This window comes from Malania oleifera, chromosome 3, assembly GCF_029873635.1.
Source record: "Malania oleifera isolate guangnan ecotype guangnan chromosome 3, ASM2987363v1, whole genome shotgun sequence".
NCBI lineage: Eukaryota > Viridiplantae > Streptophyta > Magnoliopsida > Santalales > Ximeniaceae > Malania > Malania oleifera.
The window spans coordinates 30,348,756-30,420,844 of record NC_080419.1 but is presented as its reverse complement, the minus strand read 5'-3'; the positions used below and the strand labels follow the sequence as shown (position 1 = coordinate 30,420,844).

At 35.9% G+C, this 72,089-nt stretch overlaps 1 protein-coding gene across 1 annotated transcript; it reads left to right on the top strand.

Moving 5' to 3' along the window:
• Window positions 1–34,180: 34,180 nt before the first annotated feature.
• Window positions 34,181–65,562, top strand: LOC131151981 (1-aminocyclopropane-1-carboxylate oxidase homolog 1-like). The gene is made up of 3 exons (XM_058103522.1): window positions 34,181–34,918; window positions 64,339–64,660; window positions 65,056–65,562. The coding sequence occupies exons 1-3, from the start codon at window positions 34,380–34,382 to the stop codon at window positions 65,308–65,310; spliced, it is 1,116 nt and encodes a 371-aa protein (XP_057959505.1). The 5' UTR covers window positions 34,181–34,379; the 3' UTR covers window positions 65,311–65,562.
• The last annotated feature ends 6,527 nt before the right edge of the window (window positions 65,563–72,089 follow it).

The following is a 72,089-nucleotide window of genomic DNA, read 5'->3' as shown; positions in this document are numbered from 1 at the left end:
CCGGTCCCATTTTCTCTAAAATCTTAAACGGACCGATGAACCTAGCGTTAAGTTTACCCTTCCTTCCAAATCTCATAACTCCTTTTAATGGAGCTATCTTCAAAAATACATGATCACCAATATCAAATTCTAATTTCCTGTGGCGATTATCGGCATAACTCTTCTGTCGGCTCTGAGCTGCACTGATTCTATCCTTGATGAGTCAAACCTTATCGTACGCCTGCTGCACAAGCTCTGGTCCCATAACTCACTGCTCACCTATCTTATCCCAATACTATGGAGAATGACATCTCCTACTATGCAGTGCCTTAAACGGTGTCATACTAATGCTGGCCTGATAACTGTTATTATACGTAAACCCCACCAGCGGCATGAACTGAGTCCGACTATCCCCAAAATATAATACCCACGCTCGGAGCATATCTTCTAATATATGTATCGTCCTCTCAGTCTGCCCATCTGACTGAGGATGGAATGTCATGAAAAATGATAACCGAGATCCTAAAGCTTCCTATAAGCTTCTCTAGAAACATGATGTGAAACGCGGGTATCGATCTAACACTATAGATACTGACACCCTATGAGAACGAACTATCTCCTGAACATAAATCTCTATTAAACGGTTAAGGGAATAACTTATTTTGATAAAGAGGAAATGGGCGGTCTTAGTCAACTAATCTACTATCACCCAAACCACAGTCTGGCCATGTGACACTGATGGCAGTCTGGAAACAAAGTTCATGGATACATGATCCCACTTGCACTTTGGAATAAATAGTGGCTGCAACTGACCCACCGGTCTCTGGTACTCAATTTTTACCTGCTGGCACGTCAAACACTAGGCTACATATTTGGCAATCTCTCTCTCTTCATACCACTCCACCAATAAGACTCTGGCAAATCTTTATACATTTTCGTATTGCCGGGATGAACTTTATACAAAGATCTATGAGCCTCCTTTAAAATGGTCTTCTTAATGTCAACATCGGCAAGAACACAAAATTTGGAACAGAACGGCAAAGCCCCGTCATCTACAATACTAAACTCCTCTTCCTGACCACGTTGTACACTAACCATTACCTCTGCTAATTCAAGATCATCTTTCTAAGTAGCTTTAATGTAATGACCTAAAGAATAATGGTATTTAAATAATAAAGAGGAAGAGAAATGGAAACAGGAACAGAAGGAGGCAGCCAACTTCATCGACGAGGTCCCGTCTCGTCGACGAGAAGATGCCGAGCGAGGATTTTTGGAAGTTTGAAATTCGTCAACGAGGGTGTAGGTTCGTCGACAAACTTTCTATAGGACTCATCGACGAGGTGACGTGGCTCATCGACAAATCCCGTAGTATAAATAGTATTTAACTTAGTTTTCTCACAGAAAAATCCATCGAATTCACACACACTCTCTCTCTCTCTCCCCCCCACGGCTCCACCTCCATCTCTCTTCGATTTTGGCCTCGTCATTCACCGAATTGATGATCTGAGGCCACCACGACGCTCTTGGGGAATTTCTCTCCAAGTCTGCTAGAGCGGATTGTTAGTGGGACGAAGTTGGATTTCGTCTTAGATTCAGGGTAAGGCCCTTTTGTTGAAATTTGGCTTTCCAACAGTTGTAAGAAATGTAGTAGCCATAGAAATAATGATGTTTGTTTTGGGATATTTGATTTTCAAGGTGTTAAGTGGAGAACCTTGCGGGTGTAGGACTCGCCAAAGAAGGGGATTTTTAGCAGAAAATAGGTAAGAGAAATATGCTATAGTAGGCAGTTTTAAAATGATTTTTAGTATGAAATGTATATTTTTAGCAGATAAATATTCACAACTGAACTTTATACAGTTTATCAATTATGAATGATATATTTTAAATTACTGTGTGGCTTGAGAATATGGATATAGTACAGAAACATGCTTTACCGTGTTTTTCAGAGATATGTTTTACAGAATATACAGACAGTGGATATGTTTTATAGCAATTACAGAATACCATGATTATATAGTTTACAGTACCATGACATACAGTTCTATAGTTCATTTTAGAAAGACAGTTGATACAAATATAGTTTATCACAGCGTCATGGTTAATACAGTTATTACAGAATCATGGTAAAACAGATAGTTATATACAGAAATGTATTATATAGTATCAGACCTGGTTGGACCATTACAGTTTATAGAGCACGATACCGTAGCTACATACAGTATAGAGTGCAACCACCTATTCAGATAATAGGTGGTATATAAGTCGATCGTACAGACCCCACGAGTGGACAGGCTCCCTGTCAGGTGTGGGTTGAGGAGGACTGATCAGTGATGGAGTATAGTGGTTTATCATGGTCGACTAGCTAGGATAGATCCCGCGTGTAGACACCCTATTTTTGCCCTAGCCAAATAGAACAAGGGGTTCTCTTTTTATTATTATTTTATTATTATTATTAGTATTTTTATTATTACTTTCTTACAATTATTTTTTTTTTATTATTGTTATAATTAATTTACTATAATTATTATTATTACCTTATTATTATTATTTTATTCAAAATTGATACTTTATTATTATTATTATTATTATTATTATTATTATTATTATTATTATTATTATTATTATTATTACTGTAATTTTTTTATTATTTATTATTATTATTATTATTATTTATTTTCCTACATTATTATAAGTAATTTATTATTATCACTATTATTTATTTATTATTATCATTATTATTATTTTATCTTTATTATTTTTATTTTTATTTTTACTATAATTATTTATTACTATTTACTATTTAGTAGTATTATTATTATTATTACCTTATTGATATTTATATTATTATGATAATTATTATTAATATTATTTCCTTTTTCATTATTACCATAAGAATAAAAGCATAAAAAAAAAAGAGAAAAAGAAAAAATAAAATCAAGAAAGGAAATTTTGTTAGGGTTTTCAAATTTTTATTATATAAACGGAGGTGAGGCGCTGCACAAGGTGGGGGTGGAAACCAAAGAAAATTTTTTTTCTTCTTTTCTTCATCTCTCTCTCACGCGTATACTCTCATCACAGCCGCTGCAACAATCATCCAACCTCACGAGCCTCTCTAACCATCCTCTAGAATCCCATCCAGCCGAGCCCGTCCATCTCACTGTCCCACGACCAACAACCTCCATCCACGAGCTTCTCTCTCACACCCGGCCTCCGCTACAAGCCAGATAGCCGCTGCCAACCCCATCCGAACCCACCAAACAGCAGCAGCTCTCGCTTCTTCGACGGCAACAACCGTCAACCACCACCGATGCCGGAAGAGTTCTCACCGTCATCACCGCAAACCATCCTCAATCTCACCATCTCCACCGCACCAGCAGCCCCATCTCCCTCTTCAACTCTCGGCCACCTTCAGGCTTCAGTAACTGAAGCCCCAGACCTCCTACCAGATCTCCCTCCTCTAGCGGTTGACAACAGTCACGGTTCAGAGCAGCCAAACACTCCATCACTGTCATCCAGGAACTCCGACCAACCTCAGGGCCAACTTTTGCTCCAATCATCACCGCTACACAGCCACGGCAGCACGACGACCCTTGCAACTCCGACGACTCCAGCATCTCCACAGCTCCGGACCGCCACACCAACACTGCTGCCCCTGCAACTCTCCATCACACACACAGTCACGGCAGCACTGCTGACCCTGCAACTCCCGTCACCGCCTGCTTCACCCACGCCCAGCCCCTATCCAGCCACGACTCCCATCTCCGGCCCCCCTCTGTAAGTACCCGCTGCAATCTCCCATACACACGCACACACGTTCACGTGTCATTTTTATTTTTATTTTTATTTTGTGTTTCTTTTCTTTTTCTATTTCTTTGTTGGTTTTTATTCGTTCTAAATATCTAATTTTTTTTTTTCCTTTGTATATGCAGGTATGTAGGTTTTATGATTTTTATAGTTAGTTTAATATTTAGTATTTATGGTAAGTTTTGGTTGTATTATTTAGATAAATTAATTGCCTTTATTGTGGAATTTTTATAGTTGAGATTTATTTAGATATTTAAAGTTTAATTTCGTTTTATTCGTGGAATTGTTAATATCATTACTGCATACGTAGTTAGAATAGGTATCGTAATTATTTACTTAAGGGTGTCTTTAATATCCATATGTTTAGGGCTATTTAGGGTTTTCATCATTAATGTATGTCCAGCTTTAATTATTTAGGGTTTTCTTTATTATATATGTTATGTATACTCATATTAATATTTTAGGATAGTTGGTATTAGTATTCTAATATTTTATCATGTTTACATATAAAGGTATCAATCATTATGTTAAGTTTAGAATTTTGGTATACGTTTTGCTACTATATTTAGTATGATATTGTATATAATATTATGGTATAATTATTATTTAACTTCACTTATTAAGGCATTTTTTTTATAGATGGTATTACCTTGTATAGTATCTTGAGTGTTTTAATATATACATACATATGGTATTTTATTGCCTATTCTGAAAGTTGTAATATTTTAACAAGATATGCTTATTATCATTACTATTTTGATACGTATTGTGATAATTTAATATTTTAACTTATTATCTTATCAATATATAGTAAAACCTCCCATATTAGTATTTACTTATAAAAATTTTATATACAGTATCAAAATTTGGGAGCGTATTTTCTTAGATATTTTATTGATTTTTAATCCCTATGATTTAATTGCAGGGGGTATTAGCCTTTGGGCTTCACGTACCTTAAGCTCTGAGGGAATATATGTATATATTTATTTATTTTTCATAGGTATTTATAAATTCACAAAAAGGAGTAATTTAAAGACTTATTAGACTAACTTAGGGATAATTTCAAATTAATTAGGTAACGTTCGTAAGAACGGGCGCGTAGGGGGTGCTTGTACCTTCCCCTCACGTAACCAAACTCCCGAGCCTAACTCTGGTAATGTAGACCTATTTTACCCCTAATGGGGTAGTCATCACGTGTTCTAACCACACTAAAGCTTAGTGGAGACTCCGACATTCCATGTTTTTCCATGAAAATAAAAATGATTTGTATTTCGCCGCCCGGGGCACATGCGCTCCCGGGACGTCGCGACAGCTTGGCGACTCCGCTGGAGACTTAGAGAGTCGAGCCATTAATTAATTAGAAATTATCCCATGTTCTAATTTAATAAATCTTTTAATTACTCCTTATTTTGTGAATATTGTAATTTGTAAGTAACTTTGATGAATTGTAGATATTTTACTTCCATAATTTGTAAATAACCTTAATTAATTGAAAATATCTTGTTTCCTAATTTTTTTTTTTGAATACTAATTGTAGATATTTTATTTCCAAATATTCTGAATAAGCATATTAATTGTAGATATTTTGAAGAAGCATATTAATTACCGATATTTTGTATACTAATCGTAAATATTTTGTTTCCTTATTCTTTTGTTTCCAAATTTTTTGTGAATAAACATATTAATTGCATATATTGTGTTTCCTTATCTTTTGAATATATATATATAGTAATGGTAGATATCTTGTTTCCATATTATTTATAGTATGTGAATAAATGTGGGGATAGCGGGATTAGGTTAAATTTAAATTCACACTTTCATGCTCTATACCCGAGCTTTCCTTACTAGGATTAGATAGGAGTGTAATAGCATCAGTCCTTTCGTGGCAGAGCTTGATGGGACCCACGAACCACTCCACTCAGTACGGGTTTTATCCGGACCCCAATGGGGGAGGATGGAATTCCAAACTGGGAACCTTTTGTCAATAGGGTTAGAGCCTACCCACACATACTTGTATATAGTTTTCCTTAACTAGGATAGTGCCATGACAAACCCTGTATATACATACCTACCCTAGGTTGGGACATCCTTATCCCCATACCGTCTATTGTATATATGCTGTGAGATACCTTGTATTATACCATGCATGCTGCATCCATTTTAGACTTACATACTATTTAGCCAGTATTCTAAAAAAGCCCAATAATGAGACCATGGCCCATCTTTTAAAAAAAAAAAAACGAAGCACTTGGCCCAAGCATTTTAAAATATGGGTCGGCCCAACCATTTTCAAATAACTCGGGCCCAATTCTTTAAAAGCAAACTTAGGCCCGACCTTTTTCTAAGCAAAAATTTGGCCCATGCCTTATTTTCAAAAAGGGTCAAACCCAGATTTCAAAAGAGGGCTTCAATTGCCTAAAAATTCGGGCCAACATTTTTTCAAGTAATGCAAGCCCAATTCCTTTTCAACTAGGGCCTCAACCCATCATGAAATATGGGTCGACCCAACCCTTTTCAAATAAATCAGGCCCAATTCTTTAAAAAAAAACCTAGGCCCGACATTTCCCTAAGTAAAAACTTGGCCCAAACATGATTTCCAAAGAGGATCAAACCCAGATTTCCAAAAATGGGCTTCAGCCCTATCACCTAAAAATTCGGGCCAAAATTTTTTCAAGTAATTCAAGCCCAATTCCTTTTCAACTAGGGCCTTAGCCAATCATGAAATAGGTCGAAGCCCATATTTTAAAATACTTGAGGTCCAAGTACACACTAAAGTCCACATTGAATAAATCCAACAGGTTGACTAGCCTAGGTCAACCCCAACCTCAGAACATAATCTGACCCTTCATAGAACTTGAGGTTCATGGACCGTTAATTAGGAAAGGAATGGTTAAGGGAAGATTTGAATTGAAATCGCGGCCCATCAATGGTCATGTTAATCTTGAAATCTCTCATTAGTGGAATTTTTCTAGAATCCTGGCTAAATTGTCATTTAGGTTACATTGTATTCATACACTTCATTTCATACATAGTCATGCATGATAGGCTGCATGCACGCTCATGTCTTTGTTTATATAAATACATTAATTGCATCCATACATAAACACCTATTACATATCCTGATCATGCATCAAAACACATTCACTCATGTAGTACATAATTATGCATTCATGATTCTAAAAGGAAGTTTGTTGGTTTTCAGTTCCTAATCAAAGAGGTGGTTTGAGTAATATAAAGCAATAATTGAAACCACCACGCATTAGTACAATACCAGGAGAAGAGCGAGAGAAATGAGTGAACAATTGGAAAATAGAGTCCTAGGTCTAGAACAAGGACAAGAAGAGATAAATGACAAGATAAGTAAGGTTCTGGAGTTACTGATGAACAAGGGAAAGGCAGTGCATGTTGATCCCGAAGTAGATATGGACCCCGCTCATCCCCCAGGGTTCACCCCAGATCATGGACAAACATCAATTCCACCGCCTGGTGTCATAGGGGGTCCACCGCCAAATATGCCTCCTTTCATCCCTGCTATGCCAGCACAGGGTTCCCAGTAGTAGGAACTCCTCCATTAGTACCTTCTGATATGGGGATCAGCAAATCTAAGGCTGCGCGTCGCTGTGACATATTAGAAGAGCGCTTAAAAGCAATGGAAGGTTCTAATACTTTCGATTCAGTTAATCCAAATGACCTTTGCTTGGTGCCTAAAGCCACCCTGCCGCCAAAGTTCAAAATGCCAGACTTTGAAAAGTTTAACGGGACCCGGTGCCCTCGAACACATTTAGTGATGTACTGCTAAGCAATGGCCGCATACTCAAACGATGAAAAACTAATGATGCATTCCTTTCAAAGTAGTTTGACCGGGTCCGCCATCCGTTGGTACATTCAGCAAGATAAGGCTCGGGTCCGCACTTGGAAGGATTTTGCCAACGCTTTTGTTACTCACTACCGCCATGTGACGGAAATGGCGCTTGATCGAATGACTCTACAAGAGATGGAGAAGAAATCCACCAAAACATTCAAAGAATATGCTTATAGGTGGAGGGATATGTCGATCCAAGTGGACCCCCCCGTGAGTGACCGAGAGGCCATCTCCTTGTTCGTGAGCACATTAAAAGACCCCTACCGTACGCACCTTCGGGGAGCAACTCCCCATGATTTTATGGATATTGTGGCTGTGGGAGGAAGAATTGAAGGCGATATCAAGGCAGGCCTAGTCAAGGATAGTGGCTTGGAAACTGGTTTAGGCAAAAGGTGGACTAATAGGAAGAAGGAGGAAGAGGCACAAATGTTACAGGGGCAGTTTAATTGGAAGAATCGGTACACCAGAGGTGGGAACCAATGGCCTAAAAGAAACTTTGGTTTTGAGCCCATGGTAAATCAAATGGCGCATACAGGCACAAGGCCCCAGATTGTTCACTCTGGTCCACCGAATCATCAAACACAAGATAGGTTTGTGACCAGAAACTTTAGCAGGGTGGACCCCATTCCCATGACATATGCCGAATTATTTCCTCAGCTGTGGGAAAAGGGGATGGTATCTGTAATCCCTGGAATGCCCGTTGCAAACCCTCCACCACAGTGGTATGACCCTGGGATTTTTTGTGAGTACCATGCTAACTCTCCCGGCCATACTATTGACAGATGTTAGGCCTTCAAGCATAAGGTGCAGTCATTAAGAGATGCTGGATGGTTAGTATTCGACGACAAGCAACCAGGAGTCCAGGGAAATCCTTTGCCCAAACATGAGGAAGGAAGTAGTTGACGTATCAGGGAGCTTCCTAAATCAATGGTTTCAGTCGTTATCCACCGAGGCTAAAGTGATGGAGTACCGAACTTTTGACTATCTAATCCTTTTCAGTTGATGTTCTTTTGTTTCCCGTTGTTATTTTCTTTTTGTAATCCGTGGACGCTTGTGTCTCGGAATAGTTTCTATATTCAATAAATATGCAGTTCGTTATCTCACTTGCATCATGAGTCCAATTGCCAAATTCTGTTTGCTTATGTTTCATGCCGGAATAGGGAAAGTAATATTGCCAGTGTTCATGAGCTAGAAAGAGATGTTAAAGGATGAAACAATCATTGAATTCAGAGGTTATGAAGAAGTTTTTTACTTTTCAAGGAATTCAACGAAGTGGCTGCGCTGTTCTGATAATTTCCTATCAGTTAATCACTCATGTTTTGATCAAATGATGGATGACCCTCTTTGGCCGACCAGTTATCCCTAAAAAGAACCCAAACAATGATTTACCATTTGTTAACCAAATTGAGCCTGAATGTTAAACCAGCTTTTTCTTAAAAGTCAGATCACCAAAAATCCAACCTGGGTTTGGGTCCCTTAGCGTTTGGCAAATCATTTGAGACAATAGTCATTACCAAAAGGATGGCAGGCCATTGTTCTGCTACCCAAAAGAAAGTCAAAGAAGAAAATCCCTTACAAACCATTTTTGAGCCTGAAAGATTCATTTCTTGATTAACCCGTCAAAGGATCACACCCCACACTAGGGCAATTTTTAAATGATTGGTCCCAATTGAAGTTCAAATGAAAATGAAGTCAAGATTCCTTTATAAAAGAAAAAGTAAAAGTTGCAGTAAAAGAAGGAAAAGAAGATTAAAAGGGAAAGAAAAAAAAAAAAGAAAAGCAAGAGGAAGAAGAAAGAGAATAAAGGACTTACTACATATGTGATCTTTGACCAAATTACCCTTGATGAAATTGATGATTTTGAGCCTTATGTAATTCCTTTCTTCTTTAACCCATATCCTTAGCCTACATTACGATCCAAATGAAAGTCCTGACCAGATTGGTATACATTGTTGTCTCTAATGATTTATCAGACTCAATGTTGAGTCTGAACTACGTAATGACCTGATCCTGAAAAGGTAAGTAGGCAGCTTGTTTAAATAACAAGTTCGGTCAACATCTTGCAAAAGCGCCTCAACTCGAACTGGGGGCATAAAACATTATTTGGGGTGGTATTGTTGAGCCTTAGTTTTCCTTTTATTCTGAAATCTTACATCCATAAGCCTACGTTTTGTCCCGAGTCTTAAAGACCATCTTGAGATCAAAGCATGGGTTGATGAAACTGGGGCAGTTGAAGAGAATGACAGTCATTTAGGCTGGGAAATCAATGTTATACGACTTTTGAATACTGGTATGAATTTTTCCCTATAATAGCATTGAAACATGGTAAAACATTTATTTTGTGCAGATGGCCTTTTGATTTAGCAAGTTGATGTCATAGTTGCATAATCATTCCTCATTCCTTAAAATCACAAAAAAAAAAAAAAAAAGGAACTCTTCTTATTCTTTAGAGCATTAAAAGAGGATGGATAGTCAAAGAGTTTCAGAATCACGAAAAATTTCTATAAAGAAGATCCTTGTGGAGAAAGAGCAATCAAACTAGGGCAAATGTTATGTCAAGTTCAAAAGGAATCCAACAAAAGAGTCAAGATCGATGGCAAATGAATTTAACTGGGGCAAATTCTGAGTTGAGTCTCAGTAGGTCCCATTCAAGCACTTTCTTATCGGATTGGAATAGGAAATCAGAGTCAAGATCAGCTGTAGGTCTATTCAACTGGGGCAGATTTTGTGATTTTTGAGCTAAGTCAATCACTTTCATGACTGGATGAATAAAGAAGATTAAGCCAAGATCGGTTACAGATCCATTCGAATATGGCGATTTTCATGTGGAGACCAAAGATGAGGACATTGATCACGAGTGCATTGGGAGAAAAGATTCATGCATTGTCATGCATTACCCCAAATTTCATGCATTGTCATACATTTCATGCATTACCTAGATTTCATATGTTGTCATGCATTCCATGCATTACCATTCATCTCATGCATTGTCATGCATTTCATGCATTATCTTCATTTCATGCATTATTATCCATTGAATGCATTACCTACAATTCATGTATTACTATTCATCTTATGCATTGACATGCATTTCACGTATTACCATACATTTTATGCATTGTCTTGCATTTCATGCATTACCATACATCTTATGCATCGCCACCCATTTCATGCATTACCCTATATTTCGTACATTACCACACATCTCATGCATTACCATGCATTTCATGTATTACCATGCATCCCATACATTGTCATGCATTTCACGCGTTACCATACATCTTACACATCACCATTGTGTGCTTTATGCATTACACAAAAAATATAAAAAATATAAAAATGCATACATATAATCATAAGTTAGTAACATGCATATCAATAGCAACATATCACTGCATTATAAGTTAGTCACATGCATACATATAGTAACATATCATCGCATTCTAGCATCATAAGCAATAATAGAGCACCCTTCACACTTGTCTTGAGCTATCGAATGATTATTTGACATCCTTGATAGAGAGATTTCAGTTGTGTTTAATTCTGAGTTGGGGTAGCTGACCCCAAGCACACATTGATTTACTTGAAAAACTGAGGCAAGTTGACCCTAGACACACATTGATTTATTTTGAAACTAGGGCAACAGATCCCAAAGACAAGGGGATTCATTCATTGACATTCAGACTTTACCCCAAGACCATTTTCCAAATAGAGTAACAATTTTCCAAACTTTGCTTTCACACCTTGTTACTTTTTGAGGTGGCTGGATCATCGTGTCCCTACGGCTCTGATTCTTACATTCGAAGCAAGCCATCATTGTGTCCCATGGCTGGATCATCGTGTCCCTATGGCTCGGATTCTTACATTCGAAGCAAGCCATCATTGTGTCCCATGGCTGGATCATCGTATCCCTACGGCTCGGATTCTTACATTCGAAGCAAGCCATCATTGTGTCCTATGGCTGGATCATCGTATCCCTACGGCTCGGATTCTTACATTCGAAGTAAGCCATCATTGTGTCCCATGGCTGGATCATCGTATCCCTACAGCTCGGATTCTTACATTCGAAGCAAGCCATCATTGTGTCCCATGGCTGGATTATCGTGTCCCTACGGCTCGGATTCTTACATTCGAAGCAAGCCATCATTGTGTCCCATGGCTGGATCATCGTATCCCTACGGCTCGGATTCTTACATTCGAAGCAAGCCATCATTGTGTCCCATGGCTGGATCATCGTGTCCCTATGACTCGGATTCTTACATTCGAAGCAAGCCATCATTGTGTCCCATGGCTGGATCATCGTGTCCCTACGGCTCGGATTCTTACATTCGAAGCAAGCCATCATTGTGGCCCATGGCTGGATCATCGTGTCCCTACGGCTCGGATTCTTACATTCGAAGCAAGCCATCATTGTGTCCCATGGCTGGATCATCGTATCCCTACGGCTCAAATTCTTACATTCGAAGCAAGCTATCAATGTACTTTGGCGCTCGGGTTCTCAAACCTAGTGCAAGTCATTCTCATGTACTTTGGCGCTCGGGTTCTCAAACCCAGTACAAGTCATTCTCATGTACTTTGGCGCTTGGGTTCTCAAACCCAGTGCAAGTTGGTCTCATGTACTTTGGCGCTCGGGTTCTCAAACCCAGTGCAAGTTAGTCTCACGTACTTTGGCGCTCAGGTTCTCAAACCGAGTGCAAGTCATTCTCATGTACTTTGGCGCTCGGGTTCTCAAATCTAGTGCAAGTCATTCTCATGTACTTTGGCGCTCGGGTTTTCAAATCCAGTGCTAGTCATTCTCATGTACTTTGGCGCTGGGGTTCTCAAACCCAGTGCAAGTCATTCTCATGTACTTTGGCGCTCGGGTTCTCAAACCCAGTGCAAGTCATTCTTATGTACTTTGGCGCTCGAGTTCTCAAACCCAGTGCAAGTCATTCTTATGTACTTTGGCGCTCGGGTTCTCAAACCCAGTGCAAGTCATTCTCACATACTTTGGCGTTTGGATTCTTACATTCAGTGCAAATTATCCCTGATTGGCAAAAGCAAACAACACCTGATCGAAAAGCCCAGACAGTTGCGTGGCCTGTCTAAAATAGGTGTCTTTTATCTTTGCAGACTTGTTACTACAAAAAATGTAGGAGAGTTCCTACCGTTACATTGAAGCAACTAAACCTACAAAGAGGGGCAGCCGTAGACACCCTATTTTTGCCCTAGCCAAATAGAACACGGGGTTCCCTTTTTATTATTATTTTATTATTATTATTAGTATTTTTATTATTACTTTCTTACAATTAATTTTTTTATTTATTATTATTGTTATTATTAATTTACTATAATTATTATTATTACCTTATTATTATTATTTTATTCAAAATTGATACTTTATTATTATTATTATTATTACTGTTATTTGTTTTTTATTATTATTATTATTATTATTTATTTTCCTACATTATTATCAGTAATTTATTATTATCACTATTATTTATTTATTATTATCATTATTATTATTTTATCTTTATTATTTTTATTTTTATTTTTACTATAATTATTTATTACTATTTACTATTTAGTAGTATTATTATTATTATTACCTTATTGATATTTATATTATTATGATTATTATTATTAATATTATTTCCTTTTTCATTATTACCATAAGAATAAAAGCATAAAAAAAAAAGAGAAAAAGAAAAAATAAAATCAAGAAAGGAAATTTTGTTAGGGTTTTCAAATTTTTATTATATAAACGGAGGTGAGGCGCTGCACAAGGTGGGGGCGGAAACCAAAGAAAATTTTTTTTCTTCATCTCTCTCTCACGCGTATACTCTCATCATAGCCGCTACAACAATCATCCAACCTCACGAGCCTCTCTGACCATCCTTTAGAATCCCATCCAGCCGAGCCCGTCCATCTCACTATCCCACGACCAACAACCTCCATCCACGAGCTTCTCTCTCACACCCAGCCTCCGCCACAAGCCAGATAGCCGCTGCCAACCCCATCCTAACCCACCAAACAGCAGCAGCTCTCGCTTCTTCGACGGCAACAACCGTCAACCACCACCGACGCTGGAAGAGTTCTCACCGTCATCACCGCAAACCATCCTCAATCTCACCATCTCCACCGCACCAGCAGCCCCATCTCCCTCTTCAACTCTCGGCCACCTTCAGGCTTCAGTAACTGAAGCCCCAGACCTCCTACCAGATCTCCCTCCTCCAGCGGTCGAGAACAGTCACGGTCGAAAGCAGCCAAACACACCATCACTGTCATCCAGGAACTCCGACCCACCTCAGGGCCAGCTTTTGCTCCAATCATCACCGCTACACAGCCACGGCAGCACGACGACCCCTGCAACTCCGACGACTCCAGCGTCTCCACAGCTCCGGACCGCCACACCAACACTGCTGCCCCTGCAACTCTCCATCACGCACACAGTCACGGCAGCACTGCTGCCCCTGCAACTCCCGTCACCGCCTGCTTCACCCACGCCCAGCCCCTATCCAGCCACGACTCCCATCTCCGGCCCCCCTCTGTAAGTACCCGCTGCAATCTCCCATACACACGCACACACGTTCACGTGTCATTTTTATTTTTATTTTTATTTTGTGTTTCTTTTCTTTTTCTATTTCTTTGCTGGTTTTTATTCGTTCTAAATATCTAATTTTTTTTTCTTTGTATATGCAGGTATGTAGGTTTTATGATTTTTATAGTTAGTTTAATATTTAGTATTTATGGTAAGTTTTGGTTGTATTATTTAGATAAATTAATTGCCTTTATTGTGGAATTTTTATAGTTGAGATTTATTTAGATATTTAAAGTTTAATTTCATTTTATTCGTGGAATTGTTAATATCATTATTGCATACGTAGTTAGAATAGGTATCGTAATTATTTACTTAAGGGTGTCTTTAATATCCATATGTTTAGGGCTATTTAGGGTTTTCATCATTAATGTATGTCCAATTTTAATTATTTAGGGTTTTCTTTATTATATATGTTATGTATACTCATATTAATATTTTTGGATAGTTGGTATTAGTATTCTAATATTTTATCATGTTTACATATAAAGGTATCAATCATTATGGTAAGTTTAGAATTTTGGTATACGTTTTGCTACTATATTTAGTATGATATTGTATATAATATTATGGTATAATTATTATTTAGCTTCACTTATTAAGGCATTTTTTTTATAGATGGTATTACCTTGTATAGTATCTTGAGTGTTTTAATATATACATACATATGGTATTTTATTGCCTATTCTGAAAGTTGTAATATTTTAACAAGATATGCTTATTATCATTACTATTTTGATACGTATTGTGATAATTTAATATTTTAACTTATTATCTTATCAATATATAGTAAAACCTCCCATATTAGTATTTACTTATATTTTATATACAGTATCAAAACTTGGGAGCGTATTTTCTTAGATATTTTATTGATTTTTAATCCCTATGATTTAATTGCAGGGAGTATTAGCCTTTGGGCTTCACGTACCTTAAGCTCTGAGAGAATATATGTATATATTTATTTATTTTTCATAGGTATTTATAAATTCACAAAAAGGAGTAATTTAAAGACTTATTAGATTAACTTAGGGATAATTTCAAATTAATTAGGTACCGTTCGTAAGAACGGGCGCATAGGGGGTGCTTGTACCTTCCCCTTGCGTAACCGAACTCCCGAGCCTAACTCTGGTAATGTAGACCTATTTTACCCCTAACGGGGTAGTCATCACGTGTTCTAACCACACTAAAGGTAAGTGGCGACTCCGACATTCCATGTTTTTCCATGAAAATAAAAATGATTTGTATTTCGCCGCCCGGGGCACACGCGCTCCCGGGACGTCGCGACACAGCGTACGGGCCGCACAACCCTATCATGAGGGGTTAAATCATGACATACAATTATCCATAGGGAATTTTTCAGTTTTTATTATATATATACAGATTTACAGAGACAAAATATATATATTAGAAGTATTTTGAGTATAAACCTAAAGTACAGATATGTTAAGCAATAGGGAAAAGATGATGTTTATATTACTAGTGAATATGAAACCTTTAGGACGAATCTGGACATATCCATCAGAAACATGTATACTAGGTTTACGCATATCATAAACTCCTTAAACACTTTAGGAAAAAATTATTCCACTTATGAGATGATACGTAAAATTCTTAAAGGATTTCCACCTATTTGGGAACCAAAAGCCACAGCCATAACCGAAGGAAGAAATTTTAAAAGTACCTCATTAGATGAAATGATTGGATCCCTTCTCACCTATGAGATGGCTATGAATGAGAGGAATGCTGAAAACCAAAATAGGAAATCTATAGCTCTTAAAGCATCTAAAGAAAGCTCAAGTGAAGAAGGTGATGACACAAGTGAATTAGATGATGAAGAACTTGCACTTATCACTAAAAGACTTGGAAAATTATTTAAAAGAAATGAGAAGTTCGCTAGAAAGTTTAGAGGTAGAAAAATTGATAAATGAGAAACAAGTAAAAAGGAAAACAAGAATAAAAATAATCCTGCTACTTGTTATCAATGTAAAAACGTTGGACATATTAAGTCTGACCGTCCACAGCTCAAGAAAGAAAATGAAAAGAAAAAAACCGCAATGAAAGCTACTTGGGATGATACAAGATCAAGTGAGTTGGAGAACGAATATAGCAAACAAGAGATGGCCAATATGTGCCTCATGGCACACAATGATGAGGTAAATTCTTATTATAGTTCTTCAGAAGAATCTAGTGGAGAATCTAGTAATAATTCATGTGAAAGTATGCCTTCTTACAAACAAATACAAGCTGAACTTTTCAATTTACAGAATAGGTTCATCAAAGTATCTAAAAGAAACATAGCCTTAAAAGAACAAAATGAGAAACTTAAGAATCAACTAGAAAGTTCTAAATTGGTTGAAATAGATAAGGATTCTCATATTGATGATCTAATGAAGAAAATTAACAATATATCTCAAGAACTAGTAAAACTACAAGTGAATGATGATGGCAAAAAAGATCTAGAGATAAGTGATCTCAAAAATAAAATTGAAGATAAAGAAAAGATCATTTACAATTTTGCTAGAGGAAAAGAGAATTTTGAGAAGATGGTTGGACAACAAAGGATGGCTGTAATAAAGACGGAATAGGTTACAACGGAATTGCAAACAAAAGAAAGAAGAACTTATTCATGGGATACTTTGTAAAAGAAGCAAACACTATGGAAGTACATCCTTTACAAATATACATGAACATACTACTTGCTACTTGTGTAAGAATAAGGGACACATAATGTTTAATTTTCCACTTAAGAAGAAATATTTCAAAATTAAGAATGAGTAGAAAGTAAACACTAAAACTATACATGATTTAAAAAGAATTGAGAAGGTTTGGATTCCAAAAGAAACACCATAAATCGTTCCTTGTAGGCATGCTTTAAGACTACTCTATCAAAATAAAAATGGTACTTGGACAGCAGGTGTTCAAGACATATGACAGGAGATAGAACAAAGTTCATGTCCCTAGAAAAAAAAGATGGAGGATATGTGACCTTTAGTGACAATGGCAAAGGTAAAATCATCGGTATAGGTAAAATTGGTAAAGAACCCTCACTTACTGTCAATGATGTTTCGTTAGTTGATGGACTAAAGTATAATCTTTTAAGTATAAGTCAACTTGGTGACCAAGGTCATGACATAATCTTTAAGAAAGATAAGTGTATCGTTCAAAATCCTATAAATCATGAAATTATATTCACATCATATAGAGTAAACAATGTATATCGTATAAACCTAGAAAACTTAGTCTCTCAAGATGTAACATGTTTGGTTGCCATAAATGAAACTAGTTGGCTTTGGCATAGAAGGCTAGGACATGCAAGCATGGACTTATTATCAAACCTATCTAGAAAGAACTTAATTAAAGGTTTACCAAACACAAAGTTCATTAAAGATAAAATTTGTGATGCTTGCCAACTTGGAAAACACATAAAGACAAGCTTTAAAAAGAAGAAACATATATCAACTAGTAGACCCTTAGAACTTATACATTTGGATTTGTTTGGTCCTACCAGAACACAAAGCTTAGGAGGTAAGCAATATGCCTTTGTAATAGTTGATGACTATTTTAGGTTTACTTGGGTATTGATTTTAGCCTCCAAGGATTAAGTTTGTAATATGTTGATAAATCTATTCAAGAGATTTCAAAATAAAAAATGATATAATGTCTTGAACATAAGAAGTGATCGAGGAAGAGAATTCAACGACAAAAATGTTGATAAATTTTGTAATAATCATGGGATTAGTCATGATTTCTTAGCATCTAGAACTCCACAACAAAATGGAGTTGTTGAAAGAAAAAAAAAAAAAAAAAGAACTCTTCAAGAAATGGCAAGAACAATGTTTAATGAATACAATTTACCAAAATACTTTTGGGCTAAAGTAGTGAATACCGCATGCTATGTAATCAATAGAGTATCAATAAGATCAAAATTAAATAAAACACCATATGAACTTTGGAAAGAGAGAAGGTCTAACATTTCGTACTTTCATGTGTTTGGATGCAAATGCTTTGTATTAAATGATAAAGATGAATTAGGAAAATTTGATGCAAAAGCAGATGAAGAAATATTCTTAGGGTATTCATTAAAAAGCAAAGCTTTTAGAATATAAAATAAAAGGACCCTTACTATTTTTGAATCAATTCATGTAACATTCAATGAAGAAAATCATTTGAATAAAATAACAAAAGCTGAAGAAGTTCAAAATACTCAAAAATTAGAAGACTTGGAAATTGTAGAAACAAAAGAAGAAGAAAATAAAGAAACATCAAATAATGATGTTGTTGAAAATACTGAATTACCAAAAGAATGGAAATATGTAAGAAATCACCCTAAAGATTAAATAATAGGAGAACCTACTAGAGCAGTAAGTACTAGATCATCATTAAAGAACTTATGTAACCACTATGCATTTTTATCACAAGAAGAATCTAAAAATATCGAAGAAGCTTTAAGTGATGGTTCCTAGATAATAGCTTTGCAAGACGAATTAAACCAATTTGAAAGAAATAAAGTATGGAAATTAGTTCATAGAGCCGATGACCACTTAATAATAAGAACTAAATGGGTATTTAAGGAATAAAATGGATTAAAATAGCATAGTTGTAAGAAATAAAGCAAGACTTGTAGCTTAAAGATACAATCAAGAAGAAGGAATAGACTACGATGAGACTTTTGCTCCCGTAGCAAGAATGGAAGCTATTAGGATGTTATTAGCATATGCTTCTCACAAAGAATTCAAATTATATCAAATAGATGTAAAAAGAGCTTTTCTAAATGGTTTTATAAATGAAGAAGTTTATGTGGAACAACCTCTTGATTTTGAGGACATAAAGCATTATGATAATGTGTTTAGATTAACTAAAGCATTGTAATGATTAAAACAAGCTCATAGAGCTTGGTATGAGAGATTGAGCAAATTCTTACTAGAAAATGGCTTCTCAAAAGGAAAGGTGGATAGAACCTTGTTCATTAAAAGAAAACATAAAGACATGCTAATTATACAAATCTATGTGGATGATATTATATTTGGTGCAACAAAAGAAATTATGTAAGTAATTTGCAAAGTGTACGCAAAATGAGTTTAAAATGAGTATGATGGGAGAGTTAAATTACTTCCTACGTTTACAAATTAAGCAAACTAAAAATAGAACGTTTATAAATCAATCAAAATATATAAGGGATATGCTTAAAATGTTTGATATGGAAGGAAGCAAACCCATAGGGACACCCATGAGTACTTCAATAAGCCTCGACAAAGACAAAAAAGGGAAACCGGTAGATATGAAATACTATAGAGGTATGAAAGGAAGTTTACTATATCTGACGACAAGTAGGCTCGATATAATGTTTAGTGTTTGCATGTATGCACGTTTTCAATTAGCACCTAAAGAATCACATCAAATAGGTGTTAAAAGAATTCTAAGATACTTAATATAAGCAATGGACTTAGGTCTTTGGTATCCTAAGGACACCGAATTCGAAATGATTAGCTATTCGGATGCCAACTATGCTTGGGGTAAGATAGATAGAAAAAGTATAAGTGGAACTTGCCACTTTCTAGGACGGTCTCTTGTCTTTTCGTTTTCCAAGAAACAAAATTCCCTAGTCTTGTCAACGGCTAAAGCTGAGTATGTGGCAGTAGGTAGTTGTTGTGCACAAACACTCTATATAAAACAAAAATCAAAAGATTTTAATTTAGAGTACTCAGCCATACCAATTAAGTGTGATAATACAAGTGCAATAAACATATCTAAAAATCCAATATCACACTCAAGAACCAAACATATTGACATAAGACATCATTTTTTAAGAGATCATGTGCAAAAATAGGATATTATACTTGAATTTGTGAATACAATTGACCAATAGGCATATATTTTTATATCTATAAGAAGAGAGCTTGGATTGTTACACAATAGAGAGGTTGTGTGAAGAACAAATTTTAAAAAGAGAAAATAAAGGTCAACCGACTGACCACAAGTCAAGTCAACCAACTGCTGAAAATAAATTTTAAAAGAGAGCAAAGGTCAGCCAACTCACCACGCATCCAGTCGCCTGACTGACGTACCTTAAAATAAAATATGAGTGCAAAACCCTAACATTTCGTGCAGTCAGTCAATTGACCCTATTTTTCCTTTCCTCTCTCTTCACTCCTTTTCAATCTTTAGTACTCCAAACTTGAAACACCTCCAATTAGTCTTCGAGCATCATCATCCAAAATCATTTCCCCACAAAAATCTAGGGTTTTACCCGTTCGTTTTCAAGATGCCACCAAAAAAAAAAAAAAAATGGTTAGGTGTAAGACTCCCTTGACTTCCTCACAAGCTTTCAAGGACTCCTCCATTGAACAATGGCTTGTCACTTCAAATGCCAAGGTCTCTACAAAAATCATCTTCGTTCGGCGGATCCGATTTTGGGTAAAATTCTTGATATTTCCTTTTTCACAGAAAATTTTTTCCTACATTCTATCCATGTTCTAGGTTGGCAAAATTTTGTTAACTACCAAGCAAAAGGCCACTTCCCTAAACTTGTGAAAATTTGGATAAAGGAGACTTCGTAATTACTACTGAAGTAATGGGCAAATCAATTGCTCTTACACCTGAAACCCTGGCCACTACCTTGAAAATAAGCTAAGGAGATTTCGAATGTCCTCACTTTGGATCATCATGGATAATGGAACAAGGATTTACTCCCAAAGAATTTCTTCCATTAATCATGGTTAAAGAACCTGTTTCATTTGAAAATCCTCCATTATACAAGCATCTAAACCTCCAAGCCCAGATACTCCAAAAGATCATCACATACAATATCCTCCCTCAGGCTAGTTCTCATACTTATATCTCATACATGGACTGCTTTGTGCTATGGTGTTTGCTCAAAGGAAAGAAACTTGATTTATCAAGCTTAGTTCTTAAGTGGATAATATCCCGTATTGAGGCCTGCAGGGTCATTCTTCCTTATGGAGGAACTTTGAATATGATCTTCACTCATCTGCATGTTTCCTCACCTACTAATTTTTTTGTCAAACGCACCCATTATAATCTTTTTAATTCTACTACGCTCAAGCAAATAAGATATGAAAAATATGAGCACGGTTGGTTTCTAAAGGGTAGTGGAGGGCAAAGCAAGCTCTTTGTTGGCCTTATAAGGCTTAACATCTTGTTTTGTTGCTAACAAACAAGTGGATCTTAACATGCTATGTTAAGTGATGTATTTTCAGGACTAAATGAAGAATGTAAGGTTAAAGAGTTCATAAGAGCTTGTACCTCAGATAAGGATGATTATATCAAGCTTGAAGCATGGATTTAAAGTTTAAAGCCTAAAGATCATGAGAGCATTGATATTAAAGAAACAACTTCAAAAAATGAAAGCCCAAGTGATCAACATGGAAAGCTCAAAGAAAGATGAAGCAAGTATAAAGGCCTCAAGGAATTCAAGAATTGAAAAAGTTTAGGAAATTTCATGTAAGTACTTCAAAGAATATCAATATGGATGCATGAACCTCTTAAGTTAATTTATTGGACCTGGATACCTTTGAACATACTTGGAAAATATTTTCATAAGGTCAAAAATTGTTTCAAAAAGGATAGAATCAGTTTTGGAATGAAAAGCACCAAAAAGAGGATTTCTCAAATGCTGTCAATTTTTCTACATCTGCATTGATGTACATTTTTCTCCATCAAAAGATATTTATTTTAAAATGTGTTCAACATGAAAGTTTTAGTATTTTCTCTTTTTTTTCATTTTACACCAAGATTATTAAGTTTGGAGTTATACGAAAAAAGTTATGACCAAAATACTGAAGGGTGCTTGAAGCTGACAGCATGACAGACGACTGTCAGAGCAAAATGAGACGTTTGTGTGTGTTTGGATAGATGATTAACACCCTACTTCCCCTTTGTTTTAACTAGATAGATGACTGTCCAAAATGGACAGTCATCTGTCACGTGACTATTTTGAATTTTCTCATAACGGTCAAATTTTTAAATGAGGTTGCTTGGGATTCAAAATTTATGGAAACTTGGGGGATACTTGAACACACTTGGGATCAAGTTATAAACCTTTTAAAGTCTATAAATAAGCCTCAAAGATCATTGAATCAATGCACCAAGAATACAAATTTTGAAAAAAATTCAAAGTCTCTCTCAAATTGCTCTAAAATTCTCAAGGCTCTCTTTTGCTCTCAAGCTCACATATTGTGCGCGAATTCAACTGAGATTTTGTTGATCTTCTTCCACCGGAATTGTACTAAAAATTCTAAATCTTTTAATCATTGAAAGAATTAATCGGTGATATACTTCCTTAAGCTTCAAGTTATATTCCATAATGTGATTTACTTTGAAGTATATTAGTTGTGCTGTAATTGCTGTACTAACCAGCTCTTTGAGGAGCAAGTTTGTTTGTACACATCTATTTTCTTTTTATCTTGTAGATTGAAGAATCCAAGGGTTGTTTGGATCATTGGCTAAGCAAGGGGATATTGCTTAGATAGGTGGGCTCTAGGCTAGTTAAGGAGTGACCGGACGAGGGGATATCGTTTCGAGAAGGCGGGCTCTAGTCTTACCCAAGGAGTGTTGTAAAGGTATTGTTCTACCTATTAAAGGAACATGTTTAGTAATCCTTTGGTGGTTTGTCAAAGGCGAGGACGTAGGTTGGGTATAAGCTGAACCTCGTAAAAATCTCTGTCTTACTCTCTCTTTCCCTATTCTTTATTTTCAGTACATATTTAAATTGCGTGGATTTAAATTTAAAATCATATAAACTACGTATATTTAGAAATCAAGTAAACCTTAAAGTTTGATTTTGATTTGGGTTGCGGAAACCGAAAGGGAGTAAATTGGTTGAACCATTTTTTGCGGAAACCATACGGGAGTACATTACTTGGCTAAACATCCCAAAGATAAATTAACTTAAGAGTTTGCTTGAATTTTGAAGTTTGGAAAGAGTAATTGACTTTTATATTGAACATCATATTGAAGAAGAAATTTTACATATACAGGGCTTTGTTCAAAACTCACATTCACCACAGGACTGAAAACATCAAAAGCTAAAAATTACATATATTATATTGATTGTGATTGGAAGGTATAAAGATTTGTTTTATATTCCAAGAGTACTAAATCTTGAATGATTTCATCAATCTAATAGTGTTGCAATGAACTTATATTTGGCAATCAAATTGGTTGTTGGCTTGAGCATTGTGGTTGATTGACCTTTCTAGTTTAATTATTTGTGTGGTTGAAGATTGAATGTTTAATTGTGTTTAATTGTGTTTTTGATTGATTGTTCAAAAGAAATCAAGTTCTTGTTTGATTGACAAAATAAATAAACAATTCAAATAATTAGTTAAATATTAAAAGAAGTTAAGGACTTTAAATGAACTAAAGAGAAAGTTTTCAAAAGCCAATTCATCCCCCCTCTTGGGAAACTATTCCTAATTTCACCCTTGAACAACAACCTTCAGTTGATGCTACCCCTGCTTGGTTTAGTCCTTTTTATCATCAATTCACCACCTTCAGCAGTCTTATGAAATTTGGACTCCAATCTCTTCAAGAGAATTTTTCTTCTCTTCAGACCAACTATTCATCGCTTGATCAGCGACTTCGTCGTATTGAAAAGCATTTGGCTAGTTCTTCACCCAGTACAGATCCTATGGATATTAGTTTTGCTCCTGTAAGTGATGAGGCCAGTGATGGAGAAGAAGACACAACTAAAGAAGAGGAAGAAGGTGATGATAAAGCAACTGGAGAAGATGAAGAAGATGCAACTAATGATGATGATATTGATGCAGATGATTGATCTTTTATTGCTCTTTATGCTTGGTATTTTAGTTTCATGATACTATGTTTCTATGTTTTATTTCTTCGATATCTCTGTTTTTTTTTTATTGACACTTTTGTATGCATCCGGATGAATATGCTTATCTATTTTGTGCTTTCAAGTGTCTGCATTTAACTTTACTTTAATACTTTTTGATTGATGTCAAAAGGGGGAGAAAAGTCTTGAGTAAAAATGAATATAATTTACATTGAGATATATTGAATGAGAAAAACTATGATGCTATGAGATAAAAATAACATTGAGATAAAATATGACGCTATGAGATATGATTTATATATATTTAGATAGATATATAATTTTTTTTCAAACATTGTTACACGTATGCTTATTGTAAGGGGGAGCCTTCAAGGTTCACTCATTTTTTACTCCTTATTTGTCATCCTTAAAAAGGAGGAGATTGTTAGCCTAGTAAGGTTTACGAATCTTATTTTGATGATAACAAATTAGAGGAATTTAACATGTGTTTGTTAAAGTGATAATGTTTCAGGAAACAAACATATAAGTTCAAGATTGAATATTCAAAATACTCACAAGCCTTATCAAAGGAGAAAGCTTATTGGATATTGAAGCTTGGATTTAGAAGAGAGATGAAAGCTCAATGAATATTGAAGCCTTATCAAATTTTGAAGCATATTGAGATATGAAGTCAAGATGGACTCAAACAAATGAAAACAGCATGAAGACTTAGTGCTTAAAGTGTTTACGTTTAAGAAGTCTTATGTAAATACTTCATTCAATATCAATATGGATACATGAAACTCTTTAGGATACATTATAGACTTAGGGACCAATTTTTCAAAACCTCAGAAAATGATTTTTGAAGTCACATTTGAGTTTTTCAAAAATTAAAGACTCAAAGTATTGAAAAATTGAAAATTGTGAAAATTTGTCAGCTCAGCCAACTAACCAGAAATCCCAGTCGACTGACAATTTTTAACTAAATTTCTGCTCATACATAATGAACCCAGTTAATTGACCTAGCCGACTGACCCTCAAACAGAATAGGCCCAGTCGACTGACCCAACCAACTAACCTACGAGAATTTTAAATTTTACGCAGCAACGAGAAATTTTCAAAAATAAGTTTTTGAATTCTAAGCATTGTAAAAACTTGGGAAATACTCCAAGTAAAGTGGGAAACAAGGAATTACTTTCTAAAACTCTATAAATACTCTCTAAACCCAAGGATTTTGATACGCCAAGCGATACAATCAGCATTCAAGCATTAATATTGAAATCTCTTCTAAAGCTCTCTCTTGATCAAACTCTCGCTTGAAGATACTATTGATATTTTGCTGATCAAAAGCCTACCGTTCTTGATTTTCTACTGTGTTTCAAAATTCTAAGAAAGAACCTCCAGTGATAAACTTTCTTAAGCTTCATATACCCTATTTGATATTTGATTTGAAGTATATTAGTGCTCTAACCTATACTAATCAGCTCTGTTTTGAGAGTGTCTTTGTACACCAAGAATTTGTTCTTGTTTCTTGTAGTTCTTTGACGGTTCAAGGTTGGTTGGATCTTTGTACTGAGCATGGGGTATCGCTTGGAGAGGGTTCTCTACCCTTAAAGAGATTGTAAACAGTTTGTTCTGCTTGGAAAGGAATGTTATAGTGGTATCCTTAGGTGGTCTTGCCTAAAGCAAGGATGTAGGCTGGGTATAAACCAAACCTCATAAAAATCTCGGTCTCACTCTCTACCCTTTTCTCTTTAAATTTCTGCATACATAAATTTTGTGGTGTGTATTTGAGTGCAAGAAGCTAAAAGCTGAGATTGAGAAAAGTTTTAATTTAGGGGAGTACGTTGATTAATCTTTTGCGAAAACCTTAAAGGGAGTACGCTGATTAATCATTTGCGGAAACCTTAGTTAAAAGGAAGCAAACAAAATTTTAAACAGGGCTTCAATCAAAATCGATATAGGGTTTTCATTCAAACTCTACTTTGAGTTTTTGCAAACATTGAACATTGCAAAGTGTTGTTGATTATACCTTAGTATTTTGATTGGTTGATTAATTGATTGTTTGGTTGGTTGAGTGTCATTAAATTGTGTTGATATTGAATTTTGGGTTTATCAAATTGAGAATTAAAATTAAACAACTCTTGTGTGTTTGCTAAAATTACTAAAGGTTGTGAATTAGTAAAAATGACTTACAAAAAACATTTAAAAACCCAATTCACCCCCCTCTTAGGATTGCACCTTAGTTTTCACATAATGTACTGAATGATTAAATTTCCTTGATGAATGGTTTTTTCATTTTATATGAATTGTTGATTGAACTACTAAAATGCATGCTTGTATAGAATGTCACTTGCATGGATGATGTAGTGATGTCAATTGCATGTTGGTAGTGGATTTAGGTTGTTGCATGTTTAATATGAACTATTTGATGAGAACAACCAGGTTTTAGGTACGTGGTAAAATGGGAAAATGGTCAATTTACAGACGGCATGCTACCAAAATTTTGTTATAATTTTCCCAACAAATAAAACTGTGTGCCAAAATGACTTTGATAAAATGCATGCTGGACTGTTTTGAAAGGATGAGTGAATGATAAAAGAAAATTGGTCATCATCCCTAATTGGTAATGCTTCATAAGAACATATAAGGGAGCTGAGCTCACTCCTAGAAAAATAATATAATGGACTCATATGCATCATACTTTGCTTTTTGAATATTAAGGCTCCTCTGAAAACCCCGAACATCATATCCAACTTTTATGACTGTATATTTAGATATGGATTGTTTTCGGTCATGTGCAATTCAGTATGCCTTAATATCTATATTTTTTATGCATTTGTGCCCTATAAAAATGATTATACTGGTTGCATGATAAAATGAATTAATCTTTATCTAGTATATATGTTTTTTTTTAAGTGATTTAAAGTGATTGTTTATATTACTTGGTATGCTTAAAGAATATAATCTTCGATTAGTATAAGAAGTTCATTGCATCTAAGCTTGTATTCAAATTGAAAGGGGGAGCATCTAAAACTAAATTCCTATCTTATTATGCTCCCCAACATGTTTAACTTAGATCTGTTCTTGATTCATTGTGGCATGTGCTTAATTATAATGATCATATTGCATTTTTTTTAAAATGAAAAATATAATACCTAGCCACATTTTCTTTGGATTAGTCATATGATCAAGTACTTAAATTGTCTATCTTTAGATCCATATGGTTACATTATTCTGGTTATATTATGAATCTTGCTTAAATGCTTAAATTAGAAAAATGAGGCTTGCTTGATTTTCCTTGTTAAAGTTTCTTTTTTAGCAAGCACAACCCCTAAACACTTATTGATATCATCAAAAGGGGAAATATATTTTTAATAAAACTTTTCTTACAATATGTGGTTTTAAAACTAAAATACATCTTATCTCTTCCTTTATTGTTTATATTTGCATAACTGGTTCACTGATCATGCATAGATATACATGCGAACTAGTTAGACCACTCTTATGCTCAAACCTACTATTGTTATTATATGTCACGTGCTTTGAATTCTAATATTTTGTGGGCCTTATGTGTTGTTTAAATTGCAATGGTTTGATGACATTTCTGGTCTGGCCATGTTTATCATGTCATCTTTATCTTAAATGACCTGTTAAACTATTTTTGTGTGCAAAATTGCAAAATGTTTTAGTATAGTTTTTTTTTAAAATATTTTTTATGCCTAAATCTTATACCAAAAAGGGAGAGAGTTTTCTAAGCAAAATAAAGGTTATTTCAAAATGGGGGAGAGTTATTCCTTTTCAAAGCTAAATTTTTCTTTTTTAAATGAACACATACCTTTTACTTAACTTAACCCTTTTTTTCTGATACCAAAATGGAGAGAGTTTTGTTGAGAAAAATGCATAAGTGTATGTTCCTTAATGCTAAAACTAAATGCATGACTTATTTTAAAATATCTGTTGTCTTTGATATGCTTGAACTACATTGTCTATCTTTTAATTATGAATATTGTTAGGGGGAGCCTTTTGAGGCTGCACTCATTTTGCTCTCATGTGTTTGTCATCATCAAAAAGGGGGACATTGTTGACTCTTTGAGTCAAATCCCTATTTTAATGCTGACAAAACACAAGATCCTTATATGTGTATTTAGGGCATCTGTAGGTTTACATTTCAGCACACACATAAGATTAGAGGGAAATGGAAGCTAGTAGCAACTTAAAGCTTACACAGTTGGCATATTCCATAAAGGAAAAAGGGTAAAGAAAAAGAAAAAAATACAAATAATTAAATTTGTAAATGCAATTTTTTTTAAAATTTGGTCTATAATAATGCATATCATGCATGATGTGATTTAATGCTCAAAATGGTGATAGAATGACCTTAGGCGACCAACACTTTCATCAAAAACCTTTTTCATAAAAGTTAAAATCATACAAAGGTTTTAAAATAACTTTAGGGTCAAAATCAGGGCTTAATTTAGGTTTCTAAAAGGCCTCAATCGACCAACCTATATAACGTACTTTTAGCTCAGTCGACCGACCAAACCTAAGGCCCAAAAAATATTTTTTATATAGCTCAGTCAGCCGACTTTTTTTTGAATTTGATCTTCCTCAGTCGACCGATGGTCGAAAGTATTTGAAATCACTTTAAGGCCAGTCAATCGATATTTTAACTAGTCGACCAAAGATCTTAATCTAGCCATACTTTATAACTTAGCTGACCGACAGTGAAGAGCAAATTGTGCTCAATAGACAGGCACTATTCACTCAGTCAAGCGATCAACAAGATTATCGAATGAACATCGAAGGCTTTGTTGGAATTGGTGTATTCCCAAGAGGGGGGATGAGTTGGGTATTTAAATTTTTCTTCTTAGGTATAACTAATCCAACAACAGTATACCACAACCTAGGGTTTGTCTAGAACATATACCAATTGAATATATAAACCACTGAGCAAATATTTAAACAAATAAATCAATCTTAGTATTTCCAAACTTTCAATGCATATAAACAGTATAATCAGAGTAATGAAAAATATCATATAGATGCGGAAAATAAATTGCAGATAAGTAAAGCTAACACCAGATATGATATCGGGGTTTAGCCAATACCGTCTACGTCCCCGGCTCAAGCTCATAAGTAAGAGGATTCAACCAAGGCTCACTTAAGAGTGGAGCAACACCAAATACAACACCTTATAGGATGGTGCACCTAGTTCTCCTAACCAGGTCGGAACCAGTCTAAAACTTTTTTAACTGGGTCTAAGTCTACCCTGTGCTCTCTTAACCGAGTCTAAGCAATTCGGGACTCTTCATTAAGCGAGCCTCCCTCTTCAGACCACATGAGAATACAACGGATAAATATTTTTGTGCAACAAAATATACTTCCAAGCAAGCAGATGTGTACAACTCTACAGCACAAAATACACTCACATGTGATATGAAAATAAGCTCAGTGTGAGTATATGAATTTTCTCAAATAAAATCTTTGAATAAAATATTCATAATAAGTGCTTAAAGATTTTTAAACCCAAATAAAATTTCACTCCAAAAATACTTTTCCAAATGAACTATTGGAGAATCTAGGGTTATGGCTCAAAAATATTTTTGCAATAAAAAAATTGAGCTTATGGAATCGTGCAAAATGTATGCTAAGATCCACAAACTATAATCAGTTCACCCCAAAAAAATTTATCAAGTAAAATATATAGGGAAAGCTCTATCTATACTCTCAAAAATGATTTTCAATAAATAATGATGAGTGAGAGTATTATGCCTTGGATGAATAATGAATGCCCACAATTAATTTCCTTTCCTTCGAAAAGAAATTTTCAAATGAGTGTGGGAAGGAGGATAAAAGGATTGTGAAATGAAAAATCAATGCCCAAATGTATTCTCTCTTAAAAGGATTTTCAAAACAATAAGAATAAGAGAGTATACAATTTAAATGACAAAATATTTAGGAGGATTTTCTAATATAATCTTCTGCTTAAAAAAAGGGTAATGAAGGGGTATATGTAGACATTTCAAAATCAAACCGTTCAAAGGTCATTTTTTAATTTGTTTAACAAAAAGTTAATTGCATTTAGGCGCTGAAAAACTGGTCAATCCGAGAGGTTCGGTCGACCGAGGACAAAGGCTGGTCAATCCAACTAGGGCGATTTCTGAACCTTCTTAGGTTCGGTAGACCAAGGCTTATGTTTGGTTTGCTGGGCTTGAATTTGAATAAAAGAAGTATTAGTGACGGTTCCCAAATTTGTCACTAATAAGGGATAATGATGAGGAATCTACAAATTTGTCACTAATATTATGAAATAATTTTTTGTTTAATTTTTTTTTTCAAAAAAAAGAAGTATTAGTGAAGGCTCCTAAATCCATCACTAATAAGGGGATAATAGTGATAAATCTTTAACATCGTCACTAATATTGTGAAATAGATTTTTTTTTTATTTTTAAAAAAGAACTATTAGTGACGGTTCCCAAATACGTCACTAATAAGGGGCACAGATTCGTCACTAATATTGTGAAATAATTTTGTTTTCATTTATTTTTCAATAAAAAAGTATTAGTGATGACTCCCAAATTTGTCACTAATAAGAGGCTAATAGTGATGAATTTGAAGATTCATTACTAATATTGTGAAATAATTTTTTTTAAAAATTTTTTTAAATAATAGTAGTGACGGTTATTTATTTCTCACTAATAAGTGTCTTTTAGTTACGGATTTAATACGGTACTAACACCATAGAAACAGTCACTAATATTTTTTTAGGGTAATTTCTGCGTGAAAAATGTTTTTCCGCGATATTTTTCTATTTTTAGTGACAAAACTATTAGTAACGAGTGCTAAAACCGTCACTAATACCGACTTTTAGTGACGATATTGAATCCGTAACTAATAATTTCATCACTAAAAATCAGTTTTTTTGTCTAGTGATGGTCGGTTGACTGAGTACAATGAAAAGTACAATTTGTCCATTCGGTTGACCGTGGATGGTATATGTTTAAAACTAGGTTGGTCGACTGTGAAACCTTAGCTCAAAATCAATTGGTCAACCGAGCCAAGTCAAACATTGACTTCGGGCTTTAAGTGTATTTGGTCGACCAAGGGTTATAACATATAAACTGGTCGGTCGACCGAGGCTTTTTAATTAAGCCTAAAAACTACAACGTTGGTTGACCGAAGTCAGGTTTGGTTCCCCACGGTCACTCTATGGTCATTTTAAGCTTACATTCACATCATGTATGATATGCAATTATAATAGACCAAAACCAACAATGCATTTATAATAAAAATACATCTATCTTCTTCTTCTTTCTGCTCTTTACTTCCTTATGGAATATGCCGGATGAAGTGATCTTTAAGTCCCATATTGGCTACCATATGCCTTTGTCTTATGTGTGTGCCAGATATAAACCTGTTCACATACTAAATACACAAAAAATACTGGTGCTTTGTCAGCATCAAAACAAATGGAAAATTGCTTTAAAATAGCTGACCGACCCTTTCCTTGGCCGATTGAGCCAATACAAAAATTTGAATTTTGGCTTAGCTCAACTGACTCGCACCTTTGCCAGTCAACCGAGCCTCTCATGTTTGACTTAATTTTCAGTGCTAAAAGTCATTAATTTTTTAGTTAAACAAATTCAAAATGGTGAGTGTGTCCCAAAACGTCATATTTTTGAGAAGCCTATAAATACCCCCTCATAGCAGAAGTTTTAATTGATTAATAAAGAGAAAATCCTCCCAAAAATAATTTTTGTTCTTTATTCAATTTTTACTCTTTTTCCATTATTCTTTTGAAAAATATTTATTGAAAGAAAGCATTTTCATCTTGGCCATTCAATATTCATTCAAAGCATAATACTCTCATTTATTCCTTTTTTTTTTTTTTTTTTTGAAAATCAATCTTTTGAGAGTAGCTTAAATCTTCTCCCATATATATTTCTTGATAAATTTTTTTTTTTTTGTTTTTGGAAAACCTTATTCTAACTTGTGAATCTTTTGTATTTCCATTGCAAGATTTATAAAGCTCATCTTGCTTTTATTGCTAGAATTCATTTTTTAGCTAAACTTTAAAATTTCCTATACTTCATTTTGACAATTATTTTTGCTGATATCATTTGAGGATTTGAAGATCTTTGAGGTATTCATTGCATATATATATATATATATATATATATATATATATATATATATATATATATATATATATATATATATTTTAAATGAAAGATCATATATATTTTTATTTGGGGAAAAACTATTTGGAAGCAATCCTACACTTTCATTGAAAAATATTTTTAGAGAAATATTTTATCAAGGTATAATCTTTGGAGCATTCATCATATATATCTTCACTCAAAGATTGCAAAAATATTGTTTTGAGAAAAATACCCCTACTCACTTGAGCTTATTTCATATCATATGTGAGTACATTTGTGCATCATTGTGTACATCCTTGCTTATTGTGAGAAGCAATTTATTTGTACAAAAATCTTTTATTGTTGTTGTATTGCCGACGTGTGATCGTTGGAAGAGAAGACCCCATCCTACAAGGTGTGTTTTTTGTTAAGAATTCTACTTGTGAGCTTGTCCCACATTGAAAAATTATAGTGGATGATAGGTGCTTATATACATGGTTGAACTCAAGATCCAATAGGCTTAAACTTTTGAGTCAAGTTGGTGTTCACCCATGTGTGTCAAGCCCACTTATAGGCTTCTCTGGTCCTAACAAATGGTATCAAAGCCGACGGTTCATAACTCTGGGTAAGTGACATCATAAAAAGCCCAGACGTGAAGTTAATTGTCCTCACGTGCTAACATTTGGAAGACCAAGTGTGTGCCTGAGGCCAATAAGGATCATTTAGGTTACAAATGGATCCGAATAGGGTCAAGACGTGAGAGGTATGATTGGTTCGGAGGCATGTGGAATGCAACCTGACGCATGTAAGGCGCTAGTGGTAAGGTCCACTCGAGCAACTGTTGGAGAATTGAGTTTACTCCCATAAAGGATATGGTTTTGTTCAAGGGGGAGCGGTTAGAACTCACAAGTGAGGGAGAGATTGTTGAGAATTCCACTTGTGAGTTTTGTCCCATATTGAAAAATTAGAGTAAATGATGGGTGCTTATATACATGGTTGGGCCCAAGAACCAATAGGTTTAAGCTTTTGGGTCAAGTTGGTGTTCACCCATTTGTGTCAAACCCACCTATAGGCTCCTCTGGTCTTAACAGTTTTGGCACTGCCCCTAAAGTGTTGCTAGGTTTTGGCTTCGCCCAATAAGTGTAGCTGAGGTATTCCTCACCTCGTAAAGAGATGTTGTATTAGTTGAGCTCAACTCAGGTTAATTGATCCGTGGTATTATTCACCCCGTAAGGAGAGGGTGTAAATGGTGTCACTCCACCTATTAAGTGAGCATTTAGTGAAATCCTCTTACTGGTTAGCTTGAGGTGGGGATATAGGCTAGTTTGACCGAACTTCGATAAAAATATCATGTCTAAGCTTTCTTTTTCCTTATCTCTTTAACTTCCTGCACATGAATGTTTGTATATTTAATTGTGAATATTGTGCATGATTTAAATATTTCCATATATTTACATTAGTGGTACTTCTGATTGCTTAGAAAGACCATAAGTTGTAATATACTGTTTGTAATTTGAAATTTAACTTAAAAAGTTTTTAAATACTCAATTTACCTCCCCTTCTCTTGGGAATACACCAATAACATAAAACTATTTTCTTGATTCTCAAAATTTAAACCATATTTCATCTTATTGCAAGAATACCTACTCTGCTAAGCGAAACGAACTGTAAATCACTACGAGAATTAACTGTAAATCTTCCATAAGAGAGATCAAGAAATAAACAAGCATGACCTAGAAACGATTCAACATGTTTTACATTTTATAAACAAAATTAAAAAAAAAAAAAAAAAAGATTAAAAAAAAAAAAAAAAAAAAAAAGATAGACAATGAGCGAACTAGAGAATCTTATAATGGATCCGTATTGCAGCAGTGATGTTAGTATTATGCATAGACTATTCAATTTGCAAACCAAACACGTGATATTAGTGTTCATAAACTATTCAACATAAAAATTTGAAAAAGAAAAAATATGCATCACAGACTTCTCCATCAACCCAAAAAATTATTTTGTGCATTATCCTCACCCCACACACACCGGGAAAAAAAAAAAAAAAAAAAAAAGGCGCACGCAGAAAAACAATCCCTCAAGTCAACAGTGGAGGCTTTGAACAGCATTTCCTTTTTTTTATAAATTTGAATTCCAGCAAGTCTATCACATATTAAATCACACGTTGCTATTGTTTAATTGCCATTTGCCTCACGAGGACGAGAAGAAATGGTCTCCAGCACCGGTGAAGTTCCGACTTCGGCCGGCTTCGATTATGACCGACTAAGCGAGCTAAAAGCATTTGACGAATCAAAAACAGGTGTCAAGGGCCTGGTCGATGCCGGAATAGTTGAGATCCCTCGGATTTTCATCCAACCGCCAGAAGATACCAAGAAGCCGGCCGAAAACGGGGATACCCAATTCATTTTGCCGATCATAGACCTGAGAGAAATCGACGGAGATCCGATCCGGCGGAAGCAGGCCGTCGATGAAATCCGGAAAGCGTCGGAAACATGGGGCTTCTTCGAGGTGATTAACCATGGGGTTCCGGGGAGCACTTTGGAGGAGATGCTGGCAGGGGTGCGCAGGTTTTACGAGCAAGATCCTGAAGCGAAGAAAAAGATGTATACACGAGATAAAACTAGAAAGGTGATCCATAACAGTAATTTTGATCTCTACTCTTCACGAGCAGCTAATTGGAGGGACTCCATGTATTGCGTTATGGCACCTGACCCCCCTCAACCTCAAGAATTGCCTCATGTTCTCAGGTATTTGTTCCAATCTATACGTTAGAATATAGTTTTTTTTTAAATCAGTAAGACTAAATATAATTATATATGAATGAAAATGAGTAAAGAAACAGTGCATTATTGAATAAATTAATTGAGTCCAAAAAGAATTATCTATGTTGAGACAAGCATGCATATGTTTTGGTTTTCTTCTGACCAAGATGATTAATTTAGAGAGATATGGGAGGAACGGCTTTACATCATTACAAGAACTCACAATACAAATAGCAATATAAATAATATCATTATCAGCGTGCCATGATATGATAGACTAGGAATCAATTGCAAGTATCAGGTGCATAAAAACAATCATCCCTCTTTGCTTGTTACTTATTTTTTTTGTCGGGAAATCATTTAGATTTTCTTTAAAACTTGAAAAATATTAAAAAAATAATAATAAAAATATATCAAATAATATATATTTTTATGTTTAGTTATCAAGAAATATGAAAAAAAATAAAAAATATGTTCTGCAATGGAACGCGCGGAAATGATCGTGCAGTGCAGCAATCATGATGAACAATACAAAAACACATAAGGATTAATGAAAGTAATAAAGACACAAGAATTTAACATATTTGGGCAGAATGTCTATGTCGACAGGAGCAAGAGGTGGCTAAAATTCACTATCTATCAAAACTAGGGTTATAATATTATATTTATACTAACCCTACACGTATAGAGGGATTATAAAATTCCCCAAATACCCTTGTATCAATCCCTGGAGGATATCCCCAACCTATTGATCTTCCTAGTTCAAATTTCAAAAACAACCTCGAACAAAACAAAATGTTGACAGTTTTCTTCCTAACTAGCTTCTGCCTAAAACCATCGATGTAACCATTAATAAACTATGCAAAATCATCGACAATTTTATTCCAGATTTAGGCCTTTTCCTGAAACTGTTACACTGTCCCATAACTTTATCAACAAAAAGTCATGTTCTCAATCACCCCTTTGTTTGGCACAGGATCACCTAGCTTGCACCCTCCTTTCTTAATGAATAAAGAAAAAGGTACTGTCCAGACAAAACACTATGCCTAGATCCATCATCACTAAATAGTGCACCACTGGACATCCACTCTCAACCAAGTAGTCTACTGCAAAAACATGCCCACAATTCACTTTCAACTTTCCCATCTAGTGATACTTTTGGCGATTGATTACTTGAGAAACGCGCCATACTCACTAACTTTACGAAGAAGTACCCAGCAAGCCCTGCATATAAGCTGCCTTGCTCACAACACTTCTTGAACAAAACCCATGTACTTAGTGCCCTATGTCTAACATAAGGATTTCTCTCCCAGTCTAATTCTCCACCTCAGCCACTTCATGAAGTATACCAAGACCCTTCGTGATAAACTCACAAAATACATATGTCTCTTCTTTGATGCTATCATTATCGGTTCCCAAATAGCTAAATATATGTTGTCACTCATATGCTTCAACAGCATATACCACGAGGTAACTAATTCAGATTCAATGGCTGCATCTCCATCTACAACTGTAACACCCTGCAGTATATAGACATTTCCCTTTATCTTTTCTCCTTTCATCACTATTGAATCGCCTTCTTACACCTTCATTTCTCCTTTTTCAGACTCGTAACTATACTTGTTACAGTCTAAAATACCCAACGAAATAACACTCCTTCCTAGACCCTTCACATGCCTTACATCATATATAGTTCTTACAACATCATCATACATTTTTAATTTTACATCTCCTATGCCAAGTATTTTGCATGAAATATTATTTCCCATCGAAATACAACCAGTATTGACTAACCTATAGGTGTGAAACCATTTTCAATTTTCTGTCATATGATAAGAGCATCCGCTATCTAGAATCCAAGAGTCCTCTGTGAGACACTTTTAACCCGATGAAATACACAGGATATCTCCACCATTGCATTCCGAATCTCCGTCCACTACACACACAGATTTTGACGAACCTTACTGATTTTTAGAATTCCCTTTCTTCCACTTCGGACATTCCGGCCTTATGTGCCCGATTTTAGTGCACTTAAAGCATTTCACATCATTTTTCTTCTTCCCGGACTGCAACCAAGATTTTCCTTGGGACTTACATTTCCCAAGTTCTTGATTACCTTTTACAACAAGTCCTTCACTATGTGCATCTTCATTGATAATCACCATTCTTTGATGAAAACCAAGCAATGCACTTGTCACTTCTTCCAAATTCAGATTATCTTTGCCCCATGTAAGAGTCGTAACCAAATTTTCATAAGTTTGAGACGTAGGAAGCGAATTTAGTAGCATCAATGCTTTATCTTCCTCCTCGAATGTTACATCAACGTGTGCCAAATCCCTCATAATTTGATTAAAAATGTTGATATGTTGGTTCAAATCCAAACCCTCAACCATCTTAAGCCAATATAATCTTTGCTTAAGAAAAAGTTTGTTCAACAAGGATTTAGACATATACTAGCTTTCAAGCTTTCGCCACACCGCCACTAGAGAATCCTCCTCCATCACATAATAGAGAACTTCATCGGCCAAACACAAGCGTATTGTAGAAACGACCTTTGCTTCGAATTCTCTCCATGTTGCCTCATCCATTCCAACTGCTTGAACACCAAGTAGAGCCTTAGTCATTCCCTCCTGCACAAGAATATTCTTTACTCACCTCTACCACAAACCAAAGTTTCTGATCCCATTAAATTTGACAACATCAAATCTTGCAGAAGACAATCCCGATGCCATAACAACAATCGCTCCGATACAAATTTTTTGTGATATGGATCGTATAATGAAATTGTCAGCAAAATAAACCAAAAGAAAAAAATAACACAACCAATAAGAACAACAACATGATTTATGTGGTTTGACAAAGCCTACATCCATGAAAGCAAAAGGCACACAAATTTCACTATGAAAATCACAATGTACACAATACACTTCAATAATGAACACTCTCACTTTCAAAATATGCCCAGATGACATATATAGAGTTTCTTCAAAGGTTTCCCCCCGTTTGCCCAACCACCCAATTTTCAAAAATTTAAAATTTCAGAAAACTATCGCAGCCAGGCGCCCCTCATCAACGAACATAGGGGCTTCATCGACAAGACCAAGAAGAACCTTCGTCGACGAATACAGTGCTCTCGTCGACGATGCCAGACGTCTAAATTTTCTTGCTCTCAATAATTTTTCATTGATGAGCTTCGAAGCATTCGTGGATGAACCTTTGTTGTTCCCCCGTCGACGAGCATAGGCCATTCGTCGACGAGTCCTGATGTGCTGCTCCTTTCATGTTTTTCCTCCTTCCTTCTTTGCTAATCAAAACAGATGTATAAGAGTCATAAATCACAATCTCTACTTTGGTGATTATACGCCCCTTAGGAGAATCTCAAAAACACGACCTATTTCACTTTGAACTTAAAAACGCCTAGTTGGGTTATGTCTCCCTTCTAACACTTTGAGATAAATATCAAGTCCAAGCAATACTGCTTAAACTTACTGATGGCACCTTCATCTTCTACCATCAACCTTGATGCAGTTGTAGATTCATCACCCAAAGACTTCACCTTAGGCTTCCAACAAAGTCTTCCAACAATAGTAAACAAACACTGCTACAAGCCTTATATTACCAAAGCCCCCTGCATAGTCTTCAACAAATCTCACAATTGACGATCCACTCTGTTGCATGCTGAAACGCTCCATTTAGACAATCATGGAGGATCTTTGACATATCCCGGACATCAAAGCCCGTCCTTGGGTACCGAGCGGTAGATATTTCAAAATGATTCTCCACAGAACCCCTTTGAGATGGCAAACAAAGTCTCCCTACAGCTCTGTCCACAAAGCCACCATTAGATAATACTAATCTCCCTGCAGCTTTGTCCATGTGAATAAAAAAACCAAGACCCATCTTGGCCGTACCCAACACATTCATGTTGAAAATTTTTAAGAAAGTTTCCAACTAATTAAAGCCTCTGTTAAAGCATTTCCAACCAATAACATTTCATTCATACACAACAGACATATCACTCCACTGCATCTGATCACTCTCTTCCATAATGGAAGCCTCACCACCTCACACACTTGAGTGGTGGTCTGATAGTGCACATAAGCTTACCGTGATTCTGCGATTCTTTACAGCTGAAACTCCCTACAATATGACCAATGTCATCTCTTCCTTAAGTCTGTTACTCCACCTGCATCACAAGCCCATTGAATCTGTGATATATTAACCTAAGTTAGAACTCCATGCATTTCTGCTCTGAGTCCGTAACTCCACCTAAAAAAAAAAAAAAAAAACGATTGTTGTTGCCACCATTTTCTAGCTTTTCTATTTCTCTTCCTTTACCTAAGTACGCTGCTCCATAACTATATTAACAAAAAAGCCATGTCTTGGATCACCCCTTTGTTTGCCAAAGGATCACCCAGCTTGCACCCTCCTTTCTAGCGAATAAAGAAAAAGGTACTGTCCGAACAAAACACCAAGCCTAGATCCTCCATCACTAGAATAGTGCACCAGTGGACATCCACTCACAACCGAGTAGTCTACTGCAAAAACATGCCCACAATTCACTTGCAACTTTCCCATCTAGCGATACCTTTGGCGATCGATTGCTCAAGAAACGCGCCATACTCACTAACTTCACCAAGAAGTACCCTGCAAGCCCTACAAATAACCTGGACTGCTCACAAAACTTCTTGAACGAAACCATCGTATTTAGTCCCCTATTTCTAACCTAAGGATTTCTCTCCCGGTCTAGTTCTCCACCTCAGCCACCGCATGAAGTACACCAAGACCCTTCATGATAAACTCACAAAACTCATATGCCTCTCTTTTGATGCTCTCATTATCGGTTCCCAAATAGCTAAATATATGTAGACACCCATATGCTTGAACTGCATATACCACGAAGTAACTGATTCAAATTCAACGGTTGCATCTCCACCTTCAACCGTAACACCCTACAGTATATAGATACTTCCCTCTATATTTTCTCATTTCATCACTATTGAATCGCCTTCATACACCTTCATTTATCCTTTTTTAGACACGTTACTATACTCGTTACAGTCTAAAATACCCAATGAAATAACACTCTTTCCTAGACCCTTCACTTGCCTTGCATCACATATAGTTCTTACAACACCGTCATATATTTTTAAGTTTACATCTCCTATACCAAGTATTTTGCATGAAATATTATTTCCCATCAAAACAAAACCAGTATTGACTGACGAGTAGGTTTCAAACCATTTTTTGTTTGCTGTCATATGATAAGAGCATCCAGTATCTAGAATCCAAGAGTCTTCTATGAGACACTCTGAACTTGACGAAATACACAACATATCTCCATTACTACATTCTGAATCTCTTTCTACTGTACACGCAAATTTTGACGAACCTTGCTGATTTTCAAAATTCCCTTTTTTCCACTCCAGAAATTCTGGCCTTATGTGCCCGATTTCATTGCACTTAAAGCATTTCACATCCTTTTTCTTCTTCCCAGACTATAACCGAGATTTTCCTTGGGACTTATGTCTCCCATGTTCTTGATTACCTTTTACAACAAGTCCTTCACCATGTGATGCTTCATTGCTAATCACCATTCTTTGATGAAAACCAAGCAATGCACTTGTCACTTCTTCAAAATTTAGATTATCTTTGACCTATGTAAGACTTGTAACCAAATTTTCATAAGTTTGAGACGTAGGAAGGGAATTTAATAGCTTTAATTCTTTATCTTCCTCCTCGAACATTACATCAACACATGCCAAATCACTCACAATTTGATTAAAAATGTTGATATGTTGGTTCAAATCCGAACCCTCAACAATCTTAAACCAATATAATCTTTGCTTAAGAAAAAGTTTGTTCAACAAGGATTTAGACATATACCGGCTTTCAAGCTTTCGCCACACCACCACTAAAGAATCCTCCTCCATCACATGATAGAGAACTTCATTGGCCAAACACAAGCGTATTGTTGAAACGGTCTTTGCTTCCAATTCTCTCCATGTTTCCTCATCCATTCCAACCGGTTGAACACCAAGTAGAGCCTTAGTCATTCCCTATTGCATAAGAATATCCTTTACTCTCCTCTGCCACAAACCAAAGTTTCCGATTCCATCAAATTTAACAACGTCAAATCTTGCAGAAGACGATCTCGATGCCATAACAAATATCGCTCTGAAACGAATTTGTTGTGATATGGATCGTATAATGAAATTGCATAGCGAAATAAAAAACAGGAAACAAATAACACAAACAATAAGAACAACCACACGATTTCCGTGGTTCAGCAAACCTATATCCATCAAAGCAAAAGGCAAACAAATTTCACTATGGAAATCACAATGTACACAATACACTTCAATAATGATCACTCTCACTCTCAAAATATGCCTAGATGACATATATAGAGTTTTTTCGGAGGTTTCCCCCCGTTTTCCCAACCACCCAACGTTCAAAAATTCAAAAATTTAGAAAACTGTCATAGCCTAAGCACCCCTCGTCGACGAACACAGGGACTTCGTCAACGAGACCAAGAGGAAACTTCGTCGATGAATACAATGCTCTTGTCGACGATGCTAGAAGTCTGAATTTTCTTGCTCTCGATAATTATTCATCGATGAGCTTCAAAGCCTTCAATGATGAACCTCTAATGTTCCCTCGTCGACGAGCATAGGCCATTCCTCAACGAGTTTTGTTGTATTGCCCCTTTCATATTTTTCCTCCTTCCTTCTTTGCTTTTCAAAACAGTAATATGAAAGCCACAAACAACAATCTCCACTTTGGCAATTATACGCCCCTGAGGAGAATATCAAAAACATGAACTGCTTCACTTTGAACTTAAAAAAGGCTCATGTCTTCCTTCTAACACTTGGAGACAAATTCCAACTCCATGATATACCGCTTAAAATTACCGATGGCACCTTCAACTTATACCATCAACCCCGATGCAGCTATAGATTCATCACTTGAAAACATCACCCTAGGCTTCCAACAAAGCCTTCCAACAATGGTGAACAAATACTACTGCAAGCCTTATATTACCAAAGCCCCCTACATAGTCTTCAACAAATATCACAACTGATGGTCCACCCTGTTGCCTACTAAAACACTCCATTTACACAATCATGGAAGACCTTTGACATATCCTGGACATCACAGCCCGTCCTTGGTTTCTGAGCGGTAGTTATTTCACAATGATTCTCCATAGAACCCCCTTGAGATGGAAAACAAAGTCTCCCTACAGTTCCTTCTTCAAAGCCACCATGAGATAATACCAATTTCCCTGCAGCTTTGTCAATGTGAATTAACAAACCAAGACCCACCTTGGCCGTACCCAGCACATTCTTGTCAAAACCTTTCAACAAAGTTTCCAACTGATTAAAGCCTCAGTTAAAGCATTTCCAGCCAATAACATATCATGCATACATAAAAAACATATCACTCCACTACATCTTATCACCCTCTTCCATAATGGAAGCATCACCACCTCACACACTTGAGTGATGGTCTAATAGTGCACATGAGCTTACCGTGATTCTTCGGATCTCCCGACATGAAACTCCCTACAATATGACCAATGCCATCTCTTCCTTGAGTCTGTTGTTCCACCTGCATCACAAGCCCACTTAATCTGTGATATTATTAACTTGAGTTAGAACTCCCCGAATTTATGCTCTGAGTTCCTAACTCCACTTGAAAAACATGATTGTTGCTCCCACTGTTTTTTGCCATTTTCGTTTCTCTTCCTTTACCTTAGTACGCTACCCTATGACTTTATCAACAAAAAGTCATGTCCTCGATCGCCCCTTTTTTTTCCACATGATCACCCAGCTTGCACCCTCCTTTCCTAGTGAATAAAGGAAAAGGTACTGTCTGAACAAACACCAAGCCTAGATCCTCCATCACTAGAATAGTGCACCAGTGGACATCCACTCACAACCGAGTAGTCTACCGCAAAAATATGCCCACAATTCACTTGCAACTTTCCCATCTAGCGATAGCTTTGGTGATTGATTACTCAAAAAATGCACCATACTCACGGACTTTACCAAGAAGTATCGTACAAGCCCTGCATATAACCTGCCCTGCTCACAAAACTTCTTGAATGAAACCAGTGTACTCAGTCCCCTATGTCTAACATAAGGATTTCTATCCTGATCTAGTTCTCCACCTCAGCCACTGCATGAACTACCCCAAGACCCTTCGTGATAAACTCACAAAATACATATGTCTCTCCTTTAATGCTATAATTATTGATTCCCAAACAGCAGAATATATGTAGTCACCCATATGCTTGAATTGCATATACCACGAAGTAACTAATTCAAATTCAATGGCTGCATCTCCACCTACAACTTTAACACCTTGTAGTATAGAGATATTTCCCTCTATCTTTTCTCCTTTCATCACTATCGAATCGCCTTCACACACCTTCATTTCTCCTCTTTCAGACTTGTAACTATACTCATTACAGTCTAACCCAATGAAATAACACTCTCTCCTAGACCCTCCACATGCCTTACATCGTATATAGTTCTTACAGCACCATCATACATTTTTAATTTTACATCTCCTATACCAAGTATTTTTCATGAAATATTATTTCCCATAAAAACACAACTAGTATTGACTGACCTGTAAGTGTCAAACCATTTTCTATTTGTTGTCATATGGTAAAAGCATCCGGTATCTAGAATCCAAGAGTCTTCTGTGAGACAGTCTGAACCCGATGAAATACACAACATATCTCCATCATTGCATTCTGAATCTCATTCCACAACACATGCAGATTTTGACGAACCTTTCTGATTTTCAGAATTCCCTTTCTTCCACTCTGGACATCCCGACCTTATATGCTTGATTTCGCCGCACTTAAAGCATTTCACATCCTTTGTCTTCTTCAGACTGCAATCGAGATTTTCCCTATGACTTACGTCTTCCATGTTCTTGATGACCTTTTAAAACAAGTCCTTCACCATGTGAAGCTTCTTTGCTAATCACCATTCTTTGATGAAAACCAAGCAATGCACTTGTCACTTCCAAATTCAGATTATCTTTGCCCCATCTAAAAGTTCCAACCAAATTTTCATAAGTTTGAGACGTAGGAAGGGAATTTTATAGCATCAATGCATTATCTTCCTCCTCGAACGTTACATCAACACATGCAAAATCACTCACAGTTTGATTAAAAATGTTGATATGTTGGTTTAAATCCGAACCCTTAGCCATCTTAAGTCAATATAATTCTTAAGAAAAATTTTGTTCAACAAGGATTTAAACATATACCGGCTTTCAAGATTTCTCCACACAGCCGCTGGAGAATCCTTCTCCATCACATGATAGAGAACTTTGTCCACCAAACATAAGCATATTGTAGAAACGACCTTTGCTTCCAATTCTTTCCATGTTGCCTCATCTATTCCAACCGATTGAACACCAAGTAGAGCCTTAGTCATTCCCTATTGCATAAGAATATCCTTTACTCTCCTCTGCCACAAACCAAAGTTTCCGATTCCATCAAATTTGACAACGTCAAATCTTACAGAAGATGATACCAATGCCATAAAAAATATCGCTCTGATACGAATTTGTTGTGATATGGATCGTATAATGAAATTGCACAGCGAAATAAATAACAAGAAATAAAATAACACAACCAATAAGAACAAAATCATGATTTCCAAGGTTTGGCAAAACCTATATCCACGGAAGCAAAAGGCACACAAATTTCACTACGGAAATCACAATGTACACAATACACTTCAATAATGATCACTCTCACTCTCAAAATATGCTCAGATGACATATATAAAGTTTCTTCAGAGGTTTCCCCCCTTTTGCCAAACCACCCAACGTTCAAAAATTCAAAATTTTAGAAAACTGCCGCATCACAGGCGCCCCTCGCTGACAAACACCGGGGCTTCGTTGATGAGACCAAGAAGAACCTTTGTTGAAGAATACAGTGCTCCTATCGATGATTGAAGTATGAATTTTCCTATTCTTAGTAATTATTCGTTGACGATCTTCTGAACCTTCATCGATGAACCTTTGACGTTCCCTCATTGATGACCATAGGGCCTTCGTCAATGAGTCTTGCTGTGCTACCCCTTTCATGTTTTTCCTCCTTCCTTCTTTACTTAGAAAAATAGAACTATAAAAGCCACAAATAACAATATCTACCTTGGCGATTATAAGCCCCTTAGGAGAATCTCAAAAACATGAACTTATTCACTTTGAACTTAAAAATGCCAGATTGGGTTATGTCTCCCTTTTAACACTTGAAGACAAATACCAAGTCCAATCAATACCGCTTAAACTTACCGATGGCACCTTCAGCTTCTACCATTAACACCGATGCAGTTGTAGATTCATCACTAGAAGACTTCACCCTGGGCTTCCAACAAAGCCTTCCAACAACAGTAAACAAACACTACTGCAAGCCTTATATTACCAAAGCACCTTGCATAGTCTTCAACAAATCTCACAACTAACGGTCCACTCTGTTGCCTACAGAAACACCCCATTTACACAATCATGGAGGACCTTTGACATATCCCGGACATCACAACCCATCGTTGGGTACCGAGCGGTAGACATTTCACAACGATTCTCCACAGAACCCCCTTAAGATGGCAAACAAAATCTCCCTACGGTTCCGTCCACAAAGCCACATGAGATGATACCAATTTCCCTGCAGCTTTTTTCCATGTGAATCAACAAACCAAGACCCATCTTGTCGTACCCAACACATTCATGTCAAAACCTTTTAACAAAGTTTCCAATTGATTAAGGCCTCAATTAAAGAATTTCCAGCCAATAACATGTCATTCATACACAACAAACATATTACTCTACTACATCTTATCACCCTCTTCCATAATGGAAGCCTCACCACCTCACACGCCTGAGTGGTGGTTTGATAGTGCACATAAGCTTACCATGAATTTGTGGATCTCCTGAGCTGAAAATCCCTGCAATATAACCAATGCCATCTCTTCCTTGATTCTTTTGCTCCACTTGCATCACAAGCCCATTTAATCTGTTATATTGTTAACCTGAGTTAGAAAGCCCTGCATTTCTGTTCTGAGTCCCTAACTCCAATTGAAAAACATGATTGTTGCTCTCGCTATTTTCTACCATTTCTATTTCTCTTCCTTTACCCAAGTACGCTGCCCTATGACTTTATCAACAAAAAGCCATGTCCTCGATCACCCCTTTGTTTGCCACAAGATCACTCAGCTTGCACCCTCCTTTCTTAATGAACAAAGAAAAAGGTAATGTTCGGACAAAACACCAAGCCTAGATCCTCCATCACTAGAATAGTGCACCAGTGGACATCCACTCATAACCAAGTAGTCTACCGTAAAAATATACTCACAATTCACTTGCAACTTTTCCACCTAGCAATACGTTTGGCGATTGATTACCCAAGAAACGCACCATAATCACTGACTTCATTAAGAAGTACCCTGCAAGCCCTACATATAACCCACCTTGCTCACAAAACTTATTGAACGAAACCAGCGTACTCAGTCCCCTATGTCTAACATAAGGACTTCTTTCTCGGTCTGGGTTTTCACCTTAGCCACTGCATAAAGAACACCAGGACCCTTCGTGATAAACTCAAAAAATACATAGGTCTCTCCATTGATGATATCATTATCGGTTCCCAAACAAATGAATATATGTAGTCACCCATATGCTTCAACTGCGTATACGATGAAGTAACTGATTCAGATTCAACAACTGCAACTCCACTTACAACCATAACACCCTACAGTATATAGATATTTCCCTCTATCTTTTCTCATTTCATCACTATCGAATCTCCTTCACACACCATTATTTCTCCTTTTTCAAACTCATAACTATACTCATTACGGTCTAAAATATCCAATGAAATAACACTCTTTCCTAGACCCTTCACATGTCATACATCATATATAGTTCTTACAGTACCATCATACATTTTTTTAATTTTACATCTCTTTATACCATGTATTTTGCATGAAGTATTATTTCCCATCAAAACACAACCAGTATTGACTAACTTGTAGGTGTCAAACCATTTTCTGTTTGCTGTCATATGATAAGAGCATCTGGTATCTAGAATCCAAAAGTCTTCTGTGAGACACTTTGAACTCGATGAAATACACAACATATCTCCATCACTACATTCTAAATCTCCTTCCACTACACACGCAGATTTTGATGAACCTTCTTGATTTTCAGAATTCCGTTTCTTCCACTCTAGACATTCTGACCTTATGTGCCCGATTTCACCGCACTTAAAGCATTTTACATCCTTTTTATTCTTCCCATATTGCAATCGAGATTTTACTTGGGACTTACGTCTCCCATGTCCTTGATTACCTTTTACAACAAGTCCTTCACCATGTTTAATCACCATTCTTTGATGAAAACGAAGCAATGCACTTGTCACTTCTTCCAAATTCAGATTATCTTTGCCTCATGTGTAAGTTGTAACCAAATTCTCATAAGTTTGAGATGTAGGAATTGAATTTAACGGCATCAATGCTTTATCGTCCTACTTGAACGTTACATCAACATGTGCCAAATCACTTATAATTTGATTAAAAATGTTGATATGTTGATTCAAATCCGAATCATCAACCATCTTAAGTCAATACAATCTTTGCTTAAGAAACAGTTTGTTCGACAAGGATTTAGACATATACCGGCTATCAAGCTTTCGCCACATAGCCTTTGAAGAGTCCTCCTCCATCACATGATAGAGAACCTCATAGGCCAAACACAAGCATATTGTAGAAACGACACTTGCTTCCAATTCTCTCTATGTTGCCTCATCTATTCCAACCGGTTGAACACCAAGTAGAGCCTTAGTCATTCTCTATTGCACAAGAATATCCTTTACTCTCCTTTGCCATAAACCAAAGTTTTGGATTCCATCAAATTTGACAACGTCAAATCTTGCAGAAGACGATCCCGATGCCATAACAACAATTGCTCTGATACCAATTTGCTGTGATATGGATCATATAATGAAACTGCACAACGTAAACCACAAGAAATAAATAACAAAACCAATAAGAACAACAACACGATTTACATGGTTCGGAAAAGCTTACATCCACGAAAGCAAAAGGCACACAAATTTCACTGTGGAAATCACAATGGACACAATACACTTTAATAATGATCACTCTCACTCTCAAAATATGCCCAAATGATATATATATATATATATATATATATATATATATATAGTTTCTTTGGAGGTTTTCCCCGTTTGCCTAACCACCCAACGTTCAAAACTTCAAAACTTCAAAACTTCAAAAAACTGTCGTAGCCTAGGCACCCTTCGTCGACGAACACAGGGGCTTCGTCGACGAGATCAAGAAGAACATTCATCGATGAAAACAATACTCTCGTCAATGATGCCAAAAGTATGAATTTTCCTGCTCTCAGTAATTATTCGTCAATAAGTTTCAGAGCCTTCATTGACGAACCTCCGTTGTTCCCTCATCGACGAGCATAGGCGCTTCGTCGATGAGTCCTACTTTGTTGCCCCTTTAATGTTTTTCCTCCTTCCTTCTTTACTTGTCAAAACAAAAGTATAAAATACACAAATAACACTGCTTATGTCCCTAAAGTGATTTTCTTAACTATACACCAAGTGCTTCGATCTATCCACGCCGACTGAACCCTTCTAGTTGTACTATGTAAATCAGCTCCCCCAAATCACCATCTAGAAGTGTTGTTTTTACATCCATATTCTCCAAATGCATATCAAAATGCGCTACCAATCCTAACACTACCTTAATGGAAGTATTTCTGACCACAGAGGAGAAGATATTGTTGGAATTGGTGTGATCCCAAGAGATGGGGTGAATTGGGCTTTTAAAATATTTTTTTCTAATTCAAACAATTACGCCAATTCACTACATATCACATCCCATTCAATGTATACGTGTGTATGTAAAATAATTTTAACAGTGAAAGAAAATATACACGTGTGCAGTATATTATTTAAATCCAATGTGTGTATGCAAATAATTTTGACATTAAATAAACATTCATACACATGCTGAAATAAAAGTGCAGGAATTTAAATAAGATAGAGGGAGCGACACCAGATTTTTTATCGAGGTTTGGCCAAATTAGCTTACGTCCCCGCTTTGGGCATACCCCCCAAAGATTCCACAATACCTGCTCACTTAACTGGGTGCAGCAGAAGCCTTTTACATCCTCTCCTAACGGGGTGACGAAAACCTCAGTTCAATTTTTGGGCTGAACCGAACCGGTCTCACTTACTGGGCTAAGACTCCCTAGTTCAGTTTTGGGCTGAACCTAACCATTACGCCTTACTAGGATGGCGCACCTAGCTTTCCTAACTATGTCAAAGCCAATTTAGGACTTTCTTAACCTGATCTAAGTCTATCCGGGACTCTTCATAGGGCGATTCTCCCTCTTCAGGCCACACTTGGAATACAAATATATCTAATAGAATTTGCGTACAAACAAATGCTTCTAAACTAAGTAGGTATGTACGACATTAAAAATTTAATATGCAATCTCATATGATTTTGAAATTGAGCTCATATAGAGTATGGGTTTTCTCTCAAAATATTTTTCAAGTAAAACTTGAGAGTTTGGAAAATGATTTTCTATTCTAAAATGATTGACCTTTTCAAATTCAAATAAAAAAGGTTGCCAAGAAAAAATGAATATATGCTTTACCCTTTTTTTAAGAAGCTTTTCAAGCCAATATATATTAATGAATATATGCTCAAAGCTCAAAGCTCTTAAATAACCCAAAGAGTTTCTCCAAAAATATACTTCAAGATAAGTAGGAGAAACTAGGATTTTGCTATCAAAATGATTGACCTTTATAAAATAAAAGGAGAAGCCTCTCAAGCAAGTATATATTAAATTGATATATGCTCAAGACTCCCTTTTGAACAACCCAAAGAAATTCTCCAACAAATATATTTTAAGATAAGAGTAGGAGAATATTAGTGTTTTCTTCAAAATGATTTACTTTAGTAAAATTAATTCCAAGAAGGCATTCAAGCAAAATATATGAGCAAGAATATTAGCCCAAGCCTTCAAGACATTATTCATAAGGAATTTCTCCAATTAAAATATTTTTCCAAATAAAAAAATATGAGAGAAATTTAATCCTTGAAAACATGAAAAATAGAGAGACCTTCAAGCAATATACATATAGAGAATGTTATATGCTCAAGCCTCTTCAAATATAATCCCAAAAATATTTTTCCCAAAAATGGTTTTCAAAAGAAGAGAATAGGAGACATTTTATTTTTTGAAAATATATCACAAATGAAAGAAGAAGGTCATCAAGCAATATATGTGTATATGATATATATGCTCAAACGTCTTCACATAAAACCCCCAAGAATATTTTCTCCCAAAATGATTTTCAAAGAAAAGAAGAGTAAGAGAAAAATGAGAATTTAAAGAACAAATGGGGTATAGAAGTGTAGGAGAATCAAAGAATGATAAACTAAATTAACAAAGGGATTCTCCAACAATTTTAAAGTGTTTTGGGGTTGTATTTATAGGCAAAAACCCCTTGTAACCGTTATATAGCCGTTAGGACCTTAAAATATATTTTTATTTTGAAAACTAGCCATTTCAACTATTGGGATGCTTTCCTGAGAAGGTCGGTCGACCAAGCTCAAGGTACGGTCGACCGAGGCATGAAATCCGCGAGCTTCAGTCGACCGTAATGACGGTTCGGTCGACTAGCCTCCACTTTTCTACACGTATACTGTTCAGTGTTTTGCCCATAACTTTTTCTATTTAATTCCAAATTGGATGTTCTTGATATCAATAGAAAGGTAAGCAAACATCCCACAACTTTCATGTTGAACATATTTTAAGATAAGAAGTTTTGGTTTGTGAAACATGCCCATCAATGAGATGGAAGAAACATGAAGGGAGTTTTTCTATTACGGACACCTTTCAGTGTTTTAGCCATAACTTTTTTTGTGTAACTCCAATTTGCACGTTCTTGGCATCAAACGAAAGCTATGGGAAAATGCCACAATTTGCATGTTGAACATAATTTGATATTAGATCTAATTAAGTGATAAAATTGTTCACTTCTAACGTTCAGTCAACAAGCCAGTTGACCGACCCCTTTGAAAAATTTAGTTTTTGCCTTCTTTTAACTTTAAAACCATTTAAAAACCTTCGTATAAGTTAGATATTTTATGAAAAGGGTTTTTCATTTTACTTGGAGGCCTTATGGTCAATCTAAAGTCAGGTAGAGCTTCACTTTAAATCATGTAAGATGCATGCACATTCAACCCTAATTAATATTACAACCCAAAAATTAAATAAAGTCTTCGTGTCTTCTACTCCTCAATGCTCCAAGGAATACATCAATTGGTGTTATTCTCAGTGCTATTTTTGGATTTCATTTTGCATTCATCACTTGTACTTACAGAAATATAAACCCGTTCACACTCAGTTACACAAGTGGGATATTGTGGTTTGTCATTATCAAAATAGAGATCGAACTCAAAAAGTCAACAAATATCATCACAATAAATTCGTTTTTTCTATGAGTAACCCTTTGCTACAAGATGAGCCTTGAATTTGAATCCTTCTTTTTTCTAATTTTTCTTCTTTCTTCCTATACACCCATTTGCATCATATTGCTCTCTTCCCCTCTAAAAGCTCCACTAACTCCCATGTTTGGTTCTTATAAAAAGTCTCCATTTTCTCCACCATAGCACCCATCCATCTACTTTTCTCTTGACCGTGCACCACCTTTTGAATAGTAGTAGGATCCCTACTAATAATTAGTGCATAAGAAACCAAATCATCAAATCCATACCTGGGGGTGGCTTGATAGTGCATCTAGGCCCGTCTATAGCTATACTGTGATGTTGCTAGTCTCTTAAGTTAGGACTCCCTGCATTCTAAATACTATTATCTCTACCATGAGTCCCTAGCTCCACCTGCACCGCACACTCATTGCTGCTACAGTTTTCTGACACTTATTTCTCTTATACTTGAGTACACTACAACATGTCTGTCTCATCAAAAACCACATCTCTACTGATCGCCAACTTGTTTGCTTTCGGATCCTATAGCTTGAAACCTTTCACCCCATTCTGATACTCTAGAAAGATACACTATCTAAACTTCGCATCAAGTTTTGATATCTCCTCACTAGAAACATGCACGTAGGATGGACATCTAAATAATCTCAAACCAAAGTAGTCTACTACACTGCATGTCCGTACCTCTTCTACTACTTTCCCATTTAGTGTTGTCCTTAGTGATCTATGTTAGCTTTCGTGCAACCCCAAGAGGGGGATGAATTGGGTAGTTAAAGAATTATCACCTAGGTCAATCGATTTAACAATAATAGTACACAACCTAGGGTCAGACTATGTAATCAGTAAATAAACATACATGTGCAATAGAGTGTGAAAAAGTAAACAATACATGCAATATGTTATTGAGGTTCGGCCAAATTGCCTAGGTCCCCGCCTTGGCTACACCAGCACAAGGATTCTACTACGGCTCACTTAAACGGGTGGAGTGGCACCTAATATAATACAACATGCCTTACAAGGGCGGTGCTCTTATCTTTCCTACTTGGGTCTAAGCCAGTCTGGGACTATTCCACAGATCTAGTCTCCCTCTTCAGGCCCGCGCCTGGAATACAACAAATGATATGAAATTTTGTACACAGAAATATGCTTCTTCACAAGCAGATATGTACACCGGTATAGTTCAAGCAATAATGCGAGCATGTATGATATATAAATTTGCTCAGTGCTCTAATGTGTGCTAAACACTTAGTTAGGTATAGATAATCAATCAATGATCAAGAGTGCAAACTTAAGCAAGATTTGAAACACAATATTTGAATATCTCAATATCAGATCAAGGTTTAAAATATGCTAGCAAGTTGATTTAAAAATTTCAACAAGATGTTCTCAATATACTAAGCACAATAAGTGTTTGAATGCAAGCTTTGAAAATGATTTTTGCACACAAAAATATATGCTTAGGTGTCTTGTAATGACAATGCAAGAACCACAACCTTCTAAGTCTTTCCACACAAGATTTATCAAATGAAATTTGTGGAATAACTTAATGCTATACTCTCAAATAAAATCAATCAAATAATATACCTAATGAGAGTACTAGCTAGGAAGATTAAGTACAATCACTTTAGAAATACTCACAACACTTAATAGATCAAGGAAAATGAAGTTCTAGAGTGTTTGGGAGTAGTATAGGCTAAAAGAAATTTTTGAATTTTAGAGAATTTTGGCTTTTAATCAAATTGCCAATCCTTTTTCTAATTATTGCAATGAACATGTATATATAGGCAAGGGGTAATTTTTGACCGCTAGGGACTCGATGGGGATAATGAGAAAAGTTTAAAACAAGTTTAGAGAAATTAACCTAGTTTACCCCTTTTAATTTTCAGTAAAAATTAATTTAACCCGCAAGTTTCGGGTGCCCAGTCAAAGGTTTAGGTGCCCGAATAGACTCAGTCAAAAAATTAATTTTTAAAGGTTCAGGTGCCCGAAGTTAGGGTCGATTGGCTGAAAAAAAGATAGAAACTTTATATCCGTGGTTTGGGTGCCCGAAGCTGATTTCAGTTAACCAAACCAAGAAGTTTGGTCGCACGAGGTCTGTTTGAACGCGAAGGTTCGGGCACTCGGGTTGGTGAAAAGTGTTTTGACATGTTTTGGGTGACCAAGGAGGATATGTTTAAATTGGTTCGGTCTGCTGAACAAGAAGTCAATAATTTGACTTTGTCCGAGGTTCGGTCGCCTGAGGCACTTTAAACGCCACAGGTTCGGTCACCCGAGCTCTCTCAAGATTTTTAATTTAAGATCCAACTAGGGTCTGTTTGAGCATACCGACCTATCATGCATTATGCAAATTATTACAAGCCATATGAATGTACAATCCATAATAATATTACATCTCAGAATGAATAAAGTGAAAAGGAATTACAAATAAAATACAAAACTTCTTCATTCATCGGCACAAACACTACACGCCATCATGATATGTCTTTCAGTTTGAGGATGTGTGTAAGGTGAACCTACATGCAAGCCTTAATACAACCATCAATACCAAGAATATTTGTCATGATCAAAATTGGGTGTGACTTATCAGGTCAAAAGTCGCGCCCTTTTTGATGATAACAAATACTTTATGCAAAAGTGGGTACAGCCAAGAAAGGCTCCCCCTCACTTTATGCATAAAGACAATTAAAACTCAATTTAAATGATTTATCAATGGGTAATTAAATTTGAATTTAGCAGTGTACAATGTACCCAGTTTTGCCAATGTGCCCAGTTTTCCCTCTTCTCCCCCTTTTGGCAACAGCAAAAAGGGCTAACTAATGTAGCATGAAGGCAAAGGACTTCATTTAGATACAAAAAGTATATTGGGAGGATTTAAAAAAAAAAAATTTGGTGACATGTCATTTGAAAATAGACCATTCCCAAGATAACTTTGTACCTAAGTGACCTGTTTTGAGTTTTAACCAACAATATATAGCACATTTCAACCAGACAACACAAAGAGTACACAAGTCAAATACTAATATTATCAAGCAGCACAAAGGACTTAGCAGTTTGAATTTCATATTCTCCCTCAATTGATGATTATGCAAGGATGAAAATTAATTTTTCATTAGTTTTTCACTCATCCTTTCAAAAAGATTATAAAGTTTAATATATCATAATCATTATTTATTTTCACTTTCTTGGAAAACTATGCATTCCCACAAGGTATAAAACAAGAGAAGATATGTGGGGCTGATATCAATTGTTATAACTACATGGTAAAAAAATCTGACACAAATTGTTAGAAACCATTAGTTTAAGAAAAATGATACCACTTATTATCCTATTATGATAACAATTAAAGTGAAGTGGCTCTCCCTAAGAATATGCATTTTCTTTAAAATTATCTTGAGCATAATGCAAGTAATATTTTGAAGCACAACTCAAGATTTAAGATATTTTGCACTTAAAAAAAATATAGAATATGTACGATGATTTTGAAAAATTTTGGCAGTATTTTGTTTGAAAATATGACTTATCCCATAAAAACTTGCCAACCTCAAAGCATTCAAATATATATCCACAAGAAGCTCCAAAAGATTTAAGTTTTAAATGAGCTAAGTACAGATAATTTACAATCTAAAACCAAATTTTCATGCACATATATATTCAATTTTGGAAAATATTTCAACATTTTTGGAAAAATGTCTACAAAAAAATTTGGTAGCATGTCGTTTGTAAATAGAACATTTCCCAAATTAACCTGCAAAAAAAGATTCTCAAACAAGCAATATATCAAGAGATTTGAGCATGCGAGAGCCTAATTCTACTAGAAGGCAATTTTCAATCACTACATCCGCCATGTAGGAGGCTTTCATCACAAGCATGCATTTCAATAGAATAATCAAGTAATCGTCATCCTCATCACCACTCATCTCCATCTGATCCTCCCCAATATCCTCATCATTCATCTCTCTCAAGCGCTCACTAAGGATATGAAAGTTCACCCGCACATCGGATTGGAACTCAGAGAACATGCCATAGAGAGCATCAAATCTAGCTTGGGAGGCGGACACCTGCTCTGTCATGGAGGTCCTGAACTCCTAAAATGATGCAGTGAGATTGGTGATGGCCACCATGATCTCGGCGTTAGACAGTAGATGGGGCCACTCCTGTGGGATCTCTTGAGCTCCTGGACCTCTCTCAGGAACATTGGGCAACCACATGTTGCCAGCGAGTTCGTACCCCATTAGCTTCAAGGCAGTAGAGTTAAGGATGTTAGAGGGCCTAACTTTCTTGATAGCTGCAAATGTAGTCTTGGTAACCCTTTCCCTAACAAACAGTCTAGACAGAATACCACCGTAGGGCAGTATGATCCTCCTTCCCATAATCTTAACAAATATCCATTGAAGGATCAATCTAGGGAGATCTAACTTCTTTCTCATGAATAGGCACCATATCACGAAGCAATCTAAATAAGACATGTGATCCTTAGATCCCGACTTTGGCAGTATATTGTACAAAATCAGGTGGTGTACCACCTTTGCCTCCAAAGTCAAAGAATTTTAGCTAGGTGTGTGTGCTAAGTCAGTTACAGGATGCAACATAACAAGGTTCACAAAAGTGCTCATCGTAAAGTTCTGCTCATTAATCCAGGTGGAGGACAAATCAGGACAAACAAAGTCGCCACGTTGGATGTCAAACACCTTAGCCAGGTATGCATTGTCGAAGCATATGTCAGTTTCAAGTACCCGAGAATAATAACCTTGGCCTTCCTACCCAAGGTTGGCGTAAAACAACCGGACGAGCAGAGGCTACATACCCTTAGGCTGGAAAGCAATGAACTCGTACCAACCCTGGTACCTGAACATGTCCAACACATTGTTGAAGTGAGTTTGCATAAATTCAATGTCCAGGATCTTACTGAGGATGGGATCCTTGAGGTGGAAAACTTTATCATACTTGATCCTTCTCTCGAGTGTACGGAACCACTACTCAAGTGGAATGCCTGCCACAACGTGTCTATGGTCTCTTGACATGGTGAGAGGAAGTTTTCCTAAAAGGCACTAGGCTGAAAATGAAAAATGGAGTGGCTAGAATTGAGGAAGTGTAAGAGAACTCTCAAGAGTGGATGAAAAAAAATGAACAGTCAGCATGGATTTTCTTATATAACAACGTGGTTCGGGTGCTTGAGCATGGGTTCGGTCACCCAAACTGCAATAATTGTAGAGCCCACGGAGTCTACTCGGTTTACCGAACAATGGTTAGGTTGCCTAAAGTTTAAGCACCTTTTTACAAAACGGAGGCTCGGCAGCCCGAACTCAAAATGAACTACAGAGTTCGGTAGCCCGAAATGCACATTCGGTTACCCGAAAATAAATTTGGTTACCTGAACCTGGTTTGGCAGCCTGAATGGATTTGAACTATAAATTTCAGTAGCCCGAGTGATGGTCAACGCCTTGGTCAGACTTACAAGTTCGGTCGCTCGAAGTGCCAAAGCACAAATGAGTTCAGTAGCTTGAACTTGGTTTACATTTTTCCTTTGACCAATTACCACATGGAAAGACCCCTATGATTTAAATATAAAATCTAGGGTTTTATGAAGTCTTCCTAACCTACTTTATGGATGCAAGGGAAAACCTAAGGATCAATAAGAGATGGGATAGGATTTCACTCTTCAAACTTGTTTTATTTTAACACCCTTTCTTTTAAACGCACAATCAAATTTGGTATGACCCCTCTTTTTACATAGTGCACAATACGTATGAGTGTATAGACTGGAAGAGGTATTGGCATAATCTTTGGACTCCCTAACAAAGTACCCCATGTATAGGTTTTTCTTCTTCCTATTTCTAATTCCGTTATAACCTATACCTTCCCTATCTAAGGCTATTTCTGTGATCCTAACAACTTATCAAAGTTGTCCTAACCTCTAATGAAAGTATAAATGATCTTATACTGGTTCACAAGTTTCTTTTCTAACTCTTTTATTTTCAAATTTTCAAGACCCTTGCAAACATCTTGAAGTTTAATGAATTCCTTAGTCATATTGTTTGCTTTTTGTTCAAGTTCTGCAATCAAATGGTCTTTATTATTATCATTAGAAGTTTTAGATTTCAAGATAGTCAATTCTTTTTCTAATGATTCATTCTTGCTTACCAATCTTTTAATTTTCAAGTCATTTTCTCTTTCAACAAGAACTTTAGATTCACATTCTTTCATGCATGCTTCATACTTGTTTTCCAAAATAGAATATTTCGTATTACATTTAACAAGTAATTTATGAGTCCTAACATATTCAATCTACAATTCTTCATAAGTTGACATGCTTTCATCATCAGTACTATCATATGATTCACAACCAGACACATCATTCAAATCAACACATGAATCATTTTAAGATTTATCTTTTAAAACAGAAGGAATATGGATAACCTCATTATCAGTTAAAGCAACCAAGTGCTGGTTACCTCCTTCAAGATCAATAGAGCTCGATTCACACGGAGAGATCACCTTGTTTTACATGGGTGCTCCATATATCCTCTCAAGTTCATCCCAGATCTCCTTAACATTGCTACATGCCATAACCTCACATAAAATATTAGAATCTAAAGCATGTAGTAAGGTATTCATGGCATTAAAATTTACCTGCAATAAGTTCCTATCGTGATCATTCGATTCACACTTAAATTTAGGAACACTAGTACAACCAATGGATTTAACAAGCACACTATCACCCTGATCAATGACATTCCAAAATTTCAAATTTAAAGCTTACACAAACACAATCATTTTGAATTTCCATATAGCATAGTTATCACCACAAAATACTGGTGGGTGTGTGATCAATCTTCCTTCGCATGAAGGGGATGCACTAACACAAGCCACCTTGATCTTTTACTAAATGACGTTTAAGTTTAAGTTACGAGGCTCTGATACCAATTGTTAGCTTTGGTGCAACCCCAAGAGGGGGGGTGAATTGGGTATTTAAAAAATTATCGCCTAGGTAAATAGTTTTATAACAGTAGTACAAAACCTAGAGTCAGTCTATGCAATTAGTAAATAGACATACACGTGCAATAAAGTAAGAAAAAGTAAACAATACACACAATATGTTATCGAGGTTTGACCAAATTGCCTACGTCCCTACCTTGGCTACACCAGGATTCCACTATGGCTCAGTTAAATGAGTGGAGCGGCACCTAATACAACACGCCTTATCAGGGTGGCACACCTAACTTTCCTAACCGGGTGTAAGCCAATCTAAAACTATTCCACAGGGCTAGTCTCCCTCTTCAGGCCCACACCTAGAATACGACAAATGATATGAAACTTTTGTACACGAAAATATGCTTCTTCACAAGCAGATATGTACACCAGTGTAGCTTAAGCAATAATGCAAGAACGTATGATATATAAATATGCTCAGTGCTCTAATGTGTGCTAAACACTCAGTCAAGTATAGATAATCAATCAATGATCAAAAGTGCAAACTTAAGCAAGATTTGAAACACAATATTTGAGTATCTTAATATCAGATCAAGGTTTCAAATATGCTAGCAAGTTGATTCAAACAAATTCAGCAAGATGTTCTTAATATACTAAGCACAAGGAGTGTTTGAATGCAAGCTTTGAAAATGATTTTTGCACACAAAAATATAGGCTTATGTGTCTTACAATGACAATGCGAGGACCACAACCTTCTAAGTCTTCCCACACAAGATTAATCAAATGAAATTTGTGGAATAATTTAATGCTATACTCTCAAATGAAATCAATTAGACAATATAGCTAATGAGAGTACTAGCTAGGAAGATTAAGTACAATTACTTTAGAAATACTCACAACGCTTAATAGATAAATAAAAATGAAGTTCTGGAGTGTTTGGGAGTAGTATAGGCTAAAAAGAAATTTTTTAATTTGAGAGAATTTTGGCCTTAATTAAATTGCTAATCCCTTTTTTAATTATTGCAAATGAACATTTATATATAGGCAAAGGGTAATTTTTTACCGTTATAGACTCAATGGGGATAATTAGAAAAGTTTAAAACAAGTTTAGAAAAATTAACCCAGTTTACCCCTTTTAATTTTTAGTAAAAATTAATTTAATCAGCGAGTTTTGGGTGCCCGCTTAGAGGTTCGGGTGCCCGAATAGACTAAGTCAAAAAATCAATTTTTAAAGCTTCGGGTGCTCAAAGTCAAGGTCGGTTTGCTGAACAAAAGGCATAAATTTTATGTTTGCGGTTCGGGGTGCCTGAAGCTGAGTTCGGTTAACCGAACTAGCAAGTTTGGTCGCTCAAGGTCTTTTTGAACGTGAAGGTTCAGCCACCTGGGTTGGTGAAAAGTGTTTTGACACGGGTTCAGGTGACCGAGGAGGATATGTTCAAATTGGTTCGGTCTGCCAAACAAGAAGTCAACAATTTGACTTTTTCTAGGGTTTGGTTGCCCTAGGCATTTTAAATGCCACAAGTTTGGTCGCCTGAGTTCTCTCAAGATTTTCAATTTAAGGTCCAATTTTGCCTTATTTAATTTCCCAGATATAATAAAGTGATGTTAGGGACTATATGCACTAAGTGTAGGTACCTAAGGTCCAACTAGGGTCTTTTTGAGCATACATACCTATCATGCATGATGCAAATTATTACAAGCCATAGGAGTGTACAGTCCATAATAATATTAAATCCCATGATGAAGAAAATGAAAAATAATTACAAATACAATACAAAACTTCTTCATTCATCAGCACGAACACAGCATGCCATCATGATATGTCTTTCAATTCGAGGACACGCACAAGGTGAACCTGCATGCAAGCCTTAGTAAAACCATTAGTACCAAGAGTATTTGTCATGATCAAAAGTGGGTGTGACCTATTAGGTCAACAATCTGTTAATCAAGAAACATATCATATTCATTACCTTTGCCCATAAGTTCTTTGCAAGTCTTGTATTTAACTTGAGACACCAAATGCTTTTAGTTATTATTCTGTTCATCCTTTCCGCCACACCATTCCGTTGTGGTATCTTGCATACTGCAAAGTGTCTTCTAATGCGATGCTGCTCACACAACTTTGTGAACTTTAAATCTGTGTATCTAACCATTGTCAGACCTGAGGCATTTGATATTCCTCCCGGTCTAGTTTTCCACTTCATCTTTCCACAACTTGAACTTGGAAAATGTTTATGATTTGTGCCACATGAAGTACACTGAGACCTTTTGTGAGTAATCATCAATAAAACTCACGAAATACATATGTTCTCCCAGTGATGCTACCCTTACTTGCTCCCAAACATCTGAATGAATATAGACAAGAATTCCCTCCATTTTGTGTGTGTCTATCTTGAATTACACCCTATTTTGTTTCCCAAGAACACAATACCTGCAGAAATTCATTTTACATGTTTTGACACCCTTCAAAAAGATTTCTTTCATGAAGCTTCATCATCCTACGCACACCCATATGCCCTAACTACATATGCGACAAAATAGTACTATTTGACTCAGATTCTGCAGCTGTAGCTCCACCTAAAACTGTGCTACGTACCAGTGTATAGATATTTTCTGTTAATTTCTGTTCCTTCATCAAGGTTAAGACACCTTTACTTACCTTCATTACTCCACTTGCAGACGTGTAATTAGACCCATTACAATCTAAATTGTCTAATGAAATTAGATTCTTCCTTAAATCTGGTGCATACCTAACATCACATAAAGTTCTAACAATACCATCAAACATTTTAATTATGATATTCCCTATTCCAACAATTTTTCATGATGCATCGTTACCCATTAGAATAAAATTAGAATTTACTAACCTGTAGGTGTCAAACCAATCTTTATTGGGTGTCATGTGATAGGAGCACGCTGAATTCAAAATCCAAGAATCTGTGAGATGATATATATGAACCAGATGAAATAGAAAACATATCCTTGTCACTACACTCTAACTCTCCTTATTCCACTACATTCACAGATTTTAATGAACCCTCTTTATTTTTCTCCATTCCTTTTCTTTTTCTCTAGATAACCTAGTTTTATGTGCCCCTTTTAACCGAACTTAAAATACCTTATATCCTTCCTCTTCCTAGAATTGGATTGCGATTTATTGCTAATTGATCCGCTTTGGAACTTGCTTCTCCCATGTTCCTGGTTACCCTTCACCACAAGCCCTTCACTATGTAGATTCTTATCGCTAGCTTTCTTCCTTTTATGAAAACCTAAAAGAGCATTTATGTTCTCCTCCAATTTGAGAGTTTCCTTTCCTCATATCATAATTGAAACCAAATTTTCATGCATAGGAGATGCAGGTAGGGAATTCAACAACATCAACGCCTTGTATTTGTCTTCAAACTTCATATCAACTCGCTTCAAATCATTGATAATCTGATTAAACATGTTGATGTGCTGGTTCAGATCCGAACCCTCTAACATCTTAAGCCCATACAAGTTCTACTTAAAATAAAGTTTGTTCGTCAATTGGAAATATATCGACTTTCCAGTTCCTTCCAATTGATGTAGTCCATTCTTTTCGTATAATGCTTTCACCATTCCTTGCTGCACTAACAAATCCTTGACCCTCGTCTACATAGTCCGAAATTCCTGATCTGTCAAACTTGACAATGTCAAACTTTGTAGAAGAAAACCCAGTCATTGTAACTAGTAGCTTTGATACCAATTGTTGTGCAATGAAATGCGTGGAAATGATTGTGCAGTGCAGCAATCACGATAAACTATACATAAACACACAAAGATTAATGAAACCAACAAAGACACAAGAATTTAATGTGGTTCTCTAAAATGCCTATGTCCACAGGAGCAAGTGGCGACTAAAATTCACTATCTATCAAAAAATAGGGTTACAACATTGTATTTATGCTAACCCTACACGTATAAAGGGATTAAAAAACTCCCCAAATATCCCTGTATCAATCTCTAAATGATTTGGCTCCATATCCCCAACCTATTGATATTCCTAGTTCAAATTTCAAAATTAGCGTCGCACAAAACCATTGATGGTTTGATCACAAAACCGTTGATGGTTTCATCAAACCATCGACGGTTTTCTTCCTAATTAGCATCTACCTGAAATCATCGATGTAATCGTTAATGGACTATGCAAAGTCGTTGGCAGACTATGCAAAATCATCGACAATTTTCTTCCTGATTTGGCTTCGGCTTGAAATCGTTGATGTAACCATCAAACCGTAGACTATATTTCTTCAAACCAACTTCCTATTTTTCCTCAGTCTACTTTCTTTGTACATGTGTATCACTCAATATGAGTCACATACTTCAACAAAATATAAAAATTTATAAATAAAATTTTGAATTTTAGTCATCATTAATGTTTAGTTTTTCTTAATCTTTAGTCATATTAAAAGAATATTTTTATTTCGGATAGAATAGAAAAAAATATATAAAAGTAATAAGTTTTCCTCTTATTTTTCTTTCTTTTCTTTTTTTTTTTTTTTAAGAAAAATATTTGATCCAAACGAACCTTACAAACTATTCCCTCTTTATGTTGGCCCTATGCATAATGTATTAGAGTAGGACAGATAGTAGTGAGCACCTCTTTCTTTAATTTGTTAGCTCTCTTGTGCCTAGTATAGGAAAAACCTAATAAGAAAAATATTCACTCTTCCTAAAAGACCTATTAAGTGTAAGAAAAATAAGTTCAAAGAAATTAAGTTGCCTTTAACTTATGTGTTGTCAATTCTTAGAAAAAAATTTAATAAAAATGATTAATAAATACAATAATTTAAGAAAAAGTTACTCATGTAAAAGTTTGTGTTGTTCTATCCAACATTGAATAAGATAATAGATTCTTTTCTTTTGCCATTATATGTTATTTGTTTTATTGTGCTAGTTCATATTCTTTTGTAGGCTATTAAGTCTTTATAAAGATACATTTCTATTCCTAAAAGTACATCTTGTAATCTAAGGTAATGTTTGGGAGCATAAATTTTGGGATTTAAATTTACATTGTATAGATTTGGTGGTTTGAAATTCAATACAAATTTGTATTTAATTTTATTCAAATATGCTCAAATCTAAATTAATGACTTAGATTCTATGCTCCCAAATAGAGAGTTAATATAATCATAGTTTGAGTGAAGATTACCTTTTTTTTTTTTTTTCCCCCCATTTGGTCTTTTCCCTTCACATCTATTTTGATTAACAATTTTATTTAGAAAAAAATAAAAAGAAAATAAAAAATAAATCTATTTTCCACTATATTTTCTCTCTACCTCAAATATAAAAACATTAATTTATTATAATTTGATTAAAAATTTAAAAATTATATTTTACTCAAATTAAGAAAAGTTATATTTTTTTCGTCATATTTTCCAAATTCTAAGTGAAGTCTAACTCAATAAGAAGCAAATCCAATTTCTTCATGGCTTTAACTTCTTATACCTTTTTATTTTATTCAATTGACCAAATGTAATAAGCTAGAGAGCAAAACTAGGCATGTGAGATCTACATGTAATTTTTCCACAATGTAGAATGATTTTATTTCGAAGGTGAAACAATAAGTGCACAAATTAAAGATAATACTTTGGTATTTAAGTGAGGAAGGATAGATGAGCAAACTGTTATCCTGTTGGATTAGTCAAGTGCCAAAGAATTTAGGACATCATGGTTTCAAATATATATATATATACAGATTCAATTGCTGTGTTTTGGGGTACAACTTTTCAAATTTAAATTTAAATTTGTATGAATTTAGAAAAAAAATATTTAGTTGAATTTTATATTACAATTTGTTTAAATTGACACAAAATTAAATCCAAGACTTGTGTAAAACATAGGCAAGTGAAGAGTTCTGTGATTATCTTGTAGGGACATACTCATGGAGTACTCCAAGCAAACAATGAAGTTGGGATTTTCAATGTTCGGCCTACTGTCAGAGGCTCTCGGGCTAAGTCCAAACCACCTGAAAGACATGGGGTGTGCTGAGGGACTTGGCTTGTCGTGTCATTATTATCCGCCTTGTCCTCAACCGGAACTAACACTGGGCACAAGCAAACACGCAGACGGTAACTTCATCACGGTGCTTCTGCAAGACCAGATAGGAGGCCTGCAAGTTCTACATAAGGATCAATGGGTTGATGTTCCACCTATGCCTGGAGCCTTGGTTATTAACATTGGAGATCTTCTACAGGCAAGTCTTTGCATCACAATATAACTTTTTTTTTTTTTGTATAAAATAAAAAGAGACATTTTTATGAGAAAAAAAAAAAGGACTATGCCTTGGTTATTAACATTGGAGATCTTCTAATTGTTTTGAGTCCATTAGAGGCGTATTGGTCTCATCTGTCCCATACACGTTTTCACCTCACTTAAGGTCTGAACTTTGAACTCTGAACTCTGAACTCTGAACTTGACTTCTAAAACTGAAGTTTGTAATGGTAATGTTGGGATGCCGTTTTTATTTGGGAGAAAGAATGTGAGCCCAGTGAAGGGGGCAAAGATAAAAAAATGTTTTAATTGTTTCTACATCCAATAAAATATTAAGGTTGTTGACTATTGTGTTTTCTGTTTGGGCAAAATTTTCAGCTCATATCCAACGACAGGTTCAAAAGTGTGGAGCATAGAGTATTGGCAAACCGCAGAGGCCCAAGAGTATCAGTCGCTGGCTCTTTTACCACTGGTTTTAATCCATCTTCGTCAAGACTTTATGGGCCCATCAAGGAATTGTTGTCAGAAGAGAATACTCCCAAGTACAGGGAAACAACAGTGAAAGAGTACGCCACCCACTTCGTTGCAAAAGGGCTTGATGGGACCCCTGCCTTGCTGCATTTCAGGCTCTAAACTTGGACATGTTTTGAGAATAATTATATGGTTTGCAGTATCTGTTGCATGTTCTAGATTGTTGGTCTCAAACCGTACTGAGTAAGCCAACAGGCTCCATGACTGGGGATAGTACATACCACCTTTGCTGAAGTAGTGCTTGAAAACTATTTGTTATATATTTACAGTTTGTGAGAAGTGTTGAATGCTTGTTCTATTACTTGTGGCATATGAAAGTAAAATATGAATAAAAAAGAAATGTTTGTGCAAAAATGGAGAGAACTAATGCAGCCACTTTGATAGGGCAGATTTTTTTTTTTTGATAAAAGAGGGCAGCACCTCTTATTTTTATTGGAAAACCCTTCACTTATGGTGGAGGAATGCCGTGATTCCAACTGACTTAACCAGTTTATTCAAAATTGTTAAAATTAGAGAAAAATGGGAAAGTGTATGTTTTTCTATATAGAAAGAGTATATTGCTTTAATAATACCCCTCAAGTTGGAGCATGAAAATCCATAATGCCCAACTTGTGTGATAAATTTTGGAAATGGTCACGACCCAAAGCTTTGGTAAAGATATAGGTAAGTTGACTGTGGGTAGGAATGTACTTAGTGAAAAAGAGGTCAGCTCGTAACTTCTCACGAACAATGTGACAATCGATTTCTATATGTTTTGTACGTTCGTGAAAAACTGAATTCTGAGCAATATGAAGAGCCACTTGGTTGTCACAATATAAGAGCATAGGCTGAGAGAGAGATCAGACTATGAACAGAGAGTGCTCAGCTGAGAAAGAGGGTCTTGGCGAATGGCAGGTTGAGAGAGAGAGCTGCTCGTGAGGCCTACAATGGCGGCAGAGACGACTAGAGAAGACGAACTGAAAGTTGGAGAGACGTGCCGCAAGACGATCCATGAAAGACGCACACCGAAGAAGACGCCGATGAGCCGCGACTAAGATATGTTGGGATAGCCAGAGTGCGGTCCTGTTGGGTGCGTGCGGCGGCGGGGGCAAGGTAAGAAAAACCTAGGTTAAAATCTAGGTTAAAAACCACCTTTTCTCAGATACCATGTTAAAATTAGAGAAAAATAATAATCACTTCTAATCCTTGAATATTACAGGGTATATATATACATAAGAGAATTGAAAAATAGGAAAGTGTACATTTTTCTATATGGAAAGGGTATATTGCTTTAATAAAAACCAATAAACCAATAACCAACAACCAAACAAATAAATAAGAATTAGACAACTATAAGTGGAAAACTAACAAAACTCTGGAAGGTCTCGAGAAATAAACCATCCACTACAGCCTTCACAAACACCAGCACAAAGCATCACGAGTGCAAGGAAAGAAATCCCAACAACTCAATCGAATCATTCCCCTGACTTACTATGGAAGATCATCTTGGCAACTATATGATCGAGATATATCAGATTCATATATTCTCTAGTAATTGATAGTTAAATATCTTATTATTATTATTATTATTATTATTATTATTATTATTATCTAATCCATATTTAACTATCTTTTGGAAAACCAACAAGTCCTTCAAAAAATAAAAAATAAAAAACCAATTTAATATCAACATCTAATTCGCAAACTTAGTAATTAACCACTCTCCATTCCGTATATATATTGAAGAACCATAGAGAAAATTTTGTTAGATTTAGTCATAAAGCATGTGAAATAAGGAGTAAATTGATTTTTTGAGTGGCATTAGTTTAGGGGGAAAAATGATAAAATTATCTCAAAATTGTCATCAACAAATGGAGGAACCATTAACAAAATTAGTATTGGCCTAATTTGAGTTTGGATCCATGCATGTTATTTACATGCGCGAATTTTTAATAATAATCAATAATTCATGATAACACATCTTGGTGCTACTAAAAGACTCATTTTATGAGTCATTCTGTAAGTCATATTTCTTAATCATTGAGACATGACAACACATATTGGTGCCACTAATTAAGTGATGGGTGATCTTTCTTTACATTTGCAAGGAAGTAGGTTTTAGTAACGGAAGAGTCCATAGGTGTGTTTGATATACATGGGTGAGCACCAACTTGATCCAAAAGCTTAAACCTATTGGATCTTGGGCCCCACCATGTATATAAGTACCCATCATTTATTCACTTTTTCTAATGTGGGACAAACTCACAAGTAAAATTTTTAATAGTAGGAACATCACTTGTTTCTCGGTTGTGTTGAAAAAATTTCAAAATATCATTTTTAACAATGTGAATTGACCTCCATGCCAAATGTGAGGTTAATAGGCGCTTCTCTAATGATAGCCTTACTCTTCATTTCGTATCTCCACAAGAATAGAGGAAGCTTATTGGCCCATTTTCTAATTATGATTTTCATAGCACGGAGGATTGTCTAAGTCACATGGTTTTAAATAAAAGTCGTGACCGTTATGTAACACCGTTACGTAATGGTTTTTTGGGTTACCAATACCGTTACACACCGAAAAATCGGTGGGAATAAAAATTACCGTTGTAGCAGTCGTTATGGACAGCGACCATTACGTAAAGGCTGCTACGGCCATTACGTAACTGCTACAGGACTGTTACATCAAAAAATTATTTTATTTTTCACTTTTTGTTCTTACTTTTTCCCTCTCTTTCATATATCATTCTCAATATACCAAGTGGCAAGAGGGGGAAAAGATTATAAAAAGGATGACAATGATACAAAATTTACTATTTCTTTAAATACTTCCAATAGATGCATTAATTAACAATTTGAAAATACTAACTTGTTAGGAAAATATTTTATTTTGATAATACTAGTAATGTGATATTTATGTTCTATATTTCTCAACTTCAACCTTCTTTCTTTTCTAACTATTTTATATTTGTATTATTCGTATGTCTTATGTGTCTAATAGATTAATGAAGTATATAATGTTTTTTGTTTTATTAATTAATTTAGCACACAAAAGAATTTATCATAGATAAGAACAATGAGAAGTATAAATACGCCCACACGTGTAATTTTTTTATCAATGGTAGTTTAAAACAAATGTAAACTTGTTGCCCTTACCAAATAACTTAGTTACTTGAACTAAAGGATCCAAAATACACTAAAACTCTTTCTAAGAAAGGAAAAAAGCTTAAAAATGCAAGTACGCTAATACGCACAAGGTTGTGCGTGCTTCAAAAAAATTCACAGTTGTAACGCCCCGAACCTGCCAAGTGAGGCTCGGAGGTCACATATTACATTCACTTGCTTCTGATACCATACACCACAATTATGCAGCGGAATAAACACATATAATCTCAAATTCAAATACCAGAGTCAACCTATATACATATACATACCCCATAAACATTCGCTGCATTCGTTTATATTACATACCGGTATTTAAAAAAATATAAACTTAAATAAATTGTTTTTACAGACTTCCCAGATTTACCAAGAATACTACCCTGCTAGAGCCCTAAGCACGATCTCCTGATGGACCTGAAAACATATCATCCACTAGGGTGAGACACATCTGAGTAAGGAAGAAAAAAAATCATAGCAGTGTGTGGCAGAGTGTTTAAATATTACAAAATATACTATCGTTTGTCAATCATCACCAACCCCTGCTGAGAAAACACATCATTAATTTCAACATAAATCTCTGAATTCATACTCACATTTAATATGCACAAGTTTTGATCTCTGGTTCCATACTCACATTTAATAATTATTTTTAATAATAAATCGAGAACTGGGAAGATTACCTGCCAATACAAGTAGCTTCCCTATACTCTAATACCAGTATCAGGGCACTTACCATACTCAATAAGCCCTCGAGTTATGTATATAGACAAAGTCCCCAAGAATATGAAAGATTACCCGCTCATACAAGTAGCTTCCCTTTGCTTTGACACTAAACTGAAAATACCAGGGCACTCGCCTTTCTCAACAAGCTCTTAACAGAAAGTTTTACCTTGTCATATATATATATATATATATACATATAATTTAATTATTATTATCATTTATCTTATTAGATCACATTCCACATAAACATACTGTCCACACAGGACTCTCATCCATACAAAACAAATATCAACACATGGTCAACACAGGACAAACATCATCACATGGTCCACACAGGACTAGTCCACATAGAACAATCATCATGACATGGTCCACACATGACAATCATCATCACATGGTTCACACGGGACTAGCCCACACAAGAAAATCATCATCACATGGTCCACACAGGACAATCATCACACATATCACATCGTGGCCCAGAAAGGCACCACTAACCACTAGTACAAACCCCCATGACCTACCCGCAGTATATTAGTAGAACAACCTCCTCAGGCCTGCCAATGCTCTACCCCAATATATAATGACAATATACGAACTCCTCCGGCCTGCCAACGTATATCGTCATTACATCTAGGCAATATAATGAACTCCTTAGGCCTGTGAATGTTATATTGTGATACACATGAATAACCACACAAAAATTCCATGCACACAAATCACATTATTTATCACGTAGCAATTTCAAGCAGTCAACATTCACAACATTCAATATTCACCACAAACTGTACTCATAGCTAACTAGTAGTTCACAAATCAATAGTAATTTCATCATTCTATACTCATATCAGCCAGTTAAAATTATGAAAACTGTATTCTTGCCACACAATTTCTTTTCCATATATATATATATATATATATATATATATATATATATTAAAACATTATTTTCCCAAATATTCAATTGTTTAAATAAATTATACCTAAAAATATATATATTTTATATTCTCAAAGTAACTAGTTTAAACTTTAATAAAAATCCTACAATAATAAATTCCCCTTACATGTTCTTCTAAATTATGCTTGTGAAAACCCCAAAATGACGTGGACAGTACTCACCCGGACCTTAATTCAAAAATCTAAGTTTACAACCCAAATTTCAACAAAATGATATTTTATCACTCCCTAGGCCCTATACATTCCATATTAACAGTATAACGTAAAATATCCTACTTACCTTGATTTTGGGATGATTCCCAAACTCCTCAAACTGAAATTCTGTTCCGGTTAAGTTGTATAGAATCTCCCCAGGATCAATGTGGTAGCTCTTGATCATCGAACTGAGGAGAAATGGGGTCGGAATCGTAGAGAGAAGGTAGAGGGGCTGAATTTTAGAGAGAGAAATAGAAAAGAAATGAATTCCTTCGCTAAAATTATGATGTTTGCCTATTTATAGGCAACTTGCCATATGACCTCATTAACTAGACATCTTGACTCATCGATGAGCCCAAGAAAACCGTTTATGGATGAAACTGGGGGCTCTTCGACGAAATTCAAAAATATGGAAACCCCTCTCGGTAAGTCCTTGTCGATGAGACATGCATACTCGGCGACAAGGCTCAAAAGATGGCTCATCGACGAGAAAATCTAGTTCGTCGACAAGTGCCTGCTTGTTACTCTTTAAATTCCCTTTCCCTTTCTTTGATTTCCCATTTTTCTTTTATTTATTTTTATTTTATTATTTTAATAGTTAAAATTTTCCAGGTCGTTACATTCTCCCCTCCTTGAAATAATTTCGTCCTCGAAATTCATTAATCCACCATTTCTACAACTTAAAAACTGATTAACCACATTCACAATATTCAATCAATTCTAACATACAAATCATTGAATCACTTAAAATCAAGCAAGACTATCATTTATACTATAATAAATATATTACCTGTGCCTTTAGCTTTGTCCTCCTCAGGCGTACCAAGCATGTAGAGACACGCCCGGGCACCGCCGCCGTGAGGTATCGAGTTGTTCCTTCTATTTTGATTAGGAGTGGGTGTATTTCCTGGTGGAGCACGACTATCACGAGATATGTGGCCAAGTTTGTCACAATTATAGCACATGGTATTTCCACCCCGGCATTCTCCCCAATGCCTCTGATTACATCTGGCATAAAGGGGGCAAAATGCATTCTCTCGATAATATCGATCAACCCTATTCGACATCTGACCCCCAGCATCACGATCTCCCCTCCAAGAATCATGTCGTACATCGGTATATGAGCTAGAAGATATAGATCACCTCTTCTGTTTTGCCTTTGCCTCACACTCTGATATACTAATCTTAATTGCCATGGCTCTATCCACTAGCTCAAAGAAACTCTGAGTCATCAATGCCACCACTTGAGCACGTATCCCCGACCTCAATCTTTTCTCAAACATCCGAGCTTTCATTGGCTCGTCCAGAACCATGTGTGGAGAAAAACGTGACAACTCCACAAACTTGGCTGCATATTGTTGCACCGTCATGAACCCCTGAGTCAAGTGTAGAAACTACTCTATTTTCACTTCTCGGGTGGCAACTGGGAAGTATCTCCCGAAGAACAATTCCTTGAAACGACTCCAGGTAATAGATGTATACCCTGGCCACTGCTCCTCCACTAGTTTTGCCGACCTCCACCATATTTTGGCCTCCCCAACCAGTTTGAAGGTGACGTATTGTACCTTATGCTGCTCAGTACAGTGCAAAATAGTCAGGAGTTCCTCCTTCTCCTTAATCCAGTCCTCGGCTACCATTAGATTTGCACCTCCTTCAAAAGCCGGCAGATTCGTTCGAGTGAACTGCTGAAATGTGTAGCCCCCAACTGCCAGTGGCTATCCTTGCTTTCTATGTGCTTCATTCCTAGCATGACATGTTATGCTATGCAACACTATTGTAACATCTACGTCATCCTCACTGGAGGTATCCACATGTGTATCTCCTTCAGTATCAACGCCCTTCCCCCCTAGGACCCATCCTGAAGAAGA

What these genes read in the sequence shown, in the direction of transcription:
- LOC131151981 (XM_058103522.1), top strand. Translation starts at nt 34,380, where the DNA reads ATGGTCTCCAGCACCGGTGAAGTTCCGACTTCGGCCGGCTTCGATTAT. An exon ending in GAATTGCCTCATGTTCTCAG is followed by an intron (nt 34,919 to 64,338) that starts GTATTTGTTCCA and finishes ATTATCTTGTAG; the next exon opens with GGACATACTCATGGAGTACT. An exon ending in ACATTGGAGATCTTCTACAG is followed by an intron (nt 64,661 to 65,055) that starts GCAAGTCTTTGC and finishes CAAAATTTTCAG; the next exon opens with CTCATATCCAACGACAGGTT.